The sequence below is a fragment of the Entelurus aequoreus genome, linkage group LG01 (assembly GCF_033978785.1).
Source record: "Entelurus aequoreus isolate RoL-2023_Sb linkage group LG01, RoL_Eaeq_v1.1, whole genome shotgun sequence".
Classification (NCBI taxonomy): domain Eukaryota; kingdom Metazoa; phylum Chordata; class Actinopteri; order Syngnathiformes; family Syngnathidae; genus Entelurus; species Entelurus aequoreus.
Window position 1 is genome coordinate 82,664,122 of NC_084731.1, and position 72,089 is coordinate 82,736,210.

Here is a 72,089-nt window from a genome sequence, read left to right on the forward strand (position 1 = left end):
AGTGGGACGTCAATGTGAATGACTATGAGAAACCTTGGAGAGGACCGCATATGTGGGTAACCCCCCCCCCCCCCCCCCCCTCTAGGGGAGACCGAAAGCAATGGATGTCGAGTGGGTCTGACATAATATTGTGAAAGTCCAACACATCAGCGAAAGTCCAGTCCATAGTGGGGCCAGCAGGAACCATCCCGAGCGGAGACGGGTCAGCAGCGTAGAGATGTCCCCATCCGATAGGTAGTGGGTTTCAGTAGGCCTTTAAGTGTGTCCTAGTCAACGTGTCTTCGTTTTGATTCAATATTGTCTTATCTTCACCTGCTCCGAGGTAATAAAGAAACCCCAAATAAAATAAACAGCTTCCAACGGACGGCATTCTTGGTCTGTTTTTTTATAGACGACGCCAACATGAAAATGGCACACAGGACATGGAAATAGAATAAATAACAATAACGGCTGACCTAGTTTGCCATTATTCTTCGCATGGATCCATCAGCCGCACACCTCCCCCCCCACTCAAACCTCTCTCCTGCGATATGGATGGTATTTTTAGCATATTAGCTCAATATCCATTGTGCAGGTGTTGAGTGGGTCTATCCATGCGGGGTCAGATGTGAAGTCTCCAGTTCCCATGCTGATAGAAGTGACCCATTTCCTTCCGCTAGTTACACTGCAGAAGCAAGACACAGTATTATTATTATTTGTGATCCCGACAATTATAGTCCCTTGTAATTCATACATTGCTGATAATTGCCTATGCACGCTGTTCCATTCATTTGAATGTCAAAGCGTAATTGCCACTGGGACAAGGTCTCAGGTGCGACAGCGAGCATCTTGTCTATAATTGAAACCTTATTAAAACCCATCAACTCATGTGCATCATTTGGGAAGTGCTTCCAATTTTCATCAAAGTATGGGCATTTCCGACGCAATTAGAGCTACAGTGCATGTTCGATAGTGCCATTTTGAATGGTTTTATAGTATCTCATCAATAGATCTGGTGTGTCCATATATACTGTATGTTCTATCAGAAACATACATCTAATTAGATAGCTGCTAAAGTTAAAAAAAAAACTTATTTTCTGGACTATAAAGCGCACCAGTATATAAGCCACCCACTAAATTAAAGAAAAAAAAAAGTTTCTCCATATAGTAGCCGTACCGGAATATAAGCTGCAGATAAATATGTTGTGAAAAGAGTCATTTATACTGAAATATTCTGTAAATGTTTTATTTACATACCTTAATTGGTTCCAAACGGTGTCTGTAGCAGCAGTAAAACAGCTGATCAAACAAAACAGAAGCCACCGTCATGGACCCATCCATCCATCCATCCATCCATTTTCTACCGCTTATTCCCTTCGGGGTCGCGGGGGGCGCTGGAGCCTATCTCAACTACAATCGGGCGGAAGGCGGGGTACACCCTGGACAAGTCGCCACCTCATCGCAGGGCCATCACAGATAGACAGACAAAAAGATCCCGAGGCCGGGACTGACTACTCAGGACCTTCGTATTGTGAGGCAGACGCACTAACCCCTCTACCACCGTGCTGCCCCCATCATGGACCCACTAGCTGCAAAAGCTAGCTCTCCAATCAGCTAAACAGACTCAATAACTCCAGTGACGTCTTGGTGAATTTACAGAGGAATTTGTGAAACAAGCAAAATGCAAGTTGATAATGCTAATACTAAACTCGTAAACGTGGTAGCATATTCGCTAATATCGCCAGCTTCATTAAATTACGATAGCACGTACAAATATGCATGAAAACACCCCTACAGACATCACACACAGGACGGTTTTAATAAGTAAGAATTGTTTTAGTTATATTGTAAAACTTACCAACGTTGCTTGGAGTGATGAATGAAGAATCCATTCCAGTAGAAACGCCATGGACGATTAGAAGCCAGAACGGCACTTGTACTTCCAGTTGAAAGGACACATTAGAAGAAAACATTGTAGACATTCACCAGGCAGAACCTGCAGTTAGCAAACTCCTCCAAAAGATGGTGCCATACTACAAACAACACACGATTTTAGTGTCTTTGCATGTATTTAATGAAAACTATTTGCATTATGGCCCTCAGCGAATAAAAATCCATAAATTGGCAGCAGGTTTCAAAGTGTAGGAAAAAAGTAGCGGCTTATAGTCCGAAATTCACATTAGATTGATGTAATCAATGTGCAAAATGTCTACTATAAGCGACGTCATAATACTGTATTATGTTATAATAGCCCCTTTCTATTGAATATACAGTATGTTCTCAGAATGAATGCATCTGGTCAACAGTTTGTTGTCAAGACAACACTTTTTTTTGTGACACTTGTTGAACATCGTAAAGAGACACACTAGAGCAGAAAGTATGAGCTCGTTGTTGTCATGCGTTGATAAGCGGTGCATCGTGGGAGACGCCAGAAAAAAACATGTCAAGTAATTAGTAACTGGCGAGTACCTTCTGATTGACTTAGTAGCTGTTTTAATGGTAACTAACATTGTAATGTGTGTGAGAGACACATCTACAGAATCTACTAAAAAAAGATGGGTAACACTTTAGTATGGGGAACACACATTCACCATTAATTTGCTTATTAACGTGCAAATTAGTAACATATTGGCTCTTAATTAGTCATTATTAAGTACATATTAATACCTTATTCTGCATGGCCTTATTATACAACCAGTTAGCCATTAACTAAGAGTCTTCCCTCAATAACCTCAGAAGTATTGCTTATTAGTAACCCTAACCCTTATATGTTCTCCTAATGTCCAAATAACTCTAAATTAAGTCTTTGTTACTTTAATAAGCAACTAATTAATGGTGAATATGTTCCCCATACTAAAGTGTTACCAAAAGTTGTCATCGACAGGTGTACATAATCATCACTTATGATGTTATAACAGGGCTAAAAACGTCTACAACTTACCACATGTCATCTGACATCATGTCACTTTTTAAAGTGTGTACAGTGTCATGATCTCACATGAGTTTAGACTTTACTATTAGTTTCTCTATTATTTCCTGTCCAGCGCTCTTATTTTTGTTTCCACTTCCTGTTTTCCTCCACCACTTCTCCTGGCTCTCTCACCTGTCCCCGGTTTCCAATCAGGATGCTTTTTTCTGAAATCCCTGTCCTTCGGGACTGGTCTGGATCATTTTGTTTTGTCCTTCACAGCTTTCTCCATGCTTCCTGTGCACTTCCCTGCTGTGCTATTTCCGTTTTGTTTGCCCTCGACATCAACAACACCCGACACCGGACGTAACCGGGCGCGGTCATGTGACTGCCAGGCCCCGTTTTATCGGTGAAGTGGCGTCAAACATCACTCGGGCTAACGTGAAACAGTCATGTGACCACGCCCGAGTCCGAAGTGATTTGTCTTGGCAAGCAGTAATCAATAGATACATGTAGCGATCGGAATAAAACTCAATGTAACAGAGTGAAAGTTTATTTTTCCGAAAAATACTCATTAAAAATTATGTTTCTGATAAGTAGAACTTATCCAAAAAGTTACTTAAGTAAATGTAACCTGATACTAGTGCCTCAATATTTCTACCGTCGCCTTTGTAAACACATAATGCAACTTAATGGCGTCTATGACCCACGGCATCAAACATAGTGAGAGATTTGTCATGAGCCTAATTTAGATCTTTTATATTCTGGAGTTTCCGGACCCACAGGGAAGGACATAATTGAATAGTCTATGTCAAAACCTCCCCCCCCCCACACACTCCGCCAAAACCTCCCAGGGACGGGCTAACATTAATTATCTCCCGTTGCAATATGGCCTAGTTTTATAATTACTGGTCCTGCCAAATATATTACAACATAGGAATCAATGGCGGCAGACTATTCAGGCGTAGCACAGCCATACCATGTTAGGATGGGTAACTTAATATTTGCTTTCATATCATAAGTAGTTTGAGGTGTGCGTCAAATTAAGACTGGAATTTCAGTGGCATAGTTTGTTGCTTTGAGTGGAGCTTTCTTAAAATAAAGGTTTTGGGCCCCCAGGCTTATCCTAACTAAGCAGTACATAAAATGTGGATTATAGGTTTCTGAGTTTGGATAGTCTCTCACAGAAGGATGAGGTGAACTATTATGGGATGGTAGTCTGTATTTCATTTTGGAAACGTGTGATGGTGTCATGGCAACCGGAAATTATTTTTGTACCTCCTTGTTATTTTGTTGTTGTTGCGTTTGTGTCTACTTTCACCGTCTGGAGGAGCTTCCACATGGCTCCTGGCAACATAATTACCTTGCTTTGAGATCAGTCTTAGATTCTCTTTTTTTTTCTTTTTTTGTCAGCATATCCCAAATTCGTTGTGTGACTTCAGTATGAAAAAAAAAAAAATGCATGACAAGATAACTTCTAATCGTAATGTGGATGTGCACAGTGGTGCCTGGGGATACGAGTATTGTCCCGATGTAACCTTCTCACTTCCGATACGATACCGATATTGTAGCCTCGATTGTTAGGCAATACCAATAATGATCCTATATATGCAGTAATTATTACAGTAAGTATTTATTTTTATAAATGGATTTACGCTGTCTTTAAGTTTAAGTGGAGTGGTAATTGTTTTTGGTGACTCCTATTGGCTACAATAACTAATTATGTTAAGCTCATGATCCATTAACTTGGATGATGCAGACACACTTGTTACTGGATATTTTCCAAACACTTCTGCCTCAGAGACCTTGTATGTGTAAGTAATATGCAACTATACTTATTTGAAATGTGTTTATATTGACACAGGTGCTGTTTTAGACTGTAATAGTGTTCAGAACATATATTAAGTATGTATAGCCTGTGTGCTAAGCTGTTGTGTAGCTACTATCTCCTAGTAACATATAGCCAAAATTGTTATATATATATATAACAATTTATATATATATATATATATATATATATATATATATATATATATATATATATATATATATATATATATATATATATATATATATATATATATATACATATATATATGTATATATATATATATATATATATATATGTATATATATATATATATATATATATACATATATATATGTATATATATATATATATATATATATATATATATATATATATATATATATATATATATATATATATATATATATATATATATATATATATATATATATATATAGGGCTGCAACAACTAATCAATTAAAATCGATTATAAAAAAAATTGGCGATTAATTTACTCATCGATTCGTTGGATCTATGCTATGCGCATGCGCAGAGGCTACTTTTTTAAAATTTTTATTTTTAATAAACCTTTATTTATAAACTGCAACATTTACAAACAGCTGAGAAACAATAATCAAAATAAGTATGGTGCCAGTATGCTGTTTTTTTTCAATAAAATACTGGAAAGGATAGAAATGTAGTTTGTCTCTTTTATCCGATTATTAATCGATTAATCGAAGTAATAATCGACAGATTAATCGATTATCAAATTAGTTGACCAATCCGCAAACTTGACCAATCCGTAAAACTGCTTAAGTTTGCGGATGACACCACCCTCATCGGGCTCATCTCGAATGGCGATGAGTCCGCCTACAGGAGAGAGGTGGACCGGCTGACGTCCTGGTGCAGCCTCAACAACCTGGAGCTGAACGCCCAGAAAACAGTGGAGATGATTATGGACTTCAGGAAAGTCACAGCCCCACCATCCCCCCTCACCCTGATTGACTCTCCCACCCCCGTCCCCATTGTGGACTCCTTTCGTTTCTTGGGCACCACCATCACCCAGGACCTCAAGTGGGAGCTCCCTCATCAAGAAGGCCCAGCAGAGGATGTACTTCCTGCGGCAGCTGAGGAAACTTAAGGTGCCGATCGAGATGCTGGTGCAGTATTACTCAGCCATCATAGTCCATCCTGACCTCCTCCATCACAGTGTGGTTCCCCGGCGCCACAGTCCAGGATAAGAATAGACTGCAGTGCATCGTACGTGCTGCTGAGAAGGTGATTGGCTGCAAGCTCCCATCCCTCCAGGACTTGTTCTCCTCCAAGACCAGGAGGCGTGTGGGTCGGATCACAGCTGACTCTTCTCACCCTGAACACACACTATTCTACCCTCTCCCCTCAGGCAGGAGACTACGCTCCATCCAGACCCACACCTCCCGCCACCTGAACAGTTTTTTCCCCTCGGCCATCAGGCAAATGAACAATAACTCCTAACAGCAGCTCCTTGAATTCCTTGAATCCCTTCTAAGTCTGTCTGATAGCTCAGTCACAGCTCTTTTTATACCAAATATGTGTTATATGTGTTTTATGTCGCACGTTTGCACCAAGAAAAATTCCTAGTTTGTGAACCCGTTATCAAACAATGGCAATAAAACTATTCTGATTCTGATATAAAACTATTCTGAGTTGTTAGTTGCAGCCTTAAAGGCCTACTGAAACCCACTACTACCGACCACGCAGTCTGATAGTTTATATATCAATGATGAAATCTTAACATTATAACACATGCCAATAGGGCCGGGTTAACTTATAAAGTGACATTTTAAATTTGCCGCTAAACTTCCGGTTCGAAACGCCTCTGAGGATGACGTATGCGCGTGACGTAGCCCGGCGAACACGGGTATGCCTTCCACATTGAAGCCAATACGAAAAAGCTCTGTGTTCATTTCATAATTCCACAGTATTCTGGACATCTGTGTTTGTGAATCTGTTGCAATCATGTTCATTGCATTATGGAGAAGGAAGCTGAGCAAGCAAAGAAGAAAGTTGTCGGTGCGAAATGGACGTATTTTTCGAACGTAGTCAGCAACAACAGTACACAGCCGGCGCTTCTTTGTTTACATTCCCGAAAGATGCAGTCAAGATGGAAGAACTCGGATAACAGAGACTCTAACCAGGAGGACTTTTGACTTCGATACACAGACGCCTGTAGAGAACTGGGACAACACAGACTCTTACCAGGATTACTTTGATTTGGATGACACAGACGCAGACGTGCTACTGTGAGTATGCAGCTTTGGCTTCTAAGCATTTGATCGCTTGACCGTATGTGCGCAACTTTTTTTTGCGTATGTACGTAACTTTTTTAAAATATATAAGCTTTATGAACCTTGGGTTAGGTGAACGGTCTTTTGGGCTGAGTGATTGTGTGTGTTGATCAGGTGTTTGAATTGAATTGGCGTGTTCTATGGAGCTAGGAGCTAGCATAGGAGCTAGGAGCTAGCATAACAAACACGCAGGTGTTTTTATGCAGGATTAATTTGTGGCATATTAAATATAAGCCTGGTTGTGTTGTGGCTAATAGAGTATATATATGTCTTGTGTTTATTTACTGTTGTAGTCATTCCCAGCTGAATATCAGGTCACCCCCGGCTCTCACAGCATCTTCCCTATCTGAATAGCTTCAACTCCCCACTAGTCCTTCACTTGCACTTTACTCATCCACAAATCTTTCATCCTCGCTCAAATTAATGGGGAAATTGTCGCTTTCTCGGTCCGAATCTCTCTCACTTCATGCGGCCATCATTGTAAACAATAGGGAACTTTGCGTATATGTTCAACTGACTACGTCACGCTACTTCCGGTAGGGGCAAGCCTTTTTTTTATCAGATACCAAAAGTTGCAATCTTTATCGTCGTTGTTCTATACTAAATCCTTTCAGCAAAAATATGGCAATATCGCGAAATGATCAAGTATGACACATAGAATAGATCTGCTATCCCCGTTTAAATAAAAAAAAATAATTTCAGTAGGCCTTTAATATATATATATATATATATCAAATTCAGAGGTGCACAGTACAAGACATCAAATGCAGCGGACATCAAAGTGACATTGCAGAGACAGGAGACATTATGCAGGTAAAAATGTTTTTAATATACAAACACAAAACTAGTGCAGCTGAGAGTGCACACCATAGTCGACATTAGGCAGCCCAAAACAACAAAGCAAAGAAGGCACACAACAAGTAGTTCTAATGATCCATGCAACAGTGCAAAGAAACAACGTTTCCCCCCGACAGAACAGCGAGGCTGGCATGTAAGGCCCTCTGATTAGTTGTCATCGACAGGTGTGCATAATCAGCGCTCCTAGCAACGAGTGAAACCAAATAAACACTGACAACAGGAAGAACCATAAACAAGATGTTTATGACTTTATGATTAAATTATTTGATTTTAAAACACACATTTCACATTTCAGTTATTTTTAGAGGGTATAATATTTGATGAATAAATAGTTAAAATAGCATGTAGCAATATTATAGAGAACATTTTACCTAAGACGAGCATATCGGATCATATGTTTTTCCCTCGTCGTTCCACCGGTTGCTTCAAACGCTCCACGGGGATGCCCCGCTGTGGCCCGCAGGACTAATTTGATTTATTTATTCCCCGACGAAGTTGTCCCGTGTACTTTGGCCTGTTGCGGCTCAGCTGGCTCGAGTCCTAAAACGTTTGCCCTCCAATTTCTCTCTGCATGCTGTGCATTTATGGCTGGCCAGTGCCACCTTTTATAGCTCCAATTACTGAGTGCTGTTCTAAAATTAAAGCAAGCAATTAAAAGACACACCACTTACCCAAATTATATCATTGACTAAAAGGTTAATAGCAAGCACAGGCAAATAAAGTTCACTGGAAGGCAAGTTAGGGGAAGAATAAGTCCATTTCGGCCTCATTTCCCCTAATATGGTCCCCCAGCACTTGGCTTACATGTTGGGGCCACGCTATATGCAGTTAACCCTCTGCCAAGATTGTATCACACTGATCCCCCGAGCAATGATCTATATCATGAAGAACTTCCTCACCTCCATTAGCATGAAAAAACTGTGAAATGTAAGTAAAGAAACTATTTTCTGTTTTGCACCAATTTCAATAACAAATGGAGGGTTTTAGACTGCAAGCATGTGCCACTCGATTGGCCACCAATCAGTATTTTCCCTGAAAAAATATGTGATTATGCCGTTCACAGAAGCTGATCCCTGCTGGCTGATACTGTATCTAACTGTGCATGTCCATACACAGTGTGAAGCCGCTCCCCGAGGTTAATAATCCTCCATTGTGGAAAATAAACATGTTGTAAGATGCTAAACATGTTACACACCGAGTTAAAACAAGCAGTAGCAGACAAGAAGTCATGCTAATAGCTAAGCTAGCTGCCAAGTTAGCTTGAGGAACAACACAATAAATAACAGTTATCTGTAAATCTCCATACACAGTGTGTAGCCGCTCCACAGAGGTTAATAATCCTCCATTGTGGAAAATAACCAACATTTTTTACAAGTACTATTATCACTGGAGGACGAGGCTAAACATTTACACACAGAGTTAAAACAAGCACTAGCAGACAAGAGGTCATGCTAATTGCTAAGCTAGCTGCCAATCTAGCTTGACAACACATACATCACCAAAATGATTCCCGAGCACGGCCACTGCTGCTGCTCACTGCTCCCCTCCCCTCCCAGGGTGTGGAACAAGGGGATGGGTCAAATGCCTTAATATGCCTTGCATTCGCTCATTCGGGGTTTGGTGGTAGCGGGGGTGTATATTGCAGAGACACGGAAGAGTTAGTGCTGCAAGGGCTTCTGGATATTTGTTCTGTTGTGTTTATGTTGTGTTACGGTGCAGATGTTCTCCCGAAATGTGTATGTCATTCTTGTTTGGTGTGGGTTCGCAGTGTGGCGCATATTTGTAACAGTGTTAAAGTTGTTTATATGGTCACCCTCAGTGTGACCTGTATGGCTGTTGATCAAGTATGCATTGCATTCACTTATGTGTGTGTAAAAGCCGCATATATCATGTGACTGGGCCGGCATGCTGTTTGTATGGCGGAAAAGCGGACGTTACGACAGGTTGTAGAAGATGCTAAAGGCAGTGTCTTTAAGGCACGCCCCCAATATTGTTGTCCGGGTGGAAACCGGGAGAATGGTTGCCCCGGGAGATTTTCGGGAGGGGCACTGAAATTCGTGAATCTCCCGGGAAAATCAGGAGGGTTGGCAAGTATGGTTTAGTATCATAAATAGGTGTTTAGAAAGTAAGCAACTATTAACAGGAAATTAATGAGTTGAATATGTCTACAAAGAGGATAATATAACTGGTACTTGAATAGGAGGGCAGATCGATCCATAGCTCGGGGTGATACCAAGGTATATGATCAACACTAACGTGATTATATCAATATTGGTTTTTTTTTCTACAAAATTGTTTTTTTTTTGGTCGTTTTTGTTAATGTTCCAGGGAATAAGTCACAGGACATAGGAGGACTTTTACAGTACTTAATAGTAATTTATGCTTTTTTTAGTTATCGTGTACTTTGACTTTGTTTTTGAACTTTGAAATTAACAAATTTCAAATAGTTCAGTTCATTTATTTATTTTATTCACGACAAAATCAAACAAAGGAAGAAAAATAAATCAATCAACATAACATTAAAGTAAATTATGAATGAAAAGGATCAGAAATAAGTTAAAAACTTGTAATATCTGCCCCTTATCTTCACAAATACAGCATTGATTATTACAAATGTTCATTTTGCAAAAATAAACCAATAACTAAGACATAATTTTTCTCAGTCATATCTTTTCATCATCATGATTTTTAATTTTTTTTAATACAGAAAGACATTTTCCTTTTATTCCACTATCCAGTTTGTTCCATAAACTAACACCTTCGGTTGAAATACTTATTTCCATTGCCACTGTTCTAAAACTAGATTTATTAAGGATCTCTGTCCCTTTCCGATTATAATTACTTTCTCTTTTTACAAATCTGTTTTGAATGTTGTTTGGTAGCATTGTTGCATGTGCTTTGTACAGGAAATCACAAGACGTTTAACTGTTTCAATATTGGAATAGAAGAAGGCAACATCACACAGCAAACACTGTGTAAGTACACGCACACATCCACACACTACTACGACGAGGTAATAATGAACAACAAATCAATGATTGCAATACTAAAATACCTAATTTGTGGACATTCGATATCTATTTTTACCTAGCACTAACACAATTCAGTGAAAAGTTTCAACAGAGCTGCGAAACAACCCACAAACTGAATCTGAGCTTGCAAACACAGCTGAGCCAATGCTGCTCTGTCTGGGCACTGACAACACACGTCACTTAGCAACAGGCACCGCCTTTTAAAGGCACACACACTTGGGTCTCATGAATTATCTCAACTGTATTGCCAAATACATACTTTTTTTTTTTTTTCAAGTAACGCGATAAGTACTTCCCCTAGTGTTAAATTGCATGTAATATAGCAGGGGTGTCAAACTTGTTTTCATCAAGGGCCACATCGCAGTCATGGCTGCCCTCAGAGGGGCCGATTGTAACAGTAATGTAAGAATATAAAAGTGTAATCGCCTTATTATATTATTGCCTAGGCATTTGATTATTTTATTTTTTATGTACGTACATATTGATGGATAACTTGCTCTGAAATCGTAAGTAAAGGTGACAAGCAGATTTTAAGTATTTATAGTTATTTTTACAATCCATCACACTATAAGGATTAGGGGTGCTAAAAAATGTTTTTTTATCACATTCGAATCCCGATTTTTTTCAGTAATTTTCAAAAATCGAATGTATTTTTTTTTACAAATTACTAAAAAAAAACGATTTGAAGTATTGTTATTTTTTACAAACTATCACACAAAATATAATAATTAGGGGTGCTAAAAAAATATATATTTTAATCACATTCGAATCCCGATTTTTTTAGTAATTTTCAAAATTCGAATTTTTTAATTTTTTTTACAAATTAATTTTAAAAAATAAAGATTTTAAGTATGTATTGTTATTTTTACAAAATATCACATGGTATATAATAATTAAGGATGCATACATTGTTTTATTTTTTTTATCACATTCGAATCCCGATTTTTTTTGTAATTTAAAAAAAATCGAATTTATTATATTTTTTTTCACAAATTGATTTAAAAAAATTTTTTTTTAGGCCATCTCTATGCTTACTTGATGCACATATGTGTCATACGTCAGCAACCAAAAGGAGGTTTTGTAACCTGTAAGCTGTTTTGTTAAGGTGTTGTTGTTATTATACCAAATAATACACTTCAAAAATCAGTTTGAATCGAGAATCGTGTTGAATGGAGTATCAATTATGAATCAAATCCTCACCCCAAGAATCGGAATCGAATGGCGAGGTGCCCAAAGATTCACACCAATAACAATTGAATATTTGTATATATATCAACGTTTAAAACATATGAAAGTTCTTGTATTACATACATTTTTTCTGTCAAAATGGAAACAATGAAAACATTTAGTAAGAAATATGAAGTATGCACATTATTTCAAGGCTTTCGCGGGCCACATTAAATGACATGTCGGGCCGGATCTGGCCCCCGGGCCTTGAGTTTGACATATGTATTATAGAGTAATTCCGTTAGTAATTAAATTACTTTTTGGGGATATAATTAATTATTTTTAAAAATAAACGACTCATGGATGATCGGAATCAGCAGCACAAAAGCCTGATGGGAACATCCCTACCGCAGACTCATTGTCAGTCTACATGCTGGTGCAGTGGATTCTTTCTAAAGTTGGAGTGTGTCAGCAGTTTCCCTGACCTGCATCCAACCGCGCACCTCTGGGACTTCATGTCTTGAGATACCCCAGGAGAATTCTTCCAGGCCCGTGGAGGCCACACACACGACTGAGCCTCATTTCTATTTGTCTTGAGGAATTCCCACAAAAAGTTGGAACTGCACACAACTCACACGTCCTTTACAAAATAACTACCACACTATTTATAGGGACGAGTCGTAAAAAATATGCACCATTCAAAACATGTTTTTCTGTTCGCTCCCTTCATACATGTTCTTTGTTTACAAAAATGCCTATTTCTGTCAAATATTGTTTCCAAATCTGTGTTAGTGAGCACTTTTTATTTGTAGAAATAATTAATCCACCTGACATATCAAGACACTAGTTAGTAGGGATGAATAAATGGCACATCAGTGAGTGTTAGGAACACTCACTACCTGTATTGACACTGCACTGATACTGCGTGTCATAATGTTCATCCGCCAGCTGATGGATTGTACGATAAATTCATACATAGCAGATGTATCGTATTTTGCGTGCTATAACCACCAAATTTAAGAGGAAAAAAAGATTTGTACATATGTTAACCGCATTGGATTATAAGCCGCAGATATATATATATATATATACACTGTGAAATGAGATATTTGAGTGATTGGAGGGAAACCTTAATTGTCTCCAAACGATATCTGTAACATGGCAGTAAAACGGCTGATCAAACAAAACAGAAGTCATCCATCATAGCTCTTCAATCAGCTAAACAGACTCAATAAGTCTGCAGTGATGTTTTGGTGAATTTACGAAACTGAAACAATACAAAAAGAATGCCATTGTAAGTTAATAATACGAGCACAGACAATTGTGAACCTGTTAGCAAACTGGCTAATGCTAACGACGTGAGCGTGATTACATTACGAGAGCACGTACAAATATGCATGAAAACACTCCTACAGACATCACACATGGGACCGTTTAATAAGTATGAATTGTTTTAGTTATATTGTAAAACTTACAAATGTTGCTTGAAGCGTTGACCGAATAACCTTTCGAGAAGAAACGCTATGGACAGTTATACTTCCGGTTTGAGGCACGAAACAGGAAGTGCATTTTCCACTCGCAGCACCTGCAGGGAGCGAACTCGTACAAAAGATGGCGCCTTAGAACAAACAATAACACCCATTTTCCGTGTCTCTGTCGGTGTAATATGAAAACTCATTTTCAAATACAAAACATAATGGCCGTTTGCGAAGAAAAATCCATGAATTAGTCGCACCGTTTTAAGCCGCAGGGTCCAAAGCGTTGGGAAAAAAAGTAACTTTGTTTTTTACAAATGGCTGAAATATGTAAGACACGAACAACTCTGGTCAATGAGCCAAATAGTAAACAGAAAAAAAACATTTACCTTATTTGGTGCTCTAAAATTGTATTTTTCTCGATAATGGAGACGAAAATCGATGTGAAACGCGACGAGCTACTCTTCCGACTTATTTCAGTTCGAGGTGGAAAAAGGTGCTTCCTAATAAACAATTTGGCGCTTTACATCGAGACATGGAGGCACACAGTATCGCTCCTTACATTTTATGATGCATCAACGCTTCAGTATCGTTTGACCCGTCACTGCTAATCAGTTCTTTCACCCTACATAACTGTTAAACCCGATAACAGATGGCGGATGAAACCGACACAATCGTGTCAATACAGGTAGTGAGTGTGCCATACGCTCACTGAGACATCCTTTACTCATCATAGCACTTTGAGGTTTGTTATTCAAATGTAAAGTGCAATACAAATACAATCTATTATTATTATCACGACTAATTAAACAGCATGATTATTGCTAAGGTGTGCAAGTCTTGAGGGAACGTTAAGGCAAAATTGTCCGTAAAATTGAATATCCAATTCCCTACCTTAAACCATCTCCAAAGACGCTTCAGAGCAACGTTTCTGAAAGGATGACAGAAGACAATATTCAAACGCAACATTATGGATCTCTCTGCGCAGTAATAGACCCACTAACCACATCGTGCCGCTTAGGTAAGCAGGGTGAAAATAAAGTGCAATTGTGCGTAATGGTGGAAAAAATGATGTTTCCCAGTTGCATAAGTAAATTACGGGGCCAAATATACCCGTTAACATTCTATACATGACGGAGCAATCTAATTGGGTGTCAGTAAGTCAGCACAAAAACAAGATTCAGCGGAGCACTGCACCACTTGCACCATTGTGCTGTCGACTGGGTTGCAATGATATTTGTCTCCATTTCTCGTGGAATTGTCCATTTTATTTCAATATTGAGCGTTTTCGCCGCTTTGAACCTACTGAACTTCGGCCTGTATGTAACATTTCTGGGGCCGTACTTATCAAGCTTCTTAGAATTACTCCTAAGAAGTCTGCTAAGAGTTGACTTAAGAGTAAATAAATTCTTCGCTGAAAGCTGCACTTAAAAGTTAGTTATCAAGCGTCTTACTCACACTTTCAGCGAAGTGTAGGACTGAATCTTAAGTGTCACACTCAGAGCTGAATTACGACATTACTATGTGCCGTAAACGGAATTTTAGGTGACGTCATTTCTGTGTCCATAGAAATGACCAATCACGGAAGGGAATCCGTTGTCTAAGAATAAAGAAATATCTTGGAAATATTTAAGTGGACAATGGGAGTGTATATTTTGACAATAAACTACAAAATAATACAAAACAAACTAGTCCCCGCCGGCACTCACGCTACCGCTCCCTCTCTTCTCTCGCCCACACACTCACTGACGTCACTCACCTCACGGCCACACACATACGCTACTGTCATAACATTTTCTTTCCAATTCATTAATTAGGCAACTAATTTGAAACTGGTGTGGGTGGCTCTATATATACTAGCCCACTGCAATCGAAAAGTATTAAATATGTGACAAAAATAATATCCGCTCTGTCTAAACGATACCGTTTGATCAGCTGCTCGTCATCAAAAAAAACAAAAACATTGTTCCGTTCCCTGAACGTTCGCGCACGTCTCTCTCGCCTCAGTGCCATCCCCTGCTGGCAACTCCTAACCACTTAAGACACCTCTGAAGGTCTCTTAAATATCGTGGAGAGTAGGAGTGATTCTTAGACTTAAGAACGTTGATAAAAAGCTTTTATTCTTAAGTTTGAGAGTAGGACTAAATTTCCCAAATTCTCAGGACTTAAGTGTAAAATGGCACTCTAAGAAGCTTGATAAGTACGGCCCCTGGTCTGCAACTTGGAAATGACATCGTTTCTTACCTCTTCAACATGTAGTCTGATTATTTGTGGGATTTTAAATGCGAGCAATATCATTACACCTATTCCGAAAAGCACAATGGTTTTATAGCCATGCTACACTATATTGCCAAAAGTACTTGGCCATCCATCTAAATTATCAGAATCAGGTGTCCTAATCACTTAGCCCACAGGTGTATAAACACAAGCACTTAGGCATGGAGACTGTTTCTACAAACATTTGTGAAACAATGGGCCGCTCTCAGGAGCTCAGTGATTTCCAGCGTGGAACTGTCATAGGATGCCACCTGTGCAACAAATCCAGTCGTGAAATTTCCTCCCTCCTAAATATTCCAAAGTCAACTGTCGGTTTTATTATAAGAAAATGGAAGAGTTTGGGAACAACAGCAACTCAGCCACAAAGTGGTAGGCCACGTAAACTGACAGAGAGGGGTCAGCGGATGCTGGAGCGCATAGTGCAAAGAGGTCGCTGACTTTCCAATTAGCCCACATACAGTATGCAGAGAGCTTCATGGAATGGGTTTCGAAGACCGAGCAGCTGCACCTAAGGCATACATCACCAAGTCCAATGCAAAGCGTTGGATACAGTGGTGTAAAGCAGTGGTCCCCAATAACCGGGCCGCGGCCCGGGCCGCAGAATAATTTTTTATTAATTGTTTTTATTTTTTATTAAATCAACATAAATAACACAAGATACACTTACAATTTGTGCACCAACCCAAAAAACCTGGACATGTTTCAAACATTGGCGGGGTTTTTGCGTGAGATTGAGCCTGCGCCTTCATTCACCAAGCTGCTGCACGATCACCTGTCTGTGCTTTTAAAAGAGTTTGAGCTTCCCAACTTCAAAAGACCCACGAACTGCCAAGGAATGGATCCGCGACCCATTTGTCAACAAAGCAGATGAATTCAGCATGTCTGTACAAGAATAAGATCAAATGCTGGAGATCGCAAATGACGGCAGCCTTAAAAGTGTATTTCAGACAAAAACTCTGCCTGTTTTCTGGATTAAAGTCATGGCAGAATACCCAGAGATCGCCACCACAGCACTGAAAACACTGTTGCCATTTCCAACATCCTATCTGTGTGAAGCGGGATTTTCTGCAGTGACAGCCACCAAAACAAAACAACGTAGCAGACTGGACACAAGCAACACACTTCGGGTGTATTTGTCTCCCATTACCCCAAGTTGGGACCGTCTCGTTGCAGAGAAACAAGCTCAGGGCTCCTATTGATTTAGCGTTACGGTGAGTTAAAAATCTCATGCACTTTATATTTGTTTTTAATGTTGTATCTGCATCTTATTTTGAAGGCATGTAAACGTTACCATAGCAACGAAAATCAGAGCGCGTTTGGGTAGAGGGAGGTGAGGGAGAGGAGGAGCTTGTGAGTCGACTCGGGCACACAAACATGCAGGAGGCTTATCTGACGGTTCAAACTGACAACTTTATTCCAGCTGTTGAAAAATAACATTCATAATGAAAGTAGTGTGGAATTGCTAATTCTTGTCATTTATATATTTTTCCACATGATTTTTTTATTTATGTAATGGGCAGAGAGGAAGTTACCAGAGACGTTGATGTTATACTGATGTTATGTTGTTGGCGCAATGTGCTAATAAAGGTCCATATGAGTACACAGTGGATTCACGTTTATTATTTTACTTTTTTCATGAAACCCGATAGAACATCTTTGGGCTGAATTAGAACGGAGACTGAGAGCCAGGCCTTCTCGACCAACATCAGTGTGTGACCTCACCAATGCGCTTTTGCAAGAATGGTCAAAAATTCCTGTAAACACACTCCGCAACCTTGTGGACAGCCTTCCCAGAAGAGTTGAAGCTGTAATAGCTGCAAAAGGTGGGCTGACATCATATTGAACCCTATGGGTTAGGAATGGGATGGCACTTCAAGTTCATATGTGAGTCCCCCCGCGACGCTGAAAGGGACAAGCGGTAGAAAATGGATGGATGGATGGATGGACAAGTGAGGCTCTGGCCTGACTGCACCGCCCTGCTTTGCAGTCATATAGTTAAAAATATGCTGTCCATGGTTTTTACCTTGCACCCTAGTGGTTCTGGCTTGCTTCTGATTTAGCATTTTGAGGCGTCACCAGAATATAGTTATTAAAGTTGAAAATGCCTTGGTGTTAAACGGTCACATTGCGGCGCCCAACAACAGCAAAGCCATTCATCTACTGTGACAGGCAGTAATAAGGTGTAACATTCATCAAGCTTGTCACAGATTGTTTGCTTTGCCATTTAGCCACCCTGCTCTCATCATTAGCATCTTGCTATTTCATTGAACTCGCTACATTATCATTATGTCTGCGCACTGAACTCCTCAAGCACCCCTGTTTTTTTAACGACTCCCAGTTAATTTTTTTTTTTTTTTTTTATCAGCCATGAATTGTTAATTAAAATGCTGAATGGGCACACTTCACCAAATTTTGTTGTTTGACCTTTTCTGGAAGCCGCGTGCAGCAGTTCCGGGGTATGAGGCGGTGATGAATGGATCATGTGCTATCCCAGCTGGCAGGCCTCTTTGGGAAAAAAATAATGGGGACATAGGACGCGAGAAAAGGGGATTGCAAGGTGGAAAAAAGCGGGAGGTTCTCTCCAGTTTCCGAGACCTGAATTAGCCTTTTTTGGAGCGTGACTGCCTAATTGAAGAGTGGTCATTTATCATGCAATGTCCTGTTAAGTGAAGGACCCAGCAGGCACAAGACCTTAAAACAATGTTGAGAACTTGTGGAATTAAGTCCTGACGTTGAGCAACTCAAACATAACATTGAAACAACATGCTTTTTGACGACGCTCAATCAATGTTGGGTTCTGACATTGATTTGACCTTTGAAATTTGGTCATTTCCCAACCAATATTCTACAACACAAATACAACGTTGAAACAACATGCTTTTTAACGACGTTAATTCAATGTCAGGATCTGACGTTGATTTGACCTTTGAAATTTGGTCATTTCCCAACCGATATTCTACAACACAAATACGTTGAAACAACATGCTTTTTGACGACGCTCAATCAATGTTGGGTTCTGACATTGATTTGACCTTTGAAATTTGGTCATTTCCCAACCAATATTCTACAACACAAATACAACGTTGAAACAACATGCTTTTTAACGACGTTAATTCAATGTCAGGATCTGACGTTGATTTGACCTTTGAAATTTGGTCATTTCCCAACCGATATTCTACAACACAAATACGTTGAAACAACATGCTTTTTGACGACGCTCAATCAATGTTGGGTTCTGACATTGATTTGACCTTTGAAATTTGGTCATTTCCCAACCAATATTCTACAACACAAATACAACGTTGAAACAACATGCTTTTTAACGACGTTAATTCAATGTCAGGATCTGATGTTGATTTGACCTTTGAAATTTGGTCATTTCCCAACCGATATTCTACAACACAAATACGTTGAAACAACATGCTTTTTGACGACGTTAATTCAATGTCAGGATCTGATGTTGTTTTGACCTTTAAAATTTGGTCATTTCCCAACCGATATTCTACAACACAAATACAATGTTGAAACATGCTTTTTAACGACGTTAATTCAATGTCAGGATCTGACGTTGATTTGACCTTTGAAATTTGGTCATTTCCCAACCGATATTCTACAACACAAATACGTTGAAACAACATGCTTTTTGACGACGTTAATTCAATGTCGGGATCTGACGTTGTTTTGACCTTTTAAAAATGTGGTCATTTCCCAACCAATATTCTACAACACAAATACAACGTTGAAACAACATGCTTTATGACAACGTTAATTCGATGTCAGGATCTGACGTTGATTTGACCTTTGAAATTTGGTCATTTCCCAACCAATATTCTACAACACAAATACGTTGAAACAACATGCTTTTTGAAGACGTTAATTCAATGTCAGGATCTGACGGTGTTTTGACCTTTGAAATTTGGTCATTTCCCAACCAATATTCTACAAACACAAATACAACGTTGAAACAACATGCTTTATGACGACGTTAATTCAATGTCAGGATCTGACGGGTTTTGACCTTTGAAATGTGGTCATTTCTCAACCAATATTCTACAAACACAAATACAACATTGAAACAACATGCTTTATGACGACGTTAATTCAATTTTAGGATCTGACGTTGTTTTGACCTTTGAAATTTGGTAATTTCCCAACCAACAACGTTGTCTCAATTTACAAAAACAACTGTTTTGCAACATTGTTTCAAAGGGCATGTATCTATAATCAACGTTGTATCGATGTTTTGTGTCTGCTGTGGAGGAGAGCTCGAGGTAAAGGATATAATAAATGAAATAATAACACATTTTTGGTCCCGTTTTATTTGTTGAATGTTAAGTAAGTTTTTAGTGTCATCTAATATGAAAATTGTTGTTGTTTTTTCTGAAAAAAGGACACAAAATGTATTTACCTGGGACCTTTATGGGTCTTTTTCATAGTAAAGTAAAATAAAGTATGCCCACAGGAGTTGTAATGGAATTCATCTCAAAATTTGCATTGTCTGTTCTTTGCTAAGTTATTTTTAGCACGAGCTACTGAGTGAGTATACGTTGGAGTTCCCCTGGACCCTTTGTTCCCCATTGACTCCCTTTTATAATAGTCATTTTTCGATATTCTGTAAACCTGTTATTTTATCATTTCTTTTTCCATGAAAATCAAATGACTTCAAGCATTTCCCTTTGAAATATGTGCAAACCCTATTGGAGGTCTAATTTCACCCCTCAACCATTAGATACCACCAGAGGACCATAGAGCAGTGTTGCCCATTGTTGGGTCGTGAGCAACCCCTAGAGGACCGCCAAAATAGATCTGTTTCTCAGCTGTGGTCTGTATGGGCCGTAGTGGCACTCAATTGTAATACACTTTTTCACCACTTGTGGTAGTAATGACAGTCTCAAACAAACGGAAGAAGTCTGGAGAATTTTCTGAAGCGCAAAAATTATGACTAAAGCGGTGAAGCTGTATTTTCTTTTGCACTTAGATTTTATTGAACATTTAGTTAAGAAATATTTGTTAGACTTAGAGACTGGGACTTCCTTTTAGTGTTATTCAAATTGTAACTTGACAGTACAGATAACGACGACATGTCGTTGCATTAGCTCGTTGTAGTGCAGGATAAAAGAGCAATAAGGTGCAGATATAAATAAATAAATTACTGTACAGATAAATATATTGCACTTTTGCATATGCATCCACGTTTATAGATGTATGTTTTATTGTCTTTATATTCCAGCGAGCTAATCCGTTTTGAGGGGGAATTGAGGGGATTATTATGATGCGTTCAAGAGTCTTATGGCCTGAGGGAAGAAGCTGTTACATCTGCTACGGAGGTCAGCAGTGAAAACAGTACTTGGTGCGGGTGGGAGGAGTCTCTACAGGTTTTCTGAGCACTGGTCAGGCAGCGGCTTTTATTATCATTATTAATTATCTTAGCATTTCATAGTTGTATGTACATTTGTTTTATATTTTTCTCTGGCAGTATATTTGATCCAATGTATTTTTGTAATCCACCTGACCTCAGCCTTGATAATAATTTTTGTGATTAATATGCTTTCATATAATTTGACAAGGCCTATCCTGTTAAACTCTAAGTAGGTTAGACATAATTATTGAATATGATTAAAATCAGGATTCAATGGTAGTATTTGAGTCGGTCCCGGGCCCCTCTGTAGTGGACAAGTTGGGCCCCGAGATTGAGTACCATATAATTGTATTAGACTCATTGTTGCTTTGAATCTGTTAACAACTTATATGTAATACTAACAACGTTGTTGAGTTGGTATAGTGACATAAGAGTTGTGTGCGGGTGTGGTTACAAAAATATTGTGCGTTAGGGATGTGCGTATCGATCCTGTGGTATCGATATATTTATACTCACACGCTACTCATTTGGCATGACTTTTCTGAAAAAAGTATCGATATAAACCAAAAAACGGGGGGTGCAAGCATCACTTTCAGATGTTTTTGATTACTTACTTAACTTACTATGTGCTGGGACACCCCTGTACCTGGCAGAGTCACGTCACAGGAGACAGCGAATGAGCGTCGTCAACGTGCAACACACACACAGCCAGCCGACAGCGATGCAGCCAGGCATATCCAGTGTTGTCCAATTGTTGACTTAAAACAGGCATTGTTCATTTTATTGTTTTAGTAATGTTTACTGAATATTTTTGTTTAAATTATTATCCTAAATTCAAATAATTTCCACACATACTGTTAGTTGAAAATTGCTAGAGTATTTAAAACAAGATAAGAAAGAGATACAATGGGTGAGGGCCGACATCCGGGCAACTGAGCTACATACGGGTTCTTCGAGCCATAGCAACCAGACTGGTGTTGAAAACAAACCGTTGCCATTACTCTTTAACCTGTCGACCTACGCTGGTTAAACCCGTCATTCTGCCTCCAAAATGCCGAAAAACTGTGTTGTTTTTGGTTGTGCTAACCACAACTGGAAACAGGGAAAACAAAGGTTGTATTTTGTTCTGCCAAAGCGTGATAAAAACCCACAGAGACGAGACAAATGGCTCGCAGCTTTACACTGGGAAAACGAGGACGGTTCTCACTGGAGTCCCCCAAAGTCCCGGGTCGTGTGTTCGGATCACTTCGTTTCTGGTAAATATAAGGAACCAAAATCCACCTTCTTAACCACAACTTGGCTATACGTCCGTGCTAATGCTGTACTTGTTGAATTTGTACCTTATAACGTTCGACAGCTGAAGTTGTTGTACAAAAATAACATGCGGTATATACTATATAGTCTAGGGGTCACCAACCTTTTTGAAACCAAGGGCTACTTCTTGGGTACTGATTAATGCGAAGAGCTACCAGTTAGATACACACTTAAATAAATTGCCAGAAGTAGCCAATTTGCTCAATTTACCTTTAACTCTGTTATTATTAATAATTAATGATATTTATCTTTGTGGAAACACTGATCATCTTAAAGATTTCTCACAATAAATATATATAGAAACAGATAAATATCAATATGCAACACTTTATTTTTATATTTTCTCTAAGTGCACATTTTTCAAATTGAACATTTTCAAATGATCACTTCTAAGACAGTCTTGTGAAATCACAATATCCCATTTTAACTAGCTAGCCACTAACCTGTTTTAACAAATCATGAATTACTTTGCACCATGTTTGTACAAATAATAACTCATGTAAAATACAAAAGTAAACTCTCAAATTTTTAAATCATGTCACACTTTGAACTGGACACCAAATCTGTTATCTGTTTCTTTGTCAGTTAGTGGGAAGCCTGGCATTGCATGCTGTTAACTAGTGTGTTGTACTCTGGTGTGTAACTTGACACTGCAACTCTGAGTGAGTCTTGCAGATGTGCATCAGTGAGGCGTGTTCTGTGTTTGTTCTTGATGAAGTTCATGTCAGAAAAGGCTGATTCACAAAGATAAGATTTTTCCTCATTGTTTGCGGAAACTTCTTAATCTTTTGGACATATTTTCACAGCAATCTGGCCTTAAGCTTAATTATGATAAATGTAAAATGTTAAGGATCGGAAATCTAAAGGGAACGTCCTTTCGAATGGAATGCAAAGTGCCTGTTTTGTGGACAGATGGACCAGTTAACATACTTGGTGTTGTTGTCCCAGAAAATCTGGAAGATCTAGGCTCAGTAAATTATGATAATCGACTAAGAAAGCTGGACAAAATTATGCAATTATGGAAAGGGAAATCCCTAACCTTGTATGGTAAATTGACTATTGCCAACTCGTTAATTATTCCTCAATTTATTTATTTGTTTTTGTCATTACCAGCTCCATCACAAAACTTTTTTAAGATTTATGAGCGGAGGGTCTTCGATTTTGTCTGGAACGGCAAACCAGAAAAGATTAAAAGAAAGGTTTTGTACAAAGAGTATGAATATGGGGGCCTGAAACTTCTCAACCTTGAAGCTATGTGTCTGTCTTTAAAAGCATCAATTGTTCCAAAGATGTATTTAAACATTGAGTGGTACAAAAATGTCCTGTTGGACAAAAAACATGTACTGTATCAAAAGAAATGGTATCCTTTTTTACAAGTGATCCCCTCCCAGAGAGTCTGCTGGGAAACATGGCGGGGTTCATAAAGGAAACAATCCACTCATAGTGGTGTTTTCAATTTTATGTGCCAGAAAAAAGAGACGATATTTTGCAGCAGTTAATATGGATGAACTCTAATATTGTAATAGATGAAAAGCCTTTCTTTTGGAAAAATATGTTTGAAAGAGGAATCATTTTTGTCAATGATATTATCAATGAGAATGGTAAAATTATGAAGTATGATGAATTTAGAGCTATGTATGGTGATGCTTGCTCAAGCTTTTCATTTTATCAACTAACTGGAGTAATTGGGAAAAGATGGAAACAAATAATTAATTATGGAACTACTAAATTATTAGTTTGTAAACCTCTAATAAGAAATTCTAGTTGGCAAAAAGGAACTAAAATAAATAGAATTTTTATTTAATAAAGAAATCTTTGAAGGCTGCCTCATACAACACAAATGGAAAATGGGAGGACTTTTTTGACTGCCCGTTGCCATGGGATGCCATATTCAAACTAATCTATAAAACCACTATCGATGTGCAAAATCGTTATTTTCAAATTAAAATTATTTATAACTTCTTACCCACAGGGAAAATGTTAAAATTATGGAATATGACAGAGTCAGATGATTGCCGATTTTGTTGTCAGGAGCCTGAATCCACCCTGCATTTGTTTTGGTATTGTCATATTGTGTCTTTGTTTTGGGTGGAAGTTGAAAAAATGTGTTTAAGGATTGGTTTGTTTATGAAGCTTAATGTGGTTTCTGATATTTTAGGAGAGTTCATTGACAATCATGATTTAGTCAATTTAATTATAGTACTCGGTAAAATGTTTATTTTTAAGGCCAAAATCAGATATTCACTTAGTATTACTTTCTTTAAAACATTTATTCAGTATTTTCTAACTTTAGAAAGTTACATGGTTGAAAACGATAATGATGCGAAAAAACATTAAAAAAAAGATGAGAAGTCCTCAAAGGCTTATTTTGAAAGTGTAATTATGTTTATAGATTATATGATATCTGTTGTTGTGTTCCCTAATTTGAGTGACCTGGACATAATCTGGACTGTACATAAATGCTTATTTTGAAAATGTAATTTTGTTTATAAATTATATGCAATCTGTTGTGTTCCCTAATTTTTTTCTGTGTACATGAATGAAGGTGTCTGTTGCTGAGTCCGACTTGGACATTATCTGCACTGGGCCTGGTTTAAAAAACCCTTTAAACAAATCTAATTTCATTGACAACCTGGTCTGTTGAAGATAAGGCCCTTTTTTTAAAAATAAAATAAAATAAGATAAATAAATAAAAAACATTTTCTTGGATAAAAAAGAAATTAAAACAATATAAAAATAATTACATAAAAAATAGTAATTAATGAAAATGTTAGTGGACCAGCAGCCTATACAATCATGTGTGCTTCAGGGACTCTGTCCCTTGCAGATGTGTTGTCTATGTTGTGGGAACCAGAATATTGGTAGCAGAAAGAATTAACCCCTTTTGTGTGAGTGGGTGTGGATGAGTGTGCATGGGGGAGGTTGTTTGGGTTGATGCACTGATTGAAAGTGTATCTTGTGTTTTTCCTATGTAGATTTAATTTTAAAAAAAATAAATAAATAAATAAAAATATATATATATATATTTTTATTTTTATTTATTTTTTTTAGAACAGGCCCGCGGGCGACTCATCTGGTCCTTACGGGCGACCTGGTGCCCGCGGGCACCGCGTTGGTGACCCCTGATATAGTCTATAGCCTAGCTAGCTATTTTCGAAAACCGGACAACGAGAGGATACCAAAGGCAGCGTTAAGATGGACTCCACCGGGAAAACGTAAGCCAGGGCGGCCAAAGAACACCTGGCGAAGAACAGTTGAAGGGGAGCTGAAAGAGATGAAGCTTACATGGGGCGAGGCACAGAGACGAGCACAGCAGCGAGATGAATGGCGTCGAGTCGTCGAAGCCTTATTTCCCATCCGGGAAGAAGAGGATTAAGTTAAGTAAGTAATATACTATATAGTCTATAGCCTAGCTAGCTATTTTCGAAAACCGGTTTCGTTTAAATTTGCACTTAACAGTTGGGTTTTTAAAAACCAATAAACCCTATAATTTTCATGTTGCCATTCAATACATGTAGCCCTCAAATCTCTCAATATTGTATACACTAACACTTGATCTTGTTGTTGATAACTTTCGCATCTTTCTTAGTAGCGCGCAGGCTAAGCTAACTAGCAAGCTAAGCTAAGCCTGAGAAGCTTTAAAGTTCACTGAGACGAGTCTGACGCAAATAATACATTTTCGTTTTTTCACACGATATGCGAATAAGTAAAAATGCGTAAATGAAGGATTTAACGCCGACTTCCAAGCCACAACGCTCGTTAAATGCTTTTTCTGTCAATGCTGTGTTCGCTGTGAGCTGGTTTGTTTTCAACGAATTCCCGGTTGCTAGGGGATTGGTAGGCGGAAGTGACGTAGGTCCGCCCTCACCCATTTGGAGATTCTTCATCTTTGCATTAGTTTTATTTTTTTCCAAGAAAATCTTGAAATATATGATTGAATGTGATTTTGGTTTTAATCTGTAACATGATTTCTTACATTTCGAAAACATTAGCCTATTTCATATTTCATTAATTGCTAATTATATCACAAACTTTAAAAAATAACTGCAGCTTCTTGCGATTCGGATTTGACAGTTAATTGGAAAGCCCTAATATCTCATTATTATTATATATAATATATAATTATTATTATATATAATATATAATTATTATTATATATAATATTTAATTTATTTTTCATATTTATGTTATTTATTTTAATGTTACTTTTATTATATATTGACCATAATAAATGTGGTATAAATGGTCTGTATTTGTCTTAAATAATAATAGTAATAATATTTTTGACTGACAAAAATTGCCAATAAGAAATTAATGGTATCGGTATCGGTATCGATGAAAATGCAAGAAAAAGTATCGGTATCGTATCGAATCCTAAAAGTGTGGTATCGCCCATCCCTATTGTGCGTGCAAAAAAAACTGTTATAAAACATTAATTAAAAAAACTAAACATATAATATTCTCATCTCAGTGTGGGAACTGGAGACTAAACATCACGCTAAACTCTATCCATAATGAACACATGAGCCGTCACTGTTTTCATTCGGTTCATTCACCATGGCACATGGTGAATGAACCGAGTGAAAACTGTCAAAAAAGGACAGAAAAAATAAAGAATAAAGTGCCTGTTGGCTTTTTAATATGACAATGCATAACTTAATGCAGTCTGAATTAGCATAACCTGCGATTAGCATAGCGTTTTTTAACATAGTTTTTAAACCAATTATAAAATATTTGCATGAAATAATGACTGATATCTGTACACAAACAACTGATTAATGCACCACTACTACTTAAAACATCGATTTGTCAGTCCTGTGTTAGGGATGCGAACAGATTGCTGCTCAAAACCTAATGGCTTACCTCTCTGTCTTTGTTGTGACGAAAACAGGAAGTGATGTGTGTTGTGTGTCAATCTTACCACTGAATTGAATACACAAAGCTTCGTATCCTTTAGAATGTTTATTATTAACTACAGACCGACAGGGACATCACATTGCCGGCCGGCTCCGTCACATGTGTGTGGTGTTACATAACAACTGGTACCTTCCACAAATCCGTTTCCTGTTCCGGGTCATGTGACCAGATGGATAACCAATACATGACATCCCTCTTTTCCTTGGAAATAAACTTGTACCGTAAACAACCTCTGTACTGACCCTTAAAACCACAAAACGTTTTCTCCAAACAAACCTGTGAAACCATTGCACAGTAACATGTGAAACACTTTTTTTTCCAATGCACAATAACTCTCTTTTCTTTTTTTTCCCAATGTAAGTCAACCTAGGTCAAGACAAAAATCACTGAACCTTCCAGGCGGTTTTGTAACCCTCTGGGGTCTGGCCTTTGGCACCTCTGATATTCGGGTGTGGTGTGGAGTGTGATTGTCATTAGTCTGTCCCTCTGTGTCCACTCCAAGTGCAATGTCCTCCGTCCACTGCGTCTCCTCTTGTGTGTCGTGTCTCTCTGTTGGTCGGTTTGTCACATATCTCTTTACATGTGTGGTGTTTCTCTGATATCTCGCTCCTGTTGGTGATTCAACCACAACCTGATTCCCTGTTTTGCTCACCACTTTATGTGGTGTCGCGTTGAAGGGTGTGGTGAACTTGTCCACCTTGTCCTGCTGTACGAGCACTGTGTCTCCAACGTCTACTTGTGAGTACTGAGCTCCCCGTCGTTCATCAGCATAGAGCTTTGCTTTTCCCTTTTGCTCTGCGTCTCTATCACGTACTTCCAGCGACGCTGTGTGTGATCCACAGAGATCTGGCAATTTTCCCCTCATCCTCCGATTGAAGAGTAGCTCAGCAGGGCTCTTCCCAGTAGTAGCATGTTCTATGCTCCGGTACACAGTCACATACTTCCTTAGTTCACGTTTCCAGTCCAGTCCTTCTGCATGGGCGATCCTTATCCTTTTCATTAGTGATGAGTTCTGACGCTCAACTTCTCCATTTGCTTGAGCCCACTTTGGAGTCGTCTTCACGTGTGTGATTCCATTTGTCTCGCAATACTCCTTGAACACGTCAGACTTGAACTGTGGCCCCTGGTCTGACCTGCAGGTAACTGGCAGTCCGTGTCTGCTGAAAATAGACTCCAGACTGTCCACAACCTTCTCTGCAGTTGTGGAGGTCATAATGTCATACTCATAATAGCGACTGTAGTAGTCCACCACCACAAGTATGGAGTGGTTAGTTGGCAGCGGTCCTAGCAGATCTATGGCCACATCTTGCCAGGGCCCGTCCGGTAGACTTGTGGATCTCAGTGGTTCTGGTGGGTCATGTCTGGCTACAATCTGGCATCCATGGCAGGCCTTACAGTACTTCTCGGCTGCCTTCTCCATGCCAGGCCACCAAACCTTGGTTCTGAGGTGCTGTTTGGTCCCCACTATTCCCAAATGTCCCTCATGGGCTAATGTAAGTGCTCGTGCTTGCAGTCTCTGAGGCAGCACTATGCGTGTCCCCCGTAACACAATGTATCCAATAGTACATAGCTCGTTAACAATTGGTGCATACTGTTTACAATTGTCAAAACACCCACTTGCTATTGCATTGCGTACCTCAATTAATTCTGGGTCAGTAGCAGAGGCTTCCTCTATCTCTCGTGTAGTAAGTGCTTTGGGTGTGGCACTCATTGCTACAAATCTAACATACTCTTCTGAATCATGTTTGTGTACCTCTTTCTGTGCTGTGTTGCCCAGCAGCCGTGACAATGGGTCTGCTATGTTTTGTTTCCCAGGTACGTATACAACTCTGAAATCATATGGCTGTAATCTGAGGACCCATCTCTCAATGCGTGCGGATGGTTTGGATCTAGGGCCATATATAACCTCTAATGGCTTATGGTCTGTGACCAAATCAAATCTCTTGCCATACACATAAGGATGTAGTCTCTCACAAGCCCATACTAGAGCTAAAGCTTCGCGCTCTGTCTGAGAGTACCTACGCTCACAGTCTGTCAGGCTGCGACTCACGTAGCACACAGGTACCATCTCCCCCTGTTGTTTTTGCACTAGCACTGCACCTAACCCTACTGGACTAGCATCTGCTATCACCTTGGTTGGTGCGTCTTTGTCAAAGTAGGCTAGTATAACAGCTTTTGCTAATTCCTCCTTCAAAACCTGAAACGCTTTTTTCTGTTCTGGACCGAACTCAAATGGTACGTCTTTTCTGGTCAGGCGTCTTAAAGGTTCTGATATTGTTGCAAAACCTGAGATAAATCTCGAACTGAATCCTACGAGACCCAAGAAGCTCCTGACTTCCGAAGCATCCTCGGGTTCTCTGGCCTCTACTATAGCTCTGACCCTCTCTTCTGTAGGACCAATCCCTTTCTGTGTCAGAAGTATCCCCATGAAAACCAACTTGTCCATGTTGAATTGACATTTATCTGGATTTAGTGTTAAACCACACTGTGAAAGCCTCTTCATCACAGCATGTAACCTCTTGTCGTGAGTTTCCTGATCTTGTGCATGCACTATCACATCATCTGATATGTTCTCGACACCCTCGATGCCGGCTAGTGCATTGGCTATCTCATGCTGGTATTGCTCACTGGCTGATGAGACACCAAAAATCAGTCTTTTGTACCTGTACACTCCATTGTGTACTGCAAAAGTGGTTATATCTCTTGACTCTGGGGTCAGTTCTAACTGATGGTAGCCCCATTTAAGATCTAGCTTGCTAAATATAGCAGAGCCATTCAGGCCTTGTAAAACGTCATCCACGGTTGGAATAGGGTACCGTTCTCTTATGATCGCTTCGTTGGCCCTCCTCATATCTAGACACAACCTGATATCATTGTCAGGTTTTGGGGATATCACCACGGGGTTTAACCAAGGGGTGGGACCTTTGACACACTCTATTATGTCTAGCTCAGTCAGCTCCTTTATTTTATTCTCTACAGCCTCTCTGAGGTTGTATGGTATGCGCCTGAGAGGCTGTGCCACTGGCTTGACTTTTGGGTCTATGTATAGGCTGAGCTGTTTGGTTTTTAATTTTCCTACACCCTTAAAGACCTTTGGGTATTGTTGCCTGAGGGTGCCTTTGATGTCTGTAACTACAGATACATTCTCACCTATTTTCAGCACCCCTAGTTTCAGGGCTGTCTTTCTCCCCAGTAGTGGTTCACCATTACCCTTGATTACAATGAACTCTGCCTGTTCAGATCTGTCACCGATGGTGATTTCACACTCAAACATCCCCTTAATTGGCAGTGGTTCACTGGATGAGTATGGGTACAAATTCCTCTGCTCTTTTGGCACATAAGAATTACATTTGATATTTTCTGCTTTTAGTTTTTCCCATACATTTGTTCCCATCACATTGCTCTTAGCACCAGAATCAACCAGCATTTCCACCTTAACTCCCCCCACACAAAATGTAAGTTTCTCTGACATGTCATCCTCTTTCACATTGAATGTAAACTCACTGTCATGTTCTACCTCCAGATTGTTCACATTTTGATTTCTTGATCCTCTTGAACGGCACATTTTGGCGTAGTGGTCCTTCCCGTTGCATTTGTGACATGTCTGTCCACGTGCAGGGCATTTGGGATCTTTTGCCATGTGATCAGCGCATCCACATCTGAAGCACTTCCTCTCCGAAGTGGCGCCTTCTTCTTTTTCCGCTGTTTTCCCTCTAGGTGTAGAGTATTTCCCTCCTTTTTGAGCAACGCGATGCACAGCCTCCGTGTCCCTCCCGTAGACTGTAGGTTCCCTCTTTTCCTCAGTTAGAGACATGGCTGCCATCTGTCCCTCGATCCTCTCACATTGTGAGGCTAATTCCAATGTGCGGGCAAGAGTCAACGTGTCCCCTTCCTCCAGTAGCTTTCTGCGCACATATGATGATGTACATTTATTCAGGATAGCGTCCCTTATCTGGTTGTCTGTGTCAGCCTGAAAGCCGCAATCCCTCGCAGTCCGTCTCAAACGTGTAGAAAACTGTTGCACCGTCTCACCTGTTTCCTGGCACAACTTGTGAAACGTCTGGCGGGCATATGCTGAGTTGACTTTGGGTACGAAGTAGGTGTTCAGCGCCGTGACTGTCTTCGCATAGTCAGTCACCTCCCCGGTGTCTGGTAGAGTTTGGAACACATCCTGGACGTCTGGTCCCGCCAGGTGTAAAAGTAGAGCTCTTCTCCTCTGCTTCACCACAGCCGTGGCGTCAGCATCAATAATCAGTCCTTTCCCATCAGCATATAATTCAAACGAAGTCAGCCAACGGGTCCATCTCGGCCCGAGCGTGGCTGGGTCCGTGTAACATGCGAACGTTTGAATCCCCGACTTGTCCATGTTGCTTGTTTAACTCCTTTTAACGTCCAACTAAACAGTCTTCAAACGTCCACAATAATCCTCGTCGCCATTGTTGTGTGTCAATCTTACCACTGAATTGAATACACAAAGCTTCGTATCCTTTAGAATGTTTATTATTAACTACAGACCGACAGGGACATCACATTGCCGGCCGGCTCCGTCACATGTGTGTGGTGTTACATAACAACTGGTACCTTCCACAAATCCGTTTCCTGTTCCGGGTCATGTGACCAGATGGATAACCAATACATGACATCGTGCCTGTGCATCTAACTAAATTGTCACACCAGAAACAAAATAAAATGACATTGCCTTACAAAATAAGATAGTTAACATTTAAGAAATCATTTTATAAACATTACAAAACACTTCATGTGGACGATAAATCTGAAGTTGACCTACAGATGTAAGCGTTTAGAGTTAAAAAAAAAAAAAAAAAAAGGTAATATAGATGACTTGATTTTAGGACTTGTATGGCAGAAACCCTTTCAGGTCCCTGGGACTTATATCATTCACCACATTTGGGGGATCCCCAAGGGATAAGGCTGTAAAAAAAATGCAACAACAAAAAAAAGAGAATATTATCAAATTAAGAGCACAAACTATATTAACTCATGCAAATTAGTGAAGCCTTCTTAGCTATCTCATGGGGGCGGCATGGCGTAGTGGGTAGAGCGGCCTTGCCAGAAACCTGAGGGTTGCAGGTTCGCTCCCCGCCTCTTACCATCCAAAAAATCGCTGCCGTTGTGTCCTTGGGCAGGACACTTCACCCTTGCCCCCGGTGCCGCTCACACCGGAGAATGAATGATGAATGAATGAGTTGTAAAAATGAATGATGGGTTCTCACTTCTCTGTGAAGCGCTTTGAGTGTCTAGAAAAGCGCTATATAAATCTAATCCATTATTATTATTATTATTATTATTGAAAAGGTGAAGATGGCTTTCCAGAAGATTAACACATCTTCATGAAATGTAATAAATGGTCCTTAGTCTCATTGATGGCCATGTGCAAGGAAGATGATTTCCCGATGGATATGTGCGACGAGACTACAAAAGGAGCTCTGTAACCACGTACTGTTCTACAGTAAATGTGTTACCGCTGGTTTTCTGCGAGTGGATTTTGTATCGGGCCACGAGTTGGCTGCATCTAACGACAGGTATTTAATGTTCCTGAGAGGTAAGCCCATCAGATCATAACTGCTTCCTCCGCAGTGTGTTCTTAGAAGCAATTATTCTGTCATTTGGTTTTCTAGGTACACAAACAGTACCAGACTGACCCAAGTGGCATGGACTGTTGTGAGGTTAATGGTCATCAGCGCTTCCCCGCATCATCTGAGGCTCTGTCGTCCATTTGATACTCATTTATTTATTAACACATTACAGCAGCATTTTAACGATATTACTTCCATTGGCGACCATCAGGATGCATTTCAGAATCAGAATCAGAAGTACTTTATTAATCCCAGAGTGGAAATTAAGATTTTCAGCACAAGAGCAGACAAACATTACAGGGAGACAGAACAGGGTCGTTGAAGGTTCTGCCAACTTCCGGCGCCCCTTACAAAAAAGGTGAGAAACAGGTAAAGGCTGGGGGGGAGAAAGAAAACAAAAATCAGTCTTAGCCTGGGCCCCTGGAGAGGGGTCCAGACTGAGGCCAAGGGGAAAAAAACTCATAGCCATAGCACACAAACGTGTGCAAGAGGGAAACAACAAGGAACACGAATACATTAAAAACCTCTAAAGGCTTAGTGGCCACATGCGTGGACAGCACTTTTTAGCTCTTATTTCCAAAATTGTGTACACTACTGAATTGGGGTCTTATTTCCGCTTATGTAGACACTTATTCTGCCATCTGGTGGTGTCAGAAGAGTATAACATTCAATAGAATTTGGAAAAAAAAAAGGATAAAAATAAGAAATAGCACATACTTGCCAACCCTCCCGAATTTTCTGGGAGACATGCATGTCCTTTAAAACTGACTTTGAAACAACGTTGCAAAATAGTTGTATTTGTAAATTGAGACAACGTTGATGTCTAACCATGGATCCACGCTGTCGTTTGGGAAATGACCAAATTTCAATGGTCAAATCAACGTCACAACCTGTCAGTGAATAAACGTTGTCAAAAAGCATGTTGTTTCAACTTTGTATTTCCATGACGTTAAAGTACATCCGGCAGTGGAGGCTCCTCTATGGGGTCTTGGGGCAGTAGGAGGTTAACCCCTTTACTACTGTTACCCCAGGTGGCCCTTGGCAGAGGCCTAGTACCTGACTGGCGGTAAAGACCTCAATGGCGGAGCAGGCGGAAGACGGTAGATGTAAGAACTACCACAACGGCTGCGATGGCGAAAGAAGGCACCCCCACATCCATGTGGGCCCAGTTATGGGGAAATAACCCAAGACCTCAACGGTGGAACAGGCGGAGGATGATTGCTAACCCTATGGAGCGTCACAACGGCAGGGATGGCGGATGAAGGCTGCAGCAGAAAAGGGTCCCCAGTCGTCTTGGACTCCATGCCACTGGACCCTGACCCGGATCTGTCAAGGATCGTGTGGTGACTGTCTGTGCACCAGTCTCCCCATGTTAAACAAAGTCACGCACAGGCATCCTCCATAAAGGGATACCCCCCTACCAGGAGGATCGTCATACTCGCTTCGAGTGATCGCTGATGATGATGATTTGTGCTGTAAAATATTGGATGGAAAATGACCAAAATTCAATGGTCAAATCAACGTCAGAACCCGACATTGATTAATTGTCGTCAAAAAGCATGTTGTTTCCACGTTGTATTTGTGTTGTAACAACGTTTAATCAACGTCGTCAAAAAGCATGTTGTTCCAACGCTAGGTTTGAGTTGCTCAACGTCAGGACCTAATTCAACAAGTTCTCAACATTGTTTCAATGATGTGTGCCTGGTGATATTGGACATGCCATATACATGATTATACCGATTAGCATCAGCAATTTTACATGGCAAAGGTGTTGAAATTGCCGTGTAAAAAATGGTATTGAAAACTACAATTAGGATGCACGTTACAATCAAACAGCTGGTGTGTGGTAATAAAAGTGATTTCAGGTGTTTGATCGCTGAGATTTCCAAAGACCTTCACCTCTTAGTAGCAATTTGCTGACTTTGCAGGCACATAGTCATCATGTTGCCCACTTTGGGCTGCACCTCACATTCTTCCCTTTGGCGTTCCTAAGCCGAACACTACTGCCTGCATGAAGTTTGTGTTTGGCGGGGGTAGGGATGCACCCAAATACCGCTGCACCCTATTTGAGAAGCTGCAGTACAATTCAAAGACAGTCAGATGCTGAGGAGAAACATTGCTTTTCTCCGCATTTCAGGAATAACGAAGACGGGGAGAAAATATGAGGAACATGGAGTGAACTTCTTTTTTCAAAGACTCGAGCCTTTATTTGGTTTTCTCCATAAACAAGCTAAAATAGAGCATTACTTGGCTCTGAAAATGTTGCATTGACAACTTACTTAGGTGGCTGTTTCCCAGCGCTCATAGGAGGTTGACACAGTTGTAATGCAGAATGTGCATAATGCTGGCTCAGCAGTGTTATGCACATGCTGGCCAAAACTCATTTGGCCAATCAATCTATCAGCATGTTCCCGAGGCATTTTGGGGGATTCTGTGCTTTCAGTTCAGTGGCATGGCATTGAGAAGTCCAGACCTTAAAACCCGTCAAACAACACCTAGCTCTTCCACTAAAGACATAATAGTCGGGAGCCAAAAAACATAACACAGCTTATAAACATTTAAAATATTAAATATTTGTTTTACCTAATCTGTTCCAACAGAATACAACAAACAAGTTCAGTGTGCATGCGTAACGGACTAATATGGACGACCATGGGCGCGGGGCTGTCTGTGCCTGCCCCTAGCCGTTTGTCCCTCGGACTTTGCTGGACTGTAAATCAGATAATTCATTTTGACAAGACTAATTTTGCGAGATTCCATCGAACGCACCATAGCGTGTAGGCGACAGCTGGTCATCAGTTAGGCGGAAATTGGCCTTTAGCTATTACTTGACATATTTACAGTGATGGGCAGTAAGGAGCTACGTAGCTTAACTACATTTCCCAGTAGCTTGGCGGTAGCTTCACTACTTTTTGAACGAGTAGCGATTCCCGTAGCTTAGCTATTTTTAGACCCATGTAGCAAGGTAGCTTGCATCAAAGCTACAAAAAGAGACAATGGACTGCAAATCCAGGCCTTAAAAAATACCGCAAAGAAAATACAATGATCTGGATGAATGAGAACATCCGTACATACGGAGAAAATCCATGATGATTGGTTAGTGTTCGTATGATGAGTCCCCATTGGCTAAGGTTAGGGTAAAACATTACGGACTGGCAAATCAGGGCCAACATAAGGTAGGTCATCAAAACCAGGAAGTAAAATCATAACAGACACTCGTGTCACATGATGACGAGGGAGTCGGAGACAGAGGGACGCTTCAAGCTGACCACTCAAAAAAATGAGAAACAGTTAAAAATGGCAGAGGGATTTTCTCCCGCAGTTTACATTTTTCTTTTTGTGATTAAAACGACATCCAGGAAACCCACAATATTGCGTGTCCTTAGCCATATTTAGACAAACATGTGTGTTTAGAGAAAACAATACCCCAAACTTTAGTTTTTTAGTTGTTTAATCTGTAAACCAAAATCATTACTGCTCTCTTCATCTAAGACGTCCAACACAAATTTAGGAACATGTGTCTCCTCAGTTCCCAAACGTTTACTGAGTGTTGTTAAAAGGAAAGGCCATGTAACACAGTGGTGAGCATGCCCTTTCCCAACTACTTTGGCACGTGTTGCAGCCATGAAATTCTAAGTTAATTATTATTTGCAAAAAAAAAAAAAAAGTTTATGAGTTTGAACATCAAATATCTTGTCTTTGAAAAGGACAAGATATTTGATGTTCAAACTCATAAACTTTTTTTTTTTTGATGTTCAAACTCATAAACTTTTTTTTTTTTTTTGCAAATAATAATTAACTTAGAATTTCATGGCTGAAACACGTGCCAAAGTAGTTGGGAAAGGGCATGCTCACCACTGTGTTACATGGCCTTTCCTTTTAACAACACTCAGTAAACGTTTGGGAACTGAGGCAGATTAAAAAGTGTATATATATATATATATATATATATATATATATATATATATATATATATATATATACACTTTTTAATCTATATATATATATATATATATATATATATATATATATATATATATATATATATATATATATATATATATATATATATATATATATATATATATATATATATATATATATATATATACACTTTTTAATCTGCCTGACCTAAGCCTTAATAATAATAATCTTTGATTAACACATGCTTTGCATACTATTCATCAAGGTTCATCCTGTTAAACATGTTACATATAATTATTGAATACGATTAAAATCAAGAGAAGGTTTACAAATTCAGTGTTTATATTTGAGGGGGCCCTGGGACCCTCTGTAGTGGAAAAAATTGCGATCATAAAGGCCAAAATAAAGGGATTATAACTGAGCTGGGTTAGGGGAGAATAAACATATATTGTGAAATAATTTGTGGCAAAGGCAGCGCAATTTTTCTTATCTCCGTGTCAAGAGTCAAGACTTTCCCCTTTTCCTACTTACTTTCTTCTCGAAGTTGAAGTCGAAGGCTTAGAGAAAATGACGACGCAACGTGATTAATCTTTGCAGCTAAATAACCGGAGCCGCTGTTTGTTTTCATTTATTTGATTCGGGTGACTCAGCTCACCGGTGGTGTGAAGCGTTGGTCATGGCCAGCTGGTAGATTTCAAAATGATTTGAGGAATTAGTCCTTGCTACAATTTGCAGTAAACTGCATTAGCGTTTCAAGATTTTAATCCCGCGTCCATTTCAGACAACACATCATTACCTTCTCATGAACAAACACACCCGGTGTTGATGTCGAGCTTCTTTTTTTTTTCTTCCCCGCAGCACTTTCATGTGCGCTGGGATTGCACAAATAGCTCACTTGGAAGCGTTTGTTGCAGAAATAAATGAGGAGCATGTGTTTTCTGTCTTCCTTACATTTGTCCTCTGTTGTCCTCGGCTCTGGCGTGGAGTCTTTATCACTTGCTTCATCTGTGTTCATTAGTGCCACCATTAACATCTATGACATCTTTCCCACTGGCGCGCGGGTCGCTAACTGCTTCCAATTTGGACGTTATCTAAAGATCTTGCAGTTGGTGCGAAATGACCTCCATGAGACCCTGGTGAACATTGTGACATTGTGTCGAAGTCCCAGATAATTAACTTTTTTTTTTGCAATTGGCAGGGAACCATCAAACACAGTGAAAGAACTGAATAGTCTCTCGGTCTTAGTTTGATGCAAGGGTTTCCAAAGTGTGGCCCTGGGGACAGCTATTTTTTTATACTATTAAAAAAAAAAAAAAAAAGCTTCTTTAAATGGGTTGTACTTGTATAGCGCTTTTCTACCCCTTTTTAAGGAGCCCAAAGCACTTTGACAGTATTTCCACATTCACCCATTCACACACTGATGGCGGGAGCTGCCATGCAAGGCGCTAACCAGGACCCATCAGGAGCAAAGGTGAAGTGTCTTGCCCAAGGACACAACGGACGGGACTAGGATGATAGAAGGTGGGGATTGAACCAGTAACCCTCAGATTGCTGGCACGGCCACTCTCCCAACTTCGCCACGCCGTCCCCCTAGGCCAGGCCTGGGCAATTATTTTGACTCGGGGGCCACATTTAGAGAAAAAAATGTGTCTGGGGGCCGGTATATCTATATTTAGGAACACTAATACAAAACCTCACAATAATGTCTGACTGAATGCTAAAAACGTTATGACAGACCGCCTTAAAAAACGTAATGGAATTTCACATTTTTCTATGAACGATAAAACACTGAATATTGACAAAATATGAACGTCACTCCCCCTTTCGATCGACATATTTTACAATCAAGTGAAACGCAACAAAAATGCAACAAACAGTGAAACATGAACGTGAAGGCTACAAAATAAACCCACCTACAATCTGATATATCTGATATTTGCTGAATTTCCACCAGGGATCAATAAAGTACTTTCTATTCTATTCTATTCTATTCTATATATCACTAAGCTTTAGAACTTTGTTGTAAAAATCTCCTTCCGCGTCTGTAGAAACGCTTCCCGCCCACACTGCCTGCTGCCTCGTCTGAGCTGCTGTGACGTAGATTACCATAGTAACTAATTAGATGACCATAATAACTAATTAGATTACCATAGTAACTAATTAGATTACCATAGTAACTGGTATATCATGCAAAAGCGCAGATTCCAACCATTGAAATACTTTGTATAGTTGAAGACTTACGGTCATTAGAAAACATGACTGCACATCATAATGGCAGCTACACTTTCCATCTTAAAGATCTAAGATAAATATTTGGGAATGTCCGGCGGGCCAGATTGAAAAGCTCAACGGGCCGCATGTGGCCCCCGGGCCTTAACTTGCCCAGGTCTGCCCTAGGCCTACTGAAACCCACTACTACCGACCAGAGGTGTGGACTCGAGTCACATGACTTGGACTCGAGTCAGACTCGAGTCATGAATTTGATGACTTTAGACTCGACTTGACAAAATGTAAAGAGACTTGCAACTCGACTTAGACTTTAACATCAATGACTTGTGACTTCACTTGGACTTGAGCCTTTTGACTTGACGTGACTTGCTACTTTCCCCAAAACCTAAAGTTTAAAAAGTTATTTGGGAGCGCTCCGTAGCTTTCATTTTGTACGTGTCTGTCTCTCAGCGTGTGAGCTGCGTGTCAGCGTGTGTGCTCTCAGTACAACAGCCAATCAAATTAGATCTACATTGTTTTCATCACACAGCATTCAGCCAATCAAATTGCAGGACAACCAACGAACAGGAGTTGTCAAACAACGCGCCAGTGAGAAAGATTTATACCAAAGTTGGTTTCGTTCGGGTATAAAAACTACGACTTGGTCAACAAAAAACGAATTGCCGTATGCAAATCACGCAGTTCGAATATTACAGACGGAGACGCAACAACTTCCAACTTCGTTCGACATTTGAAGTTGCACAAAGAAGGGTAAGTTTTGAATGTAAGCTAACGTTTATTGGCTAAGTAACATGACTTTTATTTGCTGTGTAGTTAAATCAGTGAGGCTGTAAACTCACTGCTAACGTCATAACCATAGACATCTTATAAGGGTACACAGCATCGAGCGCTACTGCCTACTGGCGCAGACGAGACGCGGGGCCGCCATCTTGGAGTGGTGATCCGCTCCACTCAGTGCAATTCATTTGGCAGGAGCAATGAACTGTCAGCGCATTTAATTCATTTTACCTCACTGAATACCACTCATTTTCACACGCTTTTATGTCATACGTGTAGCTATGATAACGGACACATGTTTTATTAATCATAGTTTGCTTAACAGTAATATAATATTCTTATATGCTATAAGTGACCAGACGTCCGAGATCAAAACTGGGAATATAAACCCAGAGAAGGGGGAAAAAAACGGTCAGCTATTTTTAAGTTGAAGAAACAATATAATTACGTTATATATACATGCGTATACCCTACATAAACAATGTATGAATACATTAGATATCTATATATCTTATAGACCGTATCTCTGTTGCTGCAGCAGCAGAGAGTTTATTCTGTCTTGACACTTTGTATTGATATTTTGTATTACATTCTTCCCTTAAATGATCATGTTTACAGTGATTGTTATATATGTATTTTTTATGTATGTCGCTTTGGATAAAAGCGTCTGCCAAATACTTAAACATATATAAACACCTGAAAGTCTTTACATCAGCTAAAACCACCAATCTGTTTCACTGGATTCAGAATAAAACCAAATGCTGTCTTACCCAACAATGTTAGTATTTGAATATTGTTACTTGAAGACTTATTCCTGGTTACAATTATACTGTTAAGAAAGTATTGTCTTATATTTTGCCTAAAATGAGAATGCATCTTAATCAGTGGCGGCTGGTGAATTTTGTTTTAGGTGGAGCTGAAAGTTTGTAAACCAAACCCCTGTAGGGGTGTCATCCTCCCCCAGAAGATTTGTTTGTGATTTTCACATACAAATATTGAAGATCTTTGCTCCTTCTTAACTCTGTGGTAATGTTATTTTCATAAAATACAACCAAAAGTACATTAATGTTAAATCTTACTTGTGAAAAGTAATCCCCCGATTCCTATTTTCAACAGTCCGCTCATTTGAGCAGGAAAACGCTGAACACCAGCCCGGCATCTTTGTTTTCTACCTGTCAACTGTCAGTTTAGGCTGCTCGCCGGCTCCTCATCACCACTTCAAGATGCAATTTGCTCGCGTCACAGCAACCAATACTGCGTCTACTTATAAGATGTCTATGGTTATAACATCATTTCAAACACAGCAATATGTTGCGTCCACTGCAGTTTGCTTCCTTATTCATACTTTTTGTCAAGTGATTTTTTTAAGCAGGGTTGCATGAGGTACCTAAACATAACGTTACGTTAGTCATTGTATCACACACAGTAACATAACGTTAGACGGCGGTCAGCAGCACCGCATATTTTAGCCACCTACAAAAAGACAAACATAGTCAAATAAAGGTCAGTTAAAATGTATACTATATTAAGAATATGTGTACATATTGCATAGGGCCCTGACATCTAAAAAGTACAACTCTGTTCATTGTTACGTTCATGTGTTTGTTATGTTTTTCATGTGTACGCACACATGAACACACATACAGTATGAGATGAGATCAATGAGATAAGGTAAGAACAGAATAGAAACTGCTGTGGAACTAGTTACAATGCAATATGCCATGGAAATACAATGTTAACACTTTTGTACAAATAAGTACAGTTGCACTTGTTTTTGCAAATGTGTTTATTCTGTAAAGGAATGAGTTAAATGTTTAAAATTGTTTAAACTATTAAAATGACTGGTTAATAGTGCTATTATGAATTGCAATGTCAGTACTATTTTTTTTCCTGCTATTTCAAATGCACTTGTTTTAATTAATAAATACAGCGGTTTAAAAGCATACACAATCTGTGTAAAAATATTAGTCTGTGGTTAAAAGGACTTGAAAGGACTCGAAACTCAAAATGCAGGACTTGTGACTTGACTTGAGACTTTCCAGTCTTGACTTTGGACTTGACTCGGGACTTGCCTGTCTTGACTCGGGACTTGACTCGAGACTTGAGGGCAAAGACTTGAGACTTACTTGTGACTTGCAAAGCAATGACTTGGTCCCACCTCTGCTACCGACCACGCAGTCTGATAGTTTATATATCAATGATGAAATCTTAACATTGCAACACATGCCAATACGGCCGGGTTAACTTATAAAGTGCAATTTTAAATTTCCCGGGGAAATTCCGGTTCAAAACACCTTTGGAGGATGACGTATGCGCATGACGTCGCGAGGTCCACGGAAGTGTTTGGACCCTTTTGGACACAATACACAGAGCTCTGTTTTCTTCGACAAAATTCCACAGTATTCTGGACATCTGTGTTGGTGAATCTTTTGCAATTTGTCTAATGAACAATGGAGGCTGCAAAGAAGAACGTTGTAGGTGGGATCGGTGTATGCGGCTGGCTGTAGCAACACAACAAGGAGGACTTTGTCGGATAGCAGACGCGCTAGCGGCGAACTCACCTTGACTTCCTACGTCTCCGGGCCGCCGACCGCATCGTCGATCGCTGGAACGCAGGTGAGCACGGGTGTTGATGAGCAGAGGAGGGCTGGCTGGCGTAGGTGGAGCGCTAATGTTTTTATCATAGCTCTGACGAGGTCCCGTTGTTAAGTTAGCGTCGTTAGCAACAGCATTGCTAGGCTTCGACAGGCGTCGAATACACATTAACCGTGTATTTACATGACCAGTGTTTGGTTCGGTGTCTCCTGATAGTAATATTGTTGATCTTCTGTCTATCCTTCCAGTCAGGGATTTATTTATTTTGTTTCTATCTGCATTTGAGACAGATGCTATCACGTTAGCTCATGCTATAGAGCTTCGTCGATGTATTGTCGTGGAGATAAAAGTCACTGTTAATGTCCATTTCGCCTTCTCGACTCATTTTCAAGAGGATATAGTATCCGAGGTGGTTTAAAATACAAATCCGTGATCCACAATAGAAAAAGGAGAGAGTGTGGATTCCAATGAGCCAGCTTGTACCTAAGTTACGGTCAGAGCGAAAAAAGATATCTCTTGAACTGCATTCTAGTCTGTCACTCTAACGTTCCTCATCCACAAATCTTTCATCCTCGCTCAAATTAATGGGGTAATCGTCACTTTCTCGCTCCTAATATCTCTCGCTCCATTGTAAACAACCGGGAATTGTGAGCAGCACTACCGCTTGTGACGTCACGCTACTTCCGGTAGGGGCAAGGTTTTTTTTTATCAGCGAGCAAAAGTTGCGAACTTTATCGTCGATTTTCTCTACTAAATCCTTACAGCAAAAATATGGCAATATCGCGAAATGATCAAGTATGACAGATAGAATGGATCTGCTATTCCCGTTTAAATTTCAAAAAATCATTTCAGTAGGCCTTTAAAGCTGTCATTGCTCAAAACGTATGATAGTAATGAATCAAAATTAATATTGTTATGATTTATTGACCTATTAAAGGCTCCAATTACAGTCAGAAGGGGATTCATATGGCCCCATTCATCGGGGTTTACCTGACACATGAAACGTGAGAGGTGCACTGTCCACTTTAGCCGGCAGGTAGCCTTAAAGTTAAGTTAAAGTACCAATGATTGTCACACCCCCAATTCCAACCCTTGATGCTGAGTGCCAAGCAGGCAGGTAATGGGTCCCATTGTTATAGTCTTTGGTTAGACTCGGCCGGGGTTTGAACTCACAACCTACCGAGCTCAGGGTGGACACTCTAACCACTATAGTATTGGAGTGCTTGATGTCTAAAAGTGTGTTTAGTGGCAATTCCAACTTTGCAAAAAATCTAAACATGCGGGGCTATTTTGATATTTTTTCCTTTTTCAAGCCATTACAAATGTTGTTTTTTTTCAACCTTTAGGGCAGGGGTGTCAAACGTAGCGGATCAGGCCCGTGAACAGGTTTTATCCGGCCCACGGGATGAGTTTGCTAAGTATAGAAATACTGTAAGTCGAAATTTTTGAATGAAATAAACTGCTACTCTAAATGTGTCCACTAGATGTCGCAGTAGCAATTCTTTGAAATCTTTGTAGATGATGCTACATATGTAAAAAAAACAAAAAAAACACATGTTAGTGCACCAGTCGAGGAAAATTAGCAAACTACATAAATAACATCCTGTAATTAGATTTGTATATTATTTTTTAATCTTGATAGATTGAAAATTAAAACCAATGAGTTGACTGATGGACATTATCACATAATTTATTCAAAAAGTAAAAATAACGACAAATAAAGATAGAATACTATTAACCGCAACATACAAGTGTAAAAAAAAAAAAACATTATGATTTGTAAATTTTCAGAATGTGCTTGTTCAAATTTTAAACAAAGAAAACAGTCTGAAGTTGTCTTTATTTTTAAGTTATCGTGCCGTGATTTTACCAGTCCGGCCCACTTGGGAGTAGATTTTTCTCCATGTGGCCCCCGATGTAAAATTAATTTGACACCCCTGCTTTAGGGCTTCAAGTTTGGTACCGGAAACCCGGAAGGGTCTCAGTCTTAAAAATAATTAATATATTAATTGTTTTTTTTTTCAATGCTTAAATTTCCAGATTAACTTCAGATCTAGCTGTTGAAATACAATTACAATTTAAAAAATGTATATTTTATTATTTTTTCGTTACAGAAAAATCCTGTTTTTTTTATGGCAAAAAAATATGCAACATTTCCCCCCCAAAAAATGTCAAAGTGGAATATTTGATGTACAGCAATTGAATCGGTCAATAAGTCATTACAACATTGATTTTGATTCATTATTATTTTTGAACAATTACAGCTAAAAAATTACAGCTAAAAAAAAAATCCCGCTAAAATCTCAAAGATCCAAAATGGGCCCCACTCATCAAAGTGTTGAAAATAAGTCATGCATAATTTATTATTTTTTTTAACTCTTAATTCTCTATATCCACTTTAGATCTATCCGCAGATTATAAGTTTGTATTTTTTATGTTTTGTTTGTTTTTTTGTTTTTTTTTACGGCATTTTTGTTGTATAAAACTTCGTTTATCATGGCAAAACAATTTAATTATGCAAAATTTCCCCTGAAAAATATTTGACAGTGGATATTTTATGTGAAATAAAAGGAGCCTTTAATAGGTCTATAATTCATAAGAACATTTATTTTGATTCATTAGTATGTTTTGAGCAATGACAGTTTTAACATGAGGTATTAGTGTCCACATTGCAACTTGTTCTTGTTAAATTTCACCTGTTTGCTCTTTTGATCCACTATATTATGTTTTGACCGCAAATGGCCCCGGACCACACTTTGGACACCCTTGATCCATAGATTTAAATGTTGAAAGTATTAAAAAAAAAAAAAAGGTATGTTTTATTTTTAAGTGGTGCCATTTTGGAGCACCGTGAATTTTAGTGGGATTTTTTAACTATTATTGCTCAAAAAAACAAACAAACAAAAAAAAGAATAAAATAAATGTTATGAATTATTGACCTATTCAATAAGATTCAAAAGGGACAAGTGGTAGAAAATGGATGGATATATATATATACAGTATATCCATCCATTTTCTACCACTTGTCCCTCTCGGGGTCGGGGTCACGGGGGTATGTATGTATATATATATATATATATATATATATATATATATATATATATATATATATATATATATATATATATATATATATATATATGTATATATATGTATATACTGTATATGTGTGTATGTATATATATATATATATATATATATATATATATATATATATATATATATATATATATACATATATATGTGTATATATATATATATATATATATATATATATATATATATATATATATATATATATATATGTATATATGTATATACTGTATATGTGTGTATGTATATATATATATATATATATATATATATATATATATATATATATATATATATATATATATATATATATATATATATATATATATATATATACTGTATATCTGTGTATGTATATATATATATGTATATATATATATATATATATATATATATATATATATATATATATATATATATATATATATATATATATATATATATATATATATATATATATATATATATATATATATATATATAGTATTGGGTTGTGTTGGTTTTGAATGAGAAATATCAAAATGCCCCCTGCATACTGTGTGCGGCCCTCAGTGGACAAAGTTTGGACCCCTAGGGTATTGCGTTCTAAATATTCTCTAATTTAAAATGTTTTTTAGGTCACTGTACAAGACCAGAATGGATTCCATTAACTTATCCATACTCACTTGCATATTAATTCAAAGTCATCAAGCCACTGATGCATCCAATTATATGCAGATAAAAATCTAACCTAATCAACTTTTACACAAACAAATATGTAATGATGTGGTGTCTGTTTCAGTATAATCGTGTTGCTAAACCATTTTTTAATAAGGATAATAGCATCTCATTGTTGCCTAGCAACCCATCCCAGGTTTCATGAATAGCCCTTATTGTTACCTGTCAAAAGACAAAAGAGAAAATCTAATTTAGACTTTTAATTATGTTTAGCCTGTATACAAGCACAAGCTCTTACATTTTAAAAATCTTGACAAATAACGTGTTTACACATGCATGTGTGGTCCTTTGTGGGTTTTTTTTCTTGTCTCTTTGTAAAGTTACTTATGATGGTTCTATAACAGTGGTACCTCGGGGTATGAGTTTAATTGGTTCCATGATACATCTTGCACCTTGAAAACATTAAAATTAACTTAAATCAATGTATACAGCGCTTGCCCCACCCCCAAGGAACAGCACCATTTTAACATCTAACATGCCTTTTAAAATGAACAACTTTTTAATAAAAAATATTGTGTACAAATTAATACAATATAATGTAGTACAAACAAGTACAGTAGTTTTATGAGGTAATTTAATAGTAATGTCCAGCATTTACCTTGGAGAGTGGACTTCCTGTAAGCTGGAAGCTGCAGACACACCATCCGCAGCTTTTCCATATTTTCATGGATAAATGTCCACCGTTTAGATATATTCTTACGTGGATGTCATTATCGACTCATTCTGCTTCAACATGGTGCAGCCTTGCAGTGATACGCTCGAGTCATGTTTTTGGAGGGTTCACTCTGTTTCTTTTCATTCCGATAGCTCAAAAAGTTATGGATAGATTGTCATCAAACTTTCAGGAAATGTCAGAAATTGGGTGAGGAATAAGTGTTTCTAATATGGGGGTGATCCGGATTGTTGTCTGGATTCATGACCTTTTTTTTTTTAATGATTGGTAGGTAGGGCCTGGCAGGGGTCTACACCCTCCAAGTGCTTGTCTCGTCTATAATGTGTCCAACGATGTCTTACTTAAAACAAACAATGAGAAAAGTAGAATTTAATATAATAATAATAAACAAAAATGACTCCAGAGATGTTGAGCCTGACTTTGAAAGTCAGTATATGGCATGGGTCGACAATGCTACATTTTGAAAGAGCCGTATTGGACCAAAAAAAAAAAAAAAAAAATCTGTCTGGAGCCGCAAAAAAATTAAAAGCCTTATATAAGTGTTATAATGAAGGCAACACATAATGTACGTGTTTATATTAGCTATATTAGCCTACTATCAAAGACTGACGCAAATCTTCGTTGACAGAAACGTTGTATTTAAATTTTTATTCTACACATTTTTGCAACATTGGAACTCATTAGTAAAATGGAGACTTCTCACAGGATGAGATAACTTCTGGAAATTACTGACTCAGAATGGCCAAATGTATAGATGTGTGTGTCCAAGTTTAAGGAAACGGCAGGCTGTCTTCTTTTAAAGGATTTATTACAATCTTTGCGAGCTGGGTAACGTTTGCTGTGGTCTGGAACAACATGGCACACAAACAACTATGAGAAATGCAGCCAATATTACATACAGATAATGTGTCATGAGACATGCAAATATAAATTAAATATACAGAGGACGTAAGTAAAGGAAATCAAATGAGCTCAAATATACCTACAAACGAGGCATAATGATGCAATATGCACATACAGCTAGCCTAAGTAGCATGTTAGCATCAATTAGCTTGCAGTCATGGATTGACCAAATATGCATGATAAGCACTCCAGCAAATCAATAAAAGCAACGAAGCTCACCTTTGTGCATTCACGCACAGCATAAAACGTTTGGTGGACAAAATGGGACAAAGAAGGAGTGGCATAAAACACGTCTTTCTGTGGCAGCATCGGAGAAAGTTGCACATGTAAACAAACTACAATGAGTTCCAGGATCGCTGAAATTAGTAGGACAAAACGGTGCCTGCCAAATACTCTCATCAGTGAAGCATGTATAACATAAACAGTGGGATTTCTAACAATTAGGAAGGTTTGTGTCATGTTTGTTCTCCTACAGAAACCATATCAAAACAAAAACTTTTTTTTTTTCTTCATCTTTTCTATTTTCACACATCTCTGACATAGGTCCAGGGCTCTAGAGCCGCGGGTTGCTGACCCCCGGTACAGGGCATAGGGCAGGGTACTGACACGATACCATGTCCATGTGGTAATTTGATTTCAAAAAGCAGCCTGAGTCATCTTTTTGAGTGCCTTTTTAATGTCAGAGTTGTTGCTCACGAAGGTTTTTATGTATTTATTTATTTTACGTTTTCCTTCTTGAAGGTAGACTGCACGAAATAGAGCTTGTTCTGATTCTCGTGTTTGTGTTTTTCTACAATGAGACCTATGATTATTGTTATTTTCTCCTTTCTCTTCTTTCTTTTGGAGATTAAAATAAATCCCCCTGAAGTCATATGGGGTTAGTTAAGTCAAACACAGCGAGAGCTCTCGATGAATCACAGACAAAAGCGAGTCATGAATGTATAAAAAAGACGTATTTTGTTCGGCTCTGACGTCACAGTTTTGACATGGCAAAATACTCACCCGCTGCTTCCTTTTCCTCTAGCCAAGGGATGACTTAACTCAAGTTGCTATAGAAACAAGGATTACCACTTAATGCACGATCAGTAATACATCAATGGTGACAGGGAGGCTGTGGAGGATGTGTACCTTCTCATATTAACTGATTTTTTTTGCTTCTCTAAATGGAAACATACACAGTGTTCTCTTATTTATCTCGATCATATACATATATATATATATATATATATATATATATATATATATATATATATATATATATATATATATATATATATATATATATATATATATATATATATATACACATAGTCAAGGTTTCTGTGGTTTATCCGTTATACAGTGTTTCTGTGGTTTATCCGTTATACAGTGCTCAATACCGGGGAAGAATGGAATATACATTAGGTCAGGAAAAAAAGCAGAGGCTATTTCATCCCTACAAGCCTGTTTCACAGGTTTCCCTGTTCGTCAAATCATAAAGGGAAACCTGCGAAACAGGCTTGTAGGGATGAAATAGTCTCTGTGTTTTTTCCTGACTTAACATATACATATACACATATACATATATACATACATAAATACATACATATACATATATATATATATATATATATATATTACATTTAAAAAAAAAAAAAAAAAAAAAAAAATATATATATATATATATATATATATGTATATATATATATATATATATATATATATATATATATATATATATATATATATATATATATATATATATATATATATATATATATATATATATATATATATATATATATATATATATATAACTCTTAAGGCCAACTCCATGCAACCACAAGGAGCTTTTTCTAACCTGTAACCTGTTTTGACAAAGTTTCATCACAATTATTATACCAAAGAATACATTGCGACAATCGTTTTGAATCGAGAATCCAGTTGAATCTATTCTGAATCGAATCGTCGCTTCAAGAATCAGAATCGGATCGAATCGTTAGGAGCCCAAAGATTAACACCCCTACCGAGCAGTATCCGCTAATTTCCGTGAAAAAGTGCTTCATCGTCATTTCCGATAAATGACTTTTAATGCCGATCAGAAGCTCTTCTGGCTGACAGTATTTTTTTCCAGTCCCCCCACTGACCAGCGGCTCGCAGCCATTTATGTGTCTCCATACACAGTGTGGAGCCACTCCCTTGAGCTAATACTGTATTACTTACCTCTATAAGCAGGAAAATACCTGCATTTCTAAGTATCTTAAGCAAGGGTGTCCAACGTGCGGAGCCATTTGCAGCCCGCAGCTCAAATTTTCATGTTGTCGAAATATATATATATATATATATATATATATATATATATATATATATATATATATATATATATATATATATATATATATATATATATATATATATATATATATATATATATATATATATATAAATAAATACATATATATATAATAAATACATAAACATATATATATATATATATATATATATATATATATATATATATATATATATAAATATATATATATATATATATATATATATATATATATATATATATATATATATATATATATATATATATATATATATATATATACTGTATATATATATATATATATATATATATATATATATATATATATATACTGTATATATATATATATATATATATATATATATATATATATATATATATATATATATATATATATATATACTGTATATATATATATATATATATATATATATATATATATATATATATATATATATATATATATATATATATATATATATATATATATATATATATATATATATTTATATATACAGTATATATATATTTTAAATTTATTTATCCATCCATCTATTTTCTACCGCTTGTCCTGTTCGGGGTCGCGGGGGTGGTGGAGCCTATCTGCATTCGGGCGGAAGGCGGGGTACACCCTGGACAAGTCGCCACCTCATTGCAGTATTTATTTATTTATTTATTTATATGTACTGGCAAGTCTGCTGTTCATATTTACTTTAGAAAAAATAAGTGTTGGATATATTTCTCTTATTGCCTTATTTGTAATTGACTTTATTAAATGTTTGTTTTGAATTGTATTCAACAAAACCAGTTTTATTTTGAATAACATAGAAATGCATTAGAGCTGTTTGTCTATTTTATGGAGGAATGTAGTTAATCATGGAACTGGCACCCAATGTTAATAAAAAAGCATTGATTTCGAATCGAGAATCGTTTTAAATCGAGAATCGATTCTGAATCGAATCGTTATTCCAAAGAATCCTATTGAATCCAATTGTTTGGTGCCCAAAGATTCACAGCCCTACAGTCCTTTGTGTTATTTGATGTTTCCCTCTTACACACATGCTTATGTGTGCTATGGCTATGATTTTTTTTCTTCTTGGCCTCAGTCTGGACCCCCTCTCCAGTTACTCAGGCTTAGACTGAAATTGTTTTTTTTCCTCACCCCCGGCGTTTACCTGTTTCTCACCTTTTTTGTAATGGGCGCCGGAAGTGGGCAGACCCTTCAGCGATCCTGTTCTGTCTCCCTGTAATTGTTGTCTGATCTTGAATGGGATTGTGCTGAAAACCTTAATTTCCCCTCGGGGATTATTAAAGTATTTCTGATTCTGATTCTGATTTACCGTTATTGCATGGTATCGTATCGGCCGATACCACTCATGGTTGATCGGAATCGAGACAAATACATAATTTGAATGAAATCGTTATGTTACGTACGGTGGGGGAAGGAGACGACACCAAAGCAAGAATCAGTTAAATAGGTCAATTGAACTTCTTGATGAGTGTATGGGAGGTGTATGCTACTCTATGTGTTTGGTGCAAAACGATGTGTAGGATTAACAATGTAAATGTTACCAGAGTTTGTTGTATGTTCGTGTTGGATGAATCCTTCGTCAGACCAGGGAACAGGAAAGACACTGCGGGGAACACAAAGGACATAATAACTGGGACGTCACAGAGAGAGCAAGTACGCAGGAGGGAAGCCAGAGACGGATGCTTACTACGAGGAGTGAACTACGTTCCGGCACTGGATCTTCGGGTCCGCTGGTCTTTATACTGTCTGTCCTCATTAGTCCCAGGTGCGCAGATTACAGATAGCCTGCAGCTTTGCCGGTCCGTGGCCGCGATGCAGCCAGAGCGAGCAGGGGTGTGTCCCGACGCGCTTCCAGCGGAGGTGCCAGCCAAGTGTATTTTAATTGACTTGCTGGTCATCACTAATGGAAATATGTGACAATGTTCAATAACAACAATAAAACCGTTTTTATGCCTAAAATGCCTTCTTTCACAGTCATCATGGCCATATTTCATTGGTCTGGAGCATGTTGTATTTGCACAATACACAACCGTTGCAGATGGCACATTTCCATCTTCCCCCTCGCTGTAATCACAAATGTTATCACAAGCCATCGTGTTACAGATTTGCCCGCCCTGCCTTATAAATTCATGTGTCAAGATTGCAGCATCGGCCCTCTTCCTTTTTCCGCATCTTATCGTCGCTCCGAGGCATCATTTTAAGTGGGACCGGGAGATAAGATGAGGAATGAGGTATCACAAGCAAAACTGGAGATTTAATTTGTGATGGAATTTCCAAGTGTGTGGCGTGACGGCGCACAGGTAAAACTCGGGGGAGGTGGCGAAAACGCCATCTGGGCAATCAATTGCATTCCGCCTGTGCAAACAATTCCTAATTCGTGTCTGTGTGATTAACTGCAAGTTTGGGTCGTAGTCCCACTCGCAAATAAGCCACAGGTGTGTCGGGCTGACGCCGCATGACGCAAGATGCTGATAGGCACTGCAGAAGTGCCTCGGAATGCAAGTTTAATTTGTTCTGTGATGCACTTCGTACCTTGAAGAACTCCTACTGCGAAACAGTGTCACTCGTTGAAATGAATCAAAATCAATTTCATCTGTGCTTTGCCCCCACCAAAAAAAAAAACCTTTTTAACTTGTAACGTGACTTTTAAAATTAAATACTTTTTAGCTACGAAATATCGTATCAAAAACAATACCATAGATTGTACTAAGGCTGTGAATCTTTGGGCACCACATGATTTGATTCGATTCTCGGGGGCAGTGTTGTCCCGATAGCAATATTTTGGTACCGGTACCAAAATTATTTCGATACTTTTCGATACTTTTCGATACTTTTCGGTACTTTTCGATACTTTTCTAAATAAAAGGGACCACAAAAAATTGCATTATTGGCATTACTTTAACAACAAATCGGAGAGTACATTAAACATATGTTTCTTATTGCAAGTTTGTGCTTGAATAAAATAGTGAACATACAAGACAACTTGTTTTTTATTAGTGAGTAAGCAAACAAAGGTTCCTAATTTTGCTGCTGACGTATGCAGTAACATATTGTGTCATTTATCATTCTATTATTTTGTCAACATTATTAAGGACAAGTGGTAGGAAATGAATTACTAATATACTTGTTCATTTACTGTTAATATCTGCTTACTTTCTCTTTTAACATGTTCTATCTACACTTCTGTTAAAATGTAATAATCACTTATTCTTCTCTTGTTTGATACTTTACATTAGTTTTGGATGATACCACAAAGTTAGGTATCAATCCGATACTCAGTCGTCACAGGATCATACATTGGTCATATTCAAAGTCCTCATGTGTCCAGGGACATAATTCCTGAGTTCATAAACATAATATACATTTAAAAAAACCTAAAGAAGATGTTGTGATGCCAAAAAATATCAACGTAATTATAGTGTTATCGACTAGAAACGCTCCTGTACTTGGTATCATTACAGTGGATGTTAGGTATAGATCCACCAATGGCGTTTGTTCTCATTTTGACGCCATTGATCTACGGTGTGTAGTGAAGCATGTTTAGCCATTTCTCGTCCTGCAGGGATAATACTTGTAAGAAACTCACTTTATTTGTCGCCATGGAGGCGAGGATTAGTGATTTAGAAGTACCTAAAACACTGCCGACTGGGGCAGGACGTTAACCGCTAGCTAGCCATATCTTAAAGCACCTCTTCCTGAGGGCGTTTCAGTGTTATAACTTCACTTTTATTGTTAGTTTTCAAGCCAAAATGCGTCCGTTCTCCCTTTTCTGTCTACACACTGTGTCTGCTTGTAAGTACTCCGTGATTGAACATGCTTGTCTAAAGCAGCAATGACACGACATGACGACCCTAGGATGTACTACAAACAACTACAGTAGTTATAAGAAGTAATGTAATAATAATGGTCAGTATTTAGTAGGGTTCTCCAAAAAACTAACAAATAAATAAATAAATAAAATAATTGTGATTCTCATTGTAGCGATTCTTTTAATCCATCCATCCATCCATTTTCTACCGCTTGTCCCTTTTGAGGTCGCGGGGCGTGCTGTAGCCTATCTCAGCTGCATCGGGCGGAAGGCAGGGTACACCCTGGACAAGTCGCCACCTCATCACAGGGCCAACACAGATGGACAGATAACATTCCCACTCACATTCACACACTAGGGCCAATTTAGTGTTGCCAATCAGCCTATCCCCAGGTGCATGTCTTTGGAGGTGGGAGGAAGCTGGAGTACCCGGAGGGAACCCACACAGTCACGGGGAGAACATGCAAACTCCACACAGAAAGATCCCGAGCCCGGGATTGAACTCAGGACTACTCAGAACCTTCGTATTGTGAGGCACATGCACTAACCCCTGTTTCACTGTGCTGACCTTTTAATCCATGGAAGAAAAAAAAATAAAAATAAAAAAATAATATATATATATATATATATATATATATATATATATATATATATATATATATATATATATATATATATATATATATATATATATATATATATATATATATATATATATATATATATATATATATGTATATATATATTATCTGTCCTGTCCAGCCACTCAGACAAATCATATAGTTGATGTAAATGATTATATCTGCTGTACGGATTTACTTTAGAAGAGAAAAGTGTTGGATACTTCTCTTGTTGCCTGATTTATATTTGACTTTATTAAATGTTTGGGTAGAATTAGAATTAAAAAAAAAGTTTCCTTATAAGTAATATAGAATGTTATCACAGCTGTTTATCTATTGGATGGCGTGATGTAGTTAATCATAGAACATGCATCCAATGTTATTAAAAAGTATTGGTTATGAATCGGATAAGCGGAAAAAGATAGATGGATGGATGGATGGTTGTGAATCGAGAATCATTTTGAATCGACTCGTTACCTCCAACAATCGAATCGAGTCAGAATCGGGAGATGGCCAAAGATTCAGAGCCCTGGTGTTTACCTTGGAGAGTGGATTTCTATTGTACCTCCTTCCAGCTGCTTCTCAAAACAAACACACAATCAGCCGTTTCTCCATATGTTCAACAATGATTGTCCACTTCTTTTTCTCAGCACTCTCCTTCACACTCACTTTCTTCGTTCCAAGAACAAAGTTAAGTCGATCTCAAGCTACAAGCTAATGCCAGCCAGTAAGATGGGATATTTGGATCGGATCTTACGGGGTTCACTGGGACATTCACTATGCCAACCAGAGGCGGGGAGGCTCATAACCCGAATTTTGGCTCATAAACAAAAGCATAACAATTAGCCGAAACAGAAACACCGAAAAAACTTGTTAGCTGCAGCACTTGTATCGAGGGATGGTGTTGTTGACATTCTAACCCAGGGGTGTCAAACTAATTTCAGATCAGGGGCCACATGGAGAAAAATCTACTCCCAAGTGGGCCGGACTGGTAAAATCATGGCACGATAACTGAAAAATAAAGACAATTTCAGATTTTTTTTTTTTGTTTAAAAATTGAACAAGCACATTCTGAAAATGTACGAATCATAATTTTGTTGTTGTTGTTTTTTTACACATAGTTTTATACCTTTTTTTGTTGTTATTTATACAAACCCCGTTTCCATATGAGTTGGGGAATTGTGTTAGATGTAAATATGAACGGAATACAATGATTTGCAAATCCTTTTCAACCCATATTCAATTGAATGCACTACAAAGACAAGATATTTGATGTTCAAACTCAAACTTTATTCTTTTTTTGCAAATAATAATTAACATAGAATTTCATGGCTGCAACACGTGCCAAAGTAGTTGGGAAAGGGCATGTTCACCACTGTGTTACATGGCCTTTCCTTTTAACAACACTCAGTAAACGTTTGGGAACTAAGGAGACACATTTTTTAAGCTTCTCAGGTGGAATTCTTTCCCATTCTTGCTTGATGTACAGCTTAAGTTGTTCAACAGTCCGGGGGTCTCCGTTGTGGTATTTTAGGCTTCATAATGCGCCACACATTTTCAATGGGAGACAGGTCTGGACTACAGGCAGGCCAGTCTAGTACCCGCACTCTTTTACTATAAAGCCACGTTGATGTAACACGTGGCTTGGCATTGTCTTCCTGAAATAAGCAGGGTCATCCATGGTAACATTGCTTGGATGGCAACATATGTTGCTCCAAAACCTGTATGTACCTTTCAGCATTAATGGCGCCTTCACAGATGTGTAAGTTACCCATGTCTTGGGCACTAATACACCCCCATACCATCACAGATGCTGGCTTTTACACTTTGCGCCTATAACAATCCGGATGGTTCTTTTCCTCTTTGGTCCGGAGGACACGACGTCCACAGTTTCCCAAAAAAATTTGAAATGTGGACTCGTCAGAGCACAGACCACTTTTCCACTTTGTATCAGTCCATCTTAGATGATCTCAGGCCCAGCGAAGCCGACGGCGTTTCTGGGTGTTGTTGATAAATGGTTTTCGCCTTGCATAGGAGAGTTTTAACTTGCACTTACAGATGTAGCGACCAACTGTAGTTACTGACAGTGGGTTTCTGAAGTGTTCCTGAGCCCATGTGGTGATATCCTTTACACACTGATGTCGCTTGTTGATGCATTACAGCCTGAAGGATCGAAGGTCACGGGCTTAGCTGCTTACGTGCAGTGATTTCTCCATATTCTCTGAACCCTTTGATGATATTACGGAGCGTAGATGGTGAAATCCCTAAATTTCTTGCAATAGCTGGTTGAGAAAGGTTTTTCTTAAACTGTTCAACAATTTGCTCACACATTTGTTGACAAAGTGGTGACCCTCGTTCCATCCTTGTTTGTGAATGACTGAGCATTTCATGGAATCTACTTTTATACCCAATCATGGCACCCACCTGTTCCCAATTTGCCTGTTCACCTGTGGGATGTTCCAAATAAGTGTTTGATGAGCATTCCTCAACTTTATCAGTATTTATTGCCACCTTTTCCAACTTCTTTGTCATGTGTTGCTGGCATCAAATTCTAAAGTTAATGATTATTTGCAAAAAAAAAAAAAGTTTATCAGTTTGAACATCAAATATGTTGTCTTTGTAGCATATTCAACTGAATATGGGTTGAAAATGATTTGCAAATCATTGTATTCCGTTTATATTTACATCTAACACAATTGCCCAACTCGTATGGAAACGGGGTTTGTACTTTCTAAATAAATTATGTGATAATGTTCATCAGTCAACTCATTGGTGTTAATTTTCAATCTATCAAGATAAAAAACATAATATCAAAATCAAATTACAGGATGTTATTTATGTAGTTTGCACTAACATCATGTGGTTTATTTTATTTTTAGCATAATCTACACAGATACAAAGAATTGCTATTGTGACATCTAGTGGACACATTTAGAACAGCAGTTTCTTTCATTCAAAAATTTTGGCTCATTTTTATACTTAGCAAACTCATCCCACGGGCCGGATAAAACCTGTTTGCGGGCCTGATCCGGCCCGGGGGCCTTACGTTTGACACCCTGTTCTAACCGATACTAGTGCCAAATAGGTCCATTAAAAATGGATACCATCTACAGTCGGTAAGGTTGTAGTTTTTGCCTCGTCCCTTACTTTTAGCGTGAGTGAAGAATGTGTGAAGAAAGCACTACTGACCTGATAAGTGTGAAAGAGAACTATATGATACAGTATTATCTGCTCACTGATGCTCTCTGCTGGTTGTTTGAGCACACTGCAGCCAGTGCTGGGTCATCCCATTCCTTAATGCTTCAGTCACACGCAGGATTCTAACAGGAAAGAGGCAAAAACACAACTACACTTACTGTGATTAAAAAAAATCGTATCAATCACTTGTAATTTTTATGGAATTTTTGTGACATTCAAGTTGAACAGACTAGTAATTCAAATTATTTAATTCAAGTATATAAATTAAATGATTACTAAATAATATTTGAAAAAAAAATAGGCAATACAATCAACAAACTCTTAAAATGATGTTCTTGTCTAAATGTGGAATTATTTACTACGTTTCCATTTTTTGTGTGTCTTTAATCCCAACAAAGCCCCCCCCCCAGCTATCAGCCCAGGGTGCAGCATCTTTTCTTGGCCCCCAAAAAAACATCAAATATATTCATCATTAACAGACCTGCTTCTTCGTGGAGATTAGTTTTCCACCATTGCTCCAGAGCTGTCTGTACCGCAGTGTCTTGTCTTCTCTGTGCTGTCTCGTCTTTGAAAAATGGAGCCGCTTATATCAAAAGACAGTCGGGGGGTGGGGGGTGTGGGGGGGGGAGTACAGTGAAAATCTGATTCTGTAGTGAGCTGATCATTAGCATCTGGGCAACGAAGCACTGACGTTAGCTAGGAATATGCTCGTAATGAGGTTCGATTGCTGACTACTACAAAGAAAGATTGGTTAAAAATCGGACTGCCGACAAACAAAATGAAGTTCTTTCATGGCAGTCTTTCATCAAAAATGAACAATTATCTCTGTTTGAGAAAAAGTATTTGAGAGTTCCAACTTTCACAGATTTGGCCTGGGATGACTACAGCAATACCTCCATTTACAAGTGCCATTGGTTTCCCCAGCACGTAAATCAAAACACTCGTATCGCAAATCCGCCCCGCACATTGAAATTGATTGATATTTTTTGGTTGACCAACCAATTATTGAAATCAATTTAATCCGAAATCACATCAGAAATATTATTTGACATACAATACAATACAAATAACTACAGTAGTGTTATCAATCAATCAATCAAAGTTTATTTATATAGCCCTTAATCACAAGTGTCTCAAAGGGCTGCACAAGCCACAACGACATCCTCGGCTCAGATCCCACATCAGGGCAAGAAAAAACTCAGCCCATTGGGATACAATGAGAAACCTTGGAGGGGCTGCACCCCCCCCCCCCCCCCCCCCCCCGTCCCCTGGGCGACCTGTGCAATGGACGTCTAGTGGATCTAGTTAATAGTGTGAGAGTCCAGTCCACAGTGGGGCCAGCAGGGGATCATCTTGAGTGGAGACAGGTCAGCAGCGCAGAGACGTCCCCAACTGATGCACAGATGAGTGGTCCATCCCGGGTCCAGACTTTGAACAGCTAGCGCCTCATCTATGGTCACCTAATAACCTCTCCACGCAGGAGAGGGGGGCAGAGCAGAAAAGAGACGGCAGATCAATTGGTCTAAAAGGGGGTCCATTTAAAGGCCAGAGTATACAAATGAGTTTTAAGATGGGACTTCAAAGATATTACTGAGGCAGCATCTCTAACTGTTACCGGTAGAGCATTCCAGAGTACTGGAGCCCAAATAGAAAACGCTCTATAGCCCGCAGACTTTTTTTGGGGTTCTGGGAATCACTAATAAGTCAGAGTTCTTAGAACACAGATTTCTTGCCGGGACATATGGTACAATACAATTACCAAGAAACGATGGAGCTAGACCATTTAGTATTTTATACGTAAGTAGTAAAACCTTAAAGTCGCATCTTATGTGCACAGGAAGCCAGTGCAGGTAAGCCAGTATAGGTTTATATATATGTATATAGGTATATAAAGTATAGGCGTAATATGATCAAACTTTCTTGTTCTTGACAAAAGTCTAGCAGCCGCATTTTGTACCAACTGTAGTCTTTAAATGCTAGACATAGACATATGACGTTAGAGGACCGGATTGTGTCGATCTCTGGCTGTGGACTATGGATAATAACTACCAGAGGCAGTTATTTATATTATTGTCAGAATTATTTTGAGACCAAATGAAGAACTAATGTATTTGTAATATGTAATACCAGTAATGGTGTGGTGCGGTTGGGAGAGTGGCTGTGCCAGCAACCTGAGGGTTCCTGGTCCGATCCCCACCTTCTACCAACCACGTCTCGTCTGTTGTGTCCTTGAGCAAGACACTTCACCCTTGCTCCTCATGGGTCGTGGTTGGGGTCTTGCATGGCAGCTCCCGCCATCAGTGTGTGAATGGGTGAATGTGGAAATAGTGTCAAAGCGCTTTGAGTACCTTGAAGGTAGAAAAGCGCTATACAAGTATAACCCATTTACCATTTAATGCAAGTAAGCCTTTAAACTTGTATAATTATTTCTCATTATTTTTTTTTTTTGTAACACTGTTATTTTAATGTCAATAACTTGTAATTATCTTAAATATGTCAACCAACAATAAAAACAAAATAGACTCTCAATCTAAGTTGGCAAAAATTGCAGTTCAATAAATATAGAACATCAGAAATACAGTTTTTTTCCCCCAGCTGAAAAAAACTCGGACGGGAGGTTTGTTTTGTTATCTTTTTTTTGTTGCCATCCCTTCCCAACAAATTTGTGTTGTTGATTTGATTTAAAGCCAAAATATTCCCACACAGTGGCATTTGGCTTTGCAATCGTTTTCCCCCTCATTTTTGTTACCTGGCGGTGCTTCTCACTAGAGAGTAGCGAGTTTGTGTGTAAGCAAGCTGTCCCGCCCCCACCCGCTGAGACAAAGATTGTGGATGACTGGCAAGAGGATTCACGGCATTCTCTCCAGTTGGGTCCAGGTCATCCTCCTGCTCTTCATGTCTGCCTCCAGGTCTCTGCGCCAGGTGTTTCTGGTACGGTCCATTTTCCGCTTGCCCTGCGGTTTCCATATTAGGGCTTATCTAGTAATGCTATTTGTGGGCTTACGCAGAGTGTGGCCTATCCGGCGCCATCTGCGTTTCTTAATTTCCACTTCTGCAGGAAGCTGATTTGTTCTTGGCCAAAGTTCAGTATTGCTGATGGTGTCTGGCCATCGGACGTGGAGAATCTTCCGCAGGCAGCTGTTAGTGAAGACCTGCACTCTTTTGACGGTGTCAGCTGTGGTTCTCCAGTTCTTTGCTCCATATAAGAGGACTGCTTTGATGTTGGGGTTAAAAAATCTGACTTTGGCATTGAGGGTCAGTTCTTTCGAGATCCAAATGTTTTACGCAGTTGGGTAAACGCAACACGTGCCTTCCTGATTCGTGCTTTCATGTCAGTGTCTGTGCCGCCCTGTTTGTCACTCACACTGCCAAGGTAGGTGAAGGATTCAACCTCTTCCGATTCCTCTCCATCCAGCGTGATTGCTCTGGTGTTGGCGGTGTTAGTCTTGCCTTTGTGGATGTTGAGTCCTACTTTTACCGAAGTGCATGCCACGTTGTTGATCTTCTCCTGCATCTGTTGTTGGGTGTGTGAAAGTAGTGCCAGATCGTCTGCATAGTGCAAGTCGTCCAGTTGTGCCCAAGGCGTCCACTGAATCCTGTTCCTTCCCTGTGTGGTGAAGGTCTTCAATATCCAGTCAATGGCTAGCAGGAAGAGGAAGGGTGAGAGAAGAAAGCCCTGTCTGACCCGAGTTTTCATTTGGAATGGCTCAGTTAGCTGTCCTCCATAGACTACCTTACATGTCAGTCCCTCATAGGAGTTCCTGATGATGGAACCAATCTTGGTCGGAAGCCCATAATGTCGGAGGAGCTTCCAGAATGTATCTCAGAGATACACTCCTCTGTGCTACATAACAACAATAACAGACTACAATGTATTCAATACATTGATTAAAGATTCAATACAAATAATGTCTTTATTCGGTTCAGAGTTGACTCAACACGATTTCCCATTGATTGGTTTTCGTACTATATCATTTTATATTGTATTAAAACATTTTCAAAACAGATTACAGGTTACAAAACCCCTCCAGGTTGGTGATGTATATGCGCAGTGAGAAACCACACAGGTAGCCAAATATAGTCGATCCAGAACCGTGACAAATAAGAATCGCAATTTTTACAGCATCCCTACAATACAAAACTATCTGTTTCCTGCAACTTTCTCTCACTTACCTTCGGCACCATCCAACTTCTCTTCTGTTCTCCAGCCATGTTCGAGTCCCATGTTCTTTCTTTTTCCTCAGTCTCCCTCTGTCAAGTGTTGCCCTGAATGTCTGTCTTTAAATGGATGTCCCCGACGTTACATGGCACCTTGGAAAAGACCATCGAGGCCCAAACCCATTTGCCTCCCTGATGGCCCAAACTGAACTCTGTTCCAGCAGTGACGGGCGACTGTTAACACCCCGAATCTTAATGCACTAGTCTCTTGTCCCTGGAGATTTTGACTGCGACACTAGTCTTGGTGGAGGATCTTTTTTTGTAGAACAATTAATGAATAGCTGACCTTGTATCTGCAAGTGGGTCCAATTCGCTTTAGGGATTATACAACCTTGTTCCATGGACTTTACTTTGATTGAGCCAGTTGATACACGTAAAGCTCCAATGAGGATGTGTGCTATACAACATTTTAATGGGATGACTGCTTCCTTTTCTGCAGATTATATTAAATTGGTATATACTGTACCAGGGGTCAGCAACCCAAAATGTTGAAAGAGCCATAATGGACCAAAAATTTAAAAAAAAATCGGTCTGGAGCCGCAAAAAATTAAAAGCCTTATACACGTGTTAAGTTAAAGTTAAAAAGTCAAAGTTATAGTTAAAGTGTTATAATGAAGACAACACATGATGTGTATACGTATATTAGCTATATTAGCCTACTATCAAAGGCTGACACAAATCTTTGCTGACAGAAATTTTGTATTTTAATTTTTATTTTACACATTTTTGCAACATTGGAAATCATTAATAAATGGAGGCTTCTGACAGGATGAGATAACTCCTGGAAATTACTGGCTCAGAATGGCCAAAGGTATAGATGTGTGTGTCCAAGTTTAAGGAAACGGCAGGCTGTCTTCTTCTAATGTATTTATTACAATCTTTGCAAGCTGGGTAACGTTTGCTGTGGTCTGGAACAATATGGCACACAAACAACTATCAGAAATGCAGCCAATATTACATACAGATAATGTGTCATGAGACATGCAAATATAAATTAAATACACAGAGGACATGAGTAAAGGAAATTAAACAAGCTCAAATATACCTACAAACGAGGCATAATGATGCAATATGTACATACAGCGAGCCTAAATAGCATGTTAACATCGATTACCTGGCAGTCATGGATTGACCAAATATGCCTGATAAGCACTCCGGCAAATCAATAAAATCAACAAAGCTCACATTTGTGCATTCACGCACAGCATACAACGTTTGGTGGACAAAATGAGACAAAGAAGGAGTGGCACAAAACACATCTTTCTGTGGCAGCATCGGAGAAAGTTGTACATGTAAACAAACTACGATGAGTTCAAGGACCGCTGAAATTAGTAGGACAAAACGGTGCTTGCCATATACTCTCATCAGTGACGCACATCTAACATAAACAGTGGGATTTCTAATGATTAGGAAGGTTTGTGTCATGTTTGTTCTCCTACAGAAAATATATTAAAACAAAAAATATATCTTTTTCCATTTTCACACATCTCTGAAAGAAGTCCAGGGAGCCACTAGGGCGGCGCAAAACCTAACCCCCGGTATATACACTGTACGTAATTTTTGGGGATGAAAATACGCCTCCGATTCACACTCAAGCGTAGCTAACATGACCTCCGTTCAACAGCATCAAAGAATGTCTGTGCATGTATGTTTTGCTTTTTATCTGGCTTTGTGCGCCACTTATTCCAACAGCACCCGCCTCAACAGGACGTCATAGGAGACGGAGAAGAATGTGTGTAGAACAATATACACAGGAAGTTGTGTGAAGTGAGTTGATTCCCTTTCAAAGCACGCTGTCACTTGTTGTCAAAGTTATGGTAAAGTGTTTCTGATAAATGTGTTGGTTTACTGGTTTTTGACTACAACTGTATTTTTCATACTAAAAGGCACACTTAAAATGTATGAATGTTCTCAAAAATCGACTATGCGCCAGATAACTCGGTGCGCCTAATGTATGTAATACTTCTGGTTGTGTTTACTGACCTAGAAGCGGTTTTATTTGGTACATGTTGTAATAAGTGTGACCAGTAGATGGCAGTCTCACACAAGATATACATGCAAGTTAACGCCCCCTGTTCAATAAATGACGCTTGCAAGTACCCGTAAGCAAGCAACACCAAAACTTTACATGCAACGCTAAATAATCTGTCAATATGTTTCAGTATGACTTGGGTAAGCTACAAAGCCGCACCGCTTGATGGATAGGCTACCGTAGTCAGACGTACTGTGCTTCAACATACAGGTATTAATATGGTGCGTGTATAAGGACCTAAAAATGGCACCTATTAGGAAACATTATATGGCGTTCTGTTTCGCAATGTTATGCAACACCAACTTTTCTTACCTATTGGTACCTGCTGATGCAGGTCCTGAAAATGTGCGCAGGTCCGCCTTTGTAGTCCGCGCCGTGGAACAAAAAACTCCTTCTTTTTTGTTATCCTGTTGTTGTGGGGCATTGGTCCTCCGCTCTTGCCATTTGTAATACAGTTTCATTTATGACTGTCAGTAGACACACTATGGAGGCACTAAAACTACAGGTACAACAAAAATTACAGGGAAAAGTAGAGTATGGCGACCAATCACCTCAGTCGCGGATAATCAACGTGGTTGTCGTGGTCTGCAGGTTTTTGTTTGTTCTGCTTTGATGCACGGAATGAATTCACAGATACAATTATACTTTGTTTCTGCTAAACTTTTATTCGGCGGTAACTCAACATGTTCTGTTTAATGGTGTTAGTTAGGTTTAGCATCAGTGTCCATTCAAAAGCCCATACAGATAAGAGTTAATAAGCTTTAGGACCTATTTACAGCCGTATTTATAAAACCACCGTACTATTTCAAGTTTATATTCTAGCCGAACCCTTTTTTCTCAAAAATATAGTCTGTTTTTTCATAGTTGTTGCCCTTTTTATTGTACTTTTTAATTAATGCACATGTGGCATAGAAGTTTCCTTACCCTCTGGTAAGAAATAGACACTTTTCTTTCCCCTTTGGACATATCAACCTTTTTTTTTTTACATGTTCATATACACTCTTGACATTATCTGGAATATAAGCAAATGACTATTGAATATTTTAGATTAAACTGGATTAGTGTTGTCAATGGTGTCTTTTTGTGTAGCTTTCATATTTGATTATTTATAGTAAAAAACAATATTTACATAACTTGTGAATAATTAATAATACATAATGTCCTAATATCTTATCATAAACTGAACTGCAAAGTTGTGGTTGTGTCTTTTATGCACACACTCAGGCTCCTATTTGCCAAATCTATTTCTAACTGCCAAAAGTAGTATTACAGTAATCAATACCCTGCAGTGAGCAGTCTTAACATGTTATAATAGTAATATTAAAAACCAAAATAGGGCCACAAACTAAATCTAGTTTCGGGCCACTAAAGCATCCAAGTGCTTAGACCGGGGCTCTTTGGCGTCCCCCTAGCGGCTCCCTGGAGCTTTTCAAAAATGTATGAACATGGAAAAAGGTGGGAAGGAAAACATATTTTTGATTTATTACGGTTTCTGTATGACAAACATGACACAAACCTTCCTAATTGTCGGAAATCTCACAGTTTTTGTTATACATGCTTCACTGATGAGAGTATTTGACGAGCACCGTTTTGTCCTACTATTTTTGACGGTCATTAAACTCACCCTAGTTTGTTTACATGTACACCTTTCTCCGATGCTGCCCGTGTTTTATGCCACTCCTTCTTTGTCTCCTTTTGTCCACCAAACGTTTTATGCTGTGCGTGAATGCACAAAGGTGAGCTTTTTTGATGTTATTCACTTGTGTGGAGTGCTCACCAGGCATATTTGGTCAGTGCATGACTGCAGGGCTAATAGATGCTAACATGCTATTTAAGGTAGCTGTATGTACATATTGCTATTTGCATGTCTCATGACACATTATCTGTATGTAATATTGGCTGCATTTCTGAAAGTTGTTTGTGTGCCATGTTGTTCCAGACCACAGCAAACATTACCCAGCTTGCAAAGATTGTAATAAATCCATTAGAAGAAGACAGCCTGACATTTCCTTTAACTTGGACACACACATCTATACCTTTGGCAGTTTTATACCAATAATTTCCAAGAGTTATCTCACCCTCTGAGATACTAACTTAATGTGTTGTCTGCATTATAACACTTAAATAAGGCTTTTAACTTTTTGCGGCTCCAGACATATTTTTTTTTTGTATTTGCCAACCCCTGGATTAGCCTATGGGCGCTCTCTAGCATTTTTTATTCTGTTTGTGTGCCATGTTGTTCCAGACCACAGCAAACGTTACCCAGTTGCAAACTATTGTAATAAATCCATTAGAAGAATGGATTTCTCCTCTGAGCGCTCGTTTTCCTCACCTGTCCCTGATTGGCAGCCCGGCACACCTGGTTGCAGTTGCCAATCAGGCTGCTACTTATGCCTGCCTCGCCTGTTCCTCAGGGCTCGAGAATTATGTCATGAACCGGCATGGCTACCGTAGTTGTGACCCCAAGATGCAGGAACCAGGAGATCGATGCGTAGGTAAGAGGATTTTAATGTATTTAAGGAGGAATAGCAGTCATGCATACAACGGTTCTCAAACATGTCTAATTCTCGAGCCCTGAGGAACAGGCGAGGCAGGCATAAGTAACAGCCTGATTGGCAACTGCCAATCAGGGACAGGTGAAGAAAACGAGCGCTCAGAGAAGACATGCAGGAAATGGAAACCAAATAGGAGCGCTGGCAGGAAATAAGCACAAAACAAGGAAACACAAACCGAAGTGAAGTGACAGATCGTCGCACTTTCAACATTTTGGGTTGCGGACCCCTGGCTTAGACTGATGCTAAGAGTGAGCCCTCTCGCAGGTTAATTGTTCGTTAGTTAGCCATATAGCTCAAAAATATACATTTTTATCTTGATTACCGTAATTTCCGGACTATAAGCCGCACCTGACTATAAGCCGCACCAGCTAAATTTAGGGGAAAATACAGATTGCTCCACATATAAGCCGCACCCGACTATAAGCCGCAGGGTTTTGATGTGTAATTACCGTAGTATATAGGGGTTCCTGCTACCACGGAGGGGATTGTCGGGACAGAGATGACTGTTTGGGAACGCAAAGCGTCCCATTTATTAACAATAAATCTTTCAATCATTCAATCAAACTTTCACATCTTTGACATGGCGAACAGCATTCGTGCAGAGTACAAATAATACAACGGTGCAAAGTAATATAAAGTGCTCGCCTGTACGTTATCAAAATAACCAGCCTACCGGTATATGAAAAGTCAGTCTTTAATCATTGTGTCATCGTCTTCCTCCTGCGTACTAAAACCACCGAAATCCTCTTCGTCGGTGTCGGAGAAGAACAGGCCGTAAATAAGCCGTACCCTTGTATAAGCCGCAGGGACCAGAACGAGGGGAAAAAGTAGCGGCTTATAGTCCGGAAATTACGGTAAACTATCAAGACATATCAGATAAAGATAAAGATAAAGAACAAGGTAGAGTGGTAGAGTGGCCGTGCCAGCAACTTGAGGGTTCCAGGTTCGATCCCCGCTTCCGCCATCCTAGTCACTGCCGTTGTGTCCTTGGGCAAGACACTTTACCCACCTGCTCCCAGCGCCACCCACACTGGTTTGAATGTAACTTATATATTGGGTTTAACTATGTAAAGCGCTTTGAGTCACTAGAGAAAAAGCACTATATAAATATAATTCACTTCACTTCACAACAAGTGACTGTATTTTGTGGCTGATCCAGATCATCCATCCATTTCCTACCACTTGTCCCTTACGTGGTCGCGGGGGGTGCTGGAGCCTATCCCACCATCTGGTAATCAAGATATTTTAAACTTAGACTTAGACTTAGACAAACTTTAATGATCCACAAGAGAAATTGTTCCACACAGTAGCTCAGTTACAAAGGATGGAAAGTGTAAGGATGGAAAGGATAATGCAGGTATAAAGTAGACTAAAAATGTACCGTAGTAGCAATATAACATATATGTAATATTTAAATATTATATATACAGTATATGATATACTTTGTATTTTTAATACAATATATAACAATTAAACAATTAAAAAACACAATTAAAATGATTATTCGTATTATCAAAGTGCTTTCCCAGTTTATTTATGTTTTGATTATTTATGTTTTTGACGGGTAAGGTTTTATGAATATGGAAAATAGGAGGCCGACCTGTTTCCTGGCAAATGTTGTTTGAGTTTAGAGGTTCTGTCATTCGCTGTCTTGACAGTGTTGCTGCATCAAACACTGGTCGTAGATGTTCTTACCTTCATATAAATATAATCTGTGGTTACTTCAACATTATTTTTATTCTATTAAAGAACATTGTGAAACCATTGCATGCAATGTTCTGCAAATAAATCCCATTTCAGGCTCCAATAACTGTTGTCGCTCAGGCATTCAGGCTGGGAAGTATTCTGGCAACATCGATCAATACCCCCAACATTGAATTACTGTCAACGTCGCGCTGGAACACTTTTGTCTGGAAGCTGACAATATATCAGGTGTTATGCAGATAAGGTGATGACATGTACGTCGGGGAGACGCGGGTGGTCGTCTTGGATTTGACCAAGCTTTTTATCTTCATGCATCAATGCAAATGTGTGAAGTACACAGCTCGGGATTGAGCAGGAGCCCACATTTACAACATACGCTTGGTTCATATTTGCATGGTGAAATACAAATATCCCTCGTCTGACCTCGGTGCAGGCAGCCTTGGTTCAGCTCCCACTCAGTGACGGTGTCACTCGGAGTGGGAATTGTTGTTTTTCTCTCTGTTCACCCTGAAATTGGCTGACGACCTGTTCGGATTGTAATCTGCCTGCCTCATACGTCACTAACTAGCATCTCGACAAAGTTTGGGGTGTGCTGAAAAGGCCTTGGTGGTAGCGGTACACAATTTTTCTATTCTTGGGATCTCCTGGAAAGACTATCGGACAAATGTCAGTGTGCTGGAAGAAGCAAAGAGTTCCAGTATTGAATCCATGGTCATGAAGAACAAGCTACGCTGGGCAGGGCACTGTCCCAGAATGGATGACACACGTCTCCCGAAACAAATCTTCTTTGGAGAGCTTGAGGTGGGTACTCACTCTCAGGGAGGTCAAAAGAATCAATCAATCAATCAATGTTTATTTATATAGCCCTAAATCACGAGTGTCTCAAAGGGCTGCACAAGCCACAATGACATCCTCGGTTCAAATCCCACATCAGGGCAAGGAAAAACTCAACCCAATTGGACAATGAGAAAACTTGGAGAGGTACCCCCCCTAGGGCGACCGGTGCAATGGACGTCGAGTGGATCTAGCATAATATTGTGAGAGTCCAGTCCATAGTGGACATCCCCAGACGAGCGGTCCACCCCGGGTCCCGACTTTGGACAGCCAGCGCTTCATCCGTGGAAGAGATACAAAGATACTCCGAACTTATACCTCAAAAAAGGAAAAGTCAAACCAAATGACTTTGAAAGTCTCACTTCAGAGCGCTCCTCCTGGCGCCGGGCGACGACCAAAATAGTCGAGATCTTCGAATCCGAACGTATAGACCAGGGGTGTCAAACTCAAATACAGAGGGGGCCAAAATGTAAAACTTAGCAAAGCCGCGGGCCAAGGTTGAACAAATTAACCTTTTAATAGGGACCCAAACACGTTTTGCATTGAATATTGAACAAGCAAGGTTTATATAACTTTATAGTGACATGCAAAATCCAGTTTCATATAATAATAATAATAATTTAAAAATATCAATGGCATATCAAATAAAATTTAAATAAAAATCGAATGCCTCTTTTCTATTTGCAGCCTTCTGAGGTAAACATCAAAATAAACATTTTCCACAGGCTAATAATACATTTGAAAATAAAATAACAATAATGAATGAATCAAACATTCAAGCCTTGAAGTTGCAAGAGAAAGTGCATGAATAAAACGTTAAATATTGCTCAGTTTGCTACACTGATTTGCTTTAACACTGAATATGGAACAAGCAACGCTTATATAACTTAATAGTGCAAAATCAACTTTCAAAAAACAAATGAAAAAACATCAATGACATCCATCCATCCATCCATTTTCTACCGCTTATTCCCTTCGGCATATTAAATTAAATTTAATATGCCTTGCATTCGCTCATTCGGGGTTTGGTGGTAGCGGGGGTGTATATTGTAGCGTCCCGGAAGAGTTAGTGCTGCACAGGGTTCTGGGTATTTTTTCTGTTGTGTTTATGTTGTGTTACGGTGCGGATGTTCTTCCGAAATGTGTTTGTCATTTTTGTTTGGTGTGGGTTCACAGTGTGGCGCATATTTGTAACAGTGTAAAGTTGTTTATACGGCTACCCTCAGTGTGACCTGTATGGCTGTTGATCAAGTATGCCTTGCATTTGCTCATGTGTGTGTAAAAACCGCATATATCTTGTGACTGGGCTGTTTGTATGGAGGAAAAGCGGACGTGACGACAGGTTGTAGAGGACGATAAAGGCAGTGCCTTTAAGGCTCGCCCCCAATATTGTTATTCGGGAGAAATTCGGGAGAATGGTTGCCCCGGGAGATTTTCGGGGGGGGGGGCACTGAAATTCGGGAGTCTCCTGGGAAAATCAGGACGGTTGGCAAGTATGAGTATTAGTGGTGAATGCGGTGTTACAATACCGGCGGGCCAGATCTAATGTTAGGGCCAGAGTTTGACACCCATGGTATAGACGAAACTGTTCGAAAGAGATTGGCCCGAAAAGCAAGGCAGCGAGCCCCAAGCAGACCAACTCTTCCAGGAGGAACAACCTGCCCTAACTGTGGATGCTCATGCAAATTGTGAATCGGCTCTTTCAGCCATATGAGGAGCTGTAACAACTAACTATGCATGAACGACATAGACAATGCCTCGCCATACTCTTGGCCGTGAAGACACAGATTTTCAACCAGTCATTTTATTTGTGACAGTATATAATCGACATCTGTATTCATTGCAATCCATCACTATATGATTCCATTCAGCACCACCTCCAATGGGTGCACAGCCATCCATGTTAAGTATGCCACAGTTATCTCGAGAGTTGCATGCACTCACACATTGAACATCCTTTTGGAGAATAATTGGCACAGGTTATTAATTAGGACTACAACTTGTGACAGGCTGTGGCAAATTGGGACTAAATTGTATTTTCCGCATGAACAGCTAAAAGTATAGCTAATTGAGACTCATTTGCCTCCTGATGTATTCGTACGCACGCTGTACTCGTTCAGTGATCATGCACCATGACTCCAGATGCAACAAAACAAAGCATCAGAAGCTCAAACCGTCAGTGGAACCATTCAAAGAGATAAGATTAATCGAGGGTGGTGTTTCACTCTAGTCCGTTATATTCCCAACCATAAAGAGTGGACGGTTAGAGCAGTATAGTTGCTCACTTGTACTTTATTGGCAACTTCCGTGCAGGTACAATTCCAGGTGACTCACTCACACTAGCCCGCTTACTTCCTGTACAGTGTGTCTCACTCTAAACGTTCCCCCCTGCAACATATATTAATATGCTGGAGTATCAACGTAACAATCATATTGTAACATCCTTTCTCTTTTTTGTTTTCTTTTTTCAATAGAGATTACTTTACCTTAACCCTATCCTGCCTAATTATATAGAAAAACATTGTATTGCAAAATACAATAAAACTTAGATTGTAGACATTCTATAAAACAGTTACAGTAGAACATGAAAGTATCATCTTACAAACCAACCCAGGATGAAAACAAAAAATAACAGTATCACCTGTCATTCTTTACTTTTACAGTATGGTTTTCTTTTTGTCTTAACAGAGAAATTTCACATCAAATAGCAAGATATTTGCATCTTCCCCTTTTTTTTTTTTTCAAACACAACTAAAATAACATATAACCCAGCAACTTGTTACAACTTTTTTTTTTTTTTTTTTTTTTCAGCTTCAAAAGTCATTGTGTATAGTCTTTCAGAAAATG

The 72,089-nt window shown here is 38.9% G+C and overlaps 1 long non-coding RNA gene across 1 annotated transcript; it reads right to left on the bottom strand.

Moving 5' to 3' along the window:
- Positions 1-426: 426 nt before the first annotated feature.
- On the bottom strand, positions 427-27,403 carry LOC133642673 (uncharacterized). The gene is made up of 5 exons (XR_009824583.1): positions 27,370-27,403; positions 21,807-21,950; positions 14,451-14,487; positions 1,838-1,918; positions 427-664 (listed from the first exon to the last, which is right to left on the bottom strand). It is a non-coding gene; the product is annotated as an uncharacterized LOC133642673 (long non-coding RNA).
- Positions 27,404-72,089: the final 44,686 nt, after the last annotated feature.